Genomic DNA, 72,089 nt, shown 5'->3' with positions numbered 1-72,089 from the left:
AAAGGCAGGTGAGGATGAATAACTGCATTCTGGATCTTTTTCTCAAGTGGACAGGCCCTAGATAGAGTAAGAACAGAGGAGATTAAATGGCATTCTAGTGTGAAATGTTTTCTTTATTTCGAACTTTAAAAAAAGGTTGTTTTTAAACAAACTATAAAATAGTTATTCAAATTAGGTCTCTATTAGCTAAGACCAAGTCTACATGTACTGTGCTGCAGCTGTGCTGCTGCAATGAGTCTGCTCTATACCGATGGGAGACAGCTCTCCCAGTCCCATCAGCATAAAAAACCCACCTCCCTGAATGGCAGAAACTATGTCAGCGGGAGAAGCTCTGTGCACACAAATGCTTATGTTGGTGTAACTTATGTCACTCGGGGGGCAGGGGATCACACCTCTGAGTAACATAAGTTATGCTGACGTAGGCTGTAGTGTAGACATAGCCTAATTGTTTGGGGAGATGTAAGTGCAGATAAATTGAATGTCTTTCAATAAATCTCTTCAGCTTTGTCTAAGCCAGGGCAGGTGGTTGGGGTGCAGGAACGGTGTGGCAGGGGTCTCAAGGCAGGGGGTTAAGGGGCTCAGGGCAGGGGGTTGGGGTCCGGGGTGCAGGAGGGGTTTGGGAGTGGTCTCTGGCCCGGCACTGCTTATCTCTAGCGGCTCCGGGGTGGCAGCGGTGCGCAGCGGGGCTAAGGCAGGCTCCCAGCCTGCCCTTGCCCTGTGCTGCTCCTGGAAGTGGCCAACATGTCTGGCAGTGGCTCCTGGGGGTAGGGTGGGGCACGTGGCTCTGCTGTGCACTGCCCCCTGAAGGTCCCATTGGCTATGGTTCCCCATTCCTGGCCAATGGGAGCTGCGGGGGGCAGTGCCTGCAGGTGAGGGCAGTGCATGGAGCCCTCTGCCCTCCCCCAGGGGTGGCAAAGACATGGTGCTGGCCTCTTCTGGGAGCAGGGCAGGGCCAGGGCAGGCAGGGATCCTGCCTTAGCCCCGCTGCGCCACAGGGCTGCCAGTCCCGGGGGCCAGATTGAAAGCCCTGATGGGCTGGAGCCGGCCTGCAGGCTGTAGTTTGTCCTCCCCTGGTCTAAGCTGAGGAAAATTTACACATTAAATACTGAAGAGGTATCAGCAATGGGAAGAGCTGAATTTGTGCTGAAAATGGCTTAGCTGCATGTGTAGACATAAAGTTATCCATTCTTTCAGCACAGATTCAGCACCACACATCACTGACTGCTGTTGTCAGCAGTGAGTAAATTTCCAAGTGTAGAGAAAACTTTTGGAGGTTGTAAAACTAATCTATTTGAAGACAGTGAGTCACAGTGAGTTTCTGAGATGCAGGAACTCTTATATATACTAGCCAAATTTACCATGTCAGGTAACGTTTGTTACCCAGCAATCAATCTGAAATGCGCCTCAAGACCATACACAAAAGTGCTTCAATTGATTGCCTATGGTTTTAAGTAACATACAGAACAGGCTCTGTTTTTATAGGGTTAGAGAACAACGGAGCCTGAATCATTCTCAGTGTGTGAAGGTGCTGTCGGAAACATCTAAAAATTGAACACCACAGGGAGGATATCAGAAGTGGAGCTACCTGCTCCATTTCACCAATGTCTCAGCTGGCAAACCTCCTATGGTTCACCAGCTGTGTCCCCCCTCTCTGCTATGTCCCCTCTATCTAAGCTCCCCACTCTATCAGTTTCTCCCCTAATGCACCCTGGCTGATATAGTCAGTCAGTGAACCTTGTTGTCATAGATATAGTGGTCAATGATAAAGATATTCATCAAAGGCTTCTGCAGAGTGACTCTCTTCTCATACAAGCCAGAACTCTTGAAAATGGGCATGTCCATGCTCAAACCCTTCTCCTGTATCAGGGATATTTTAAATAGGAATCACACAGGACTGCTGGTCTTTATGTATGGCTTTATCCACCTGTATCTATGGGCCTCAGCCATAGACTTGACCACCCCAAACCCAGTGACACTCTATATTTGTTACCTGTCTTCACAATGCAATAGTCTTCAATTCTCTCATCCATGGTGGGAAGGAGAGGGGGCTGCAGCTCTCATACAGATGGGATCTCACTGTAGACCAAACTTCACCCAGATACTAAGTTCTTCAACCACTAACTCTTATTCCAATCTCCCATAATCCCACATCTGAGCAAAACAGTGTTGATCCATAACTATTGCTCCACTTTGGTAAGGCTCAAGGCCAGAATGCACATAAAACAAGCACTGATGTTAGGCTTTGCAATGCGGCGCTCATCCTGAGGCTTTTTTTGGAGTAATGGTCTGACCAATGACAGCAATCTCATGATCTTAAATCTCCTACTGCGTTCCACCCCCTACTTTTGCCAGAGTTACACAACTCTCCCATGCCTATGAAACTAGCTGCCAAGTAAACAATAGGCATTGCTGTTCCATGACACTGTCTGGGGTAGTGATAGTAGCAATAATGAATAGGCCTAGGAATTTTAGGACACTTACAGAAAACTCCTAGAAAACTTCACTAGATTGACCCAGCCACACTGGAAACTATTTAACCCCCTTTGTAAAAATGGTTGCTTTGGAAGTCACAGAATGCAATTGTACTACTATGGTATTAAGAAATGTAGTGTGTGGGCATGCTAGAATGGTTCTGTCAAAAATAGCATTGCTTACAAGTCTTGCAAGGAACAGCAATACAACCAAGCATTTCATGCAGGTGTTTTAACAAGGGTTTTCTCACTCCGTGGATATACACCCAAAGTGCAGACCCAACCTTGAGGTTCTCTGCCTATTGCTAGGCCACTGCAGATGGTAGAACTGGCAGAATTTTTGCTGGTGGCTGAAGCTTTAACCCCCTCCTTCTCTAAATTTCCAAACAATATTGTTTGGTGAAGAGCTGGTGAATGTTTGAGAGCAGAGGTGGCTGAAAGTCCTCCAGGGAATCTCTTGATCTGAGGCTCTATTGCATACAACAATGAAAAGTTAGAAGCACTGTTCACTTGAAGAAAGCCTCTCTTTCAGATCTTCTTCCTGGGCTGATTTTTAGCACCGATTGTCTGCCTGATTAGTATGGGAGGAAATTAATGTCTATTTGTTTTCTCACCTCCCTTGAATAAACAAGAAGCAAGGAGATCACATATCTTTGTGTCAGGCTAAAACCTCTTTACTGCAAGGTGTAAACACACCTATTGTTATTTTGTTTAAAAATAACCTGTCCCTTATCATGCACTGGGCATGGCAATTACAGGGCAACCTGTGCTGAGCTTGAAGTGTTGAGAATCAACACAATGGCTCATTTTGTTCAAAGTACAGCACATGGATGGCTGACTACTTCAGACATTTAAAAGCCAGGCATTGTCCCTTTTAAACTTTATTTTAAAACAAAAATCCATCCCACTTTTGATCCATAATAAACTGGTTGCTTTACAGAATCATAGAATCTACAGAGGGAGAAAATACCTTATAATAAAATAAAATAATGATTAATACTAATTTTATTTTGAAAGTATCTTTAATGTACTTCAGAGGTAATTGCTGGGTAGTAAGCAACTTTGAAAATTAGGTTCACTTATTTAGGTACCTAGATTGGGACATAGGAGCCTAACGTTAGGCACCCATTTTTTAACTTCTTGGCCCTAGTCCGTAACATTTTGTTACCAATTCATATTTAACATAAAATAATATTCAATTCACATAGAATAATTTAGCAGAATGAATGGGGTGCTGAGAAATGAGAATGACAACAGGTCAGAGTGAATGGAGTTAAATTGTGTTTCTATCATAAAACTGAAGGTGTTCCAAGAAACTGAATGATAGTGAATTTAGCTTTCCAGGGAGATCATGCAGAGATTAATTTAGCTGAGCTGGGATTCATCGGCATAGGGAACTATACTGTGTGGAAGTTATTAGATTGTTCATATAAAGTCTCAGTAAAGATTCCAAACTTTTTGGAAGCCTTCAGTTCTTGTGTCCATATAGGATTACAATTCGAGTTGAGAATTATCTGTTTTGAATTATTTTTCACATGGGGGGGGGAAGGTATTTGGCTATGATCAGGTAAGTGTTGTAATGTCTAGATGAGTTATTAGAAAGACAACGTGGGTAAGTAATATCTTGTATTGGACCAACTTCTGTGGGTGAATAAGACAAGCTTTCAAACTACACAGAGCTCTTCTTCTGGTCTGGGAAAGATACTCAGACTATGTCTACACTATGAAATTACTCCAATTTTACAGAAGTTGATTTTTGGGAACAGATTGTATAAAGTCGAGTCCATGCGTCCACAGTAAGCACATTAATTCGGCAGTGTGCATCCATAGTACCATGGCAAGCGTCAACATTCCGAGCAGTGCACTGTGGGTGGCTATCCCACAGTTCTTGCAGTCCCCACTGCCCATTGGAATTCTGGGTTTAGCTCCCAATGCCTGATAGGGCCAAAAATTTGTCATGGGTGGTTATGGGTAAATGTCATCAGTCAACCCTCCCTCCGTGAAAACAATGGCAGACAATCATTTCATGCCCTTTTCCCTGGATTGCCCAAGCAGACGCCATAGCACGGCAAGCATGGAGCCTGTTCAGATCACCACAGCAGTTATGAGCATTGTCGTACAGTTTATGCAGAACCAGAACCTGAAAAACCAGGTGAGGAGGCGATGGCAGTGTGGCGACAAGAGTGATGAGGATATGGATACAGACTTCTCTCAAAGTGTGGGCCCTGGTAATGTGGACACCAGGGTGTTAATGGGGCAGGTTCATGCTGTGGAACGCCAATTCTGAGCCCGGGAAACAAGCACAGACTGGTGGGACCGCATAGTGTTGCATGTTTGGGATGATTCCCAGTGGCTCTGAAACTTACGCATGCGTAAGGGCACTTTCATGAAACCTTGTGACTTGCTTTCTCTGCCCTGAACTGCAAGAATACCAAGATGAGAGCAGTCCTCACAGTTCACAAGCGAGTGGCAATAGCCCTGTGGAAGCTTGCAGTGCCAGACAGCTACCAGTCGGTAATCAATTTGGAGTGGGCAAATCTACTGTGGGGGTTGCTGTGAAGCAAGTAGCCAACGCAATCACTGAGCTGCTGCTATCAAAGGTAGTGACTCTGGGAAATGTGCATGTCATAGTAGATGGCTTTGCTGCAATGGGATTCCCTAACTGTGGTGGGGCTATAGATGGAACGCATATCCCTATCTTGGGACTGGACCACCAGTGCAGCCAGTACATAAACCGTAAGGGGTACTTTTCAATCAACTATCGTTTAAAAACCATGTACAGTCGAACCCATTTATCTCGACCTCGGTTAACTTGCCAATCCTATTAAGTCGACGTTTTAGAAGTGGAACCGCCAAACTCCCTCTTTGTCTTATCGGTTTCTCATCGGTTATGTCGATTCTTTAATCTCGCCAAACCCTAATATCTTGAGCACAGAAGAGCGCCGAATTTGCCACTAACCGAGGTCGAGATAAATGGGTTCGACTGTAACTCCGGCGGCGGCCCTGCCCGGCTCCTGCCGCATCCCTCCCCGGCCACGCGACTCCTGCCCTGGCCCTGGCTCCCCAGCCGCGCGGTTCCCCAGCCGCCAGGCTCCCCGCGTCCCCGACCCACAGTGTCCCCAGCCGCCCGCTCCCCGGCTCCCCAGCCGGGCTGTTCCCCAGACGCCCGGCTCCCCGCATCCCTGGCCGCCCGGCTCCCCGCGTCCCTGGCCGCCCGGCTCCCCGCGTCCCTGGCCGCCCGCTCCCCGGCTTCCCAGCCCCGCGTCCCCAGCCCCGCGGTTCCCCGCGTACCCGCCCGCCCGGCCCCGCTTCACCGGTCCCCGCTTCCCCGGTCCCCGCCCGCCCGGCCCCGCTTCCCCGGTCCCCGCCCGCCCGGCCCCGCTTCCCCGGTCCCCGCCCGCCCGCCCGGCCCCGCATACCCGGTCCCCGCTTCGCCTGCCGCCCGCCCGGCCCCGCTTACCCGGTCCCCGCTTCGCCTGCCGCCCGCCCGCCCGGCCCCGCTTACCCGGTCCCTGCTTCGCCTGCCGCCCGCCCGGCCCTGCTTACCCGGTTCCCGCTTCGCCTGCCGCCCGCCCGGCCCCGCTTACCTGGTCCCCGCTTCGCCTGCCGCCCGGCCCCGCTTACCCGGTCCCGCTTCGCCTGCCGCCCGGCCCGCTTACCGGGTCCCGCTTCTTTGGCTGCCCGGCTCCGGGTCCCCGTCCACGGCCGCCCGGCCCCGCTTCCCCGTCCCGCTTCGCCGGATCCAGCCACGTGCAGGCACCACGGTAAGGGGGCAGGGAGGGGGTGTTGGAGAGAGGGCAGGGGAGTTCAGGGGTGGGGGGGTGGATAGGGGTTTATCTCGATCATCGGTTATCTCGACGCTTTTTGGCAAACCCCTTTGACATAACAGGGTTCAACTGTATTCTTTATTAATTGATTATAAAAGTAGGGAGATAACTCACAAGGTAGCCCGGGTGGGGTGTGGGAGGAGGAAAGGAAAAGGCCACTTCAAAACTTCTTGAATGACAACCTTCTGTTGCTTGGGCAGTCCACTGGGGTGGAGTGGTTGGGTGCCCGGAGCTTCCCCACCCACGTTCTTGGGCATGTGGGTGAGGAGGCAGCAATGGAATTTGGGGAGGAGGGAGGGAGGTTAAACAGGGGCTGCAGCGGCAGTTTCTGATCCTGCTGACATTCCTGAACCTCCACCAGATGCCGGAGCATGTCCGTTTGTTCCTGCAGTAGCCCCAGCATTGCATCCTGCCACCTCTCCTCATGTTCACTGGCTGCTTTCCTGTACTGTGCTATTGTTTCCCTCCACACAGGGGCAGCTCCAGGCCCCAGCATGCCAAGCGTGTGCTTGGGGTGGCATGCCGCGGGGGGCGCTCTGCCGGTCGCCGGGAGGGTGGCAGGCGGCTCCGGTGGACCTCCCACAGGCGTACCTGCGGAGGGTCCACTGGTCCCGCGGCTTCAGTGGAGCATCCGCAGGCGTGCCTGCAGGAGGTCCACCAGAGCCGCGGGACCAGTGGACCCTCCGCAGACACATCTGCAGGAGGTCCACCGGAGCTGCGGGACCGGCGACCGGCAGAGCGCCCCCCGCGGCGTGCTGCCGTGCTTGGGGCGGCGAAATTGCTAGAGCCGCCCCTGCCTCCACACATTCTGCTGAGCTCTTTCAGTGCGGGACGCCTGCATAAGCTCAGAGAACATTTCATCGCGCATGTGTTTTTTTCGCCGCCTTATCTGAGATAGCCTTTGGGACAGAGGAGGGAAGCTTGAAACATTTGCAGCTGTGGGAGGAAAAAAAGGGAGAGAAGTATTTAAAAAGATACATTTTACAGAACAATGGGTATACTCTTTCACGCTGAACAACACGATTCACATTACATAGCACATGTGATTTCAGTACAAGGTCATTTTTTGTATCTTATATTGAGTGCCTGCGGTTTTGGTGTTAGAGATCAAACACGCCGGGCAACAGAATTTGGCTTGCAGGCGGCTATGGTAAACCATAGTCTTTCGGCTTCTGCAACCTACATAACAGCAGCGCCCTCCTTTCCCATACCAAGCAAAGCCCGTTGAGTTGTCCATTTAGGGCTGCGGTTTTTGTGTTAACGTGCAGCAGCAGAAACCAAACTAACCCCTCACATCCTTTTCTCTGGGATGATCGCTTTAACCCTCCCACCACTGCACCGCGTGGCTGGTATCAGGGAAGATCCCTGCTAGCCAAACACGAACAGCTCAACTTGAAGCTCCCCCCTCACATCCTTTGCTCTGGAATGATCGCTTTAACCCTCCCCCAACCACGTAACTGGTCTCAGGGAAGATCCCTGCTAGCCAAATGCGAACAGCTCAGCGCCAATGCCCGCCCCCACCTCCGCTTGGCTAACTGCAGGGAGGATTTCTTTTCAGCCACAGGCAAAGAGCCCAGTAGGAATGGCCACCTATGAATGTCCCCTTAATTAAATTCCCGTATTTCAACCAGGTTACCATGAATGATATCACTCTCCTGAGGATAACACAGAGAGATAAAGAATGGATGTTACTTGAATGCCAGCAAACACTGGGACCATACGCTGCCAGGCTTTGTCATGCAATGATACCAGATTACTTGCTACGAGCATGGCGTGGTAGTGTCCTACCATAGAGGACGGAATAAGGCTGCTCTCCCCAGAAACCTTCTGCAAAGCTTTTAGAGTACCTCCAGGAGAGCTTCATGGAGATGTCCCAGGAGGATTTCTGCTCCAGCCCCAGAAACATTAACAGATTTTTCCAGTAGCTGTACCGGCCACGAATGCATCCCAAGTCCTCAGGGCAAATTAATCATTGAAAAACGCTTGCTTTTAAACCATATTTTATATTTACAAAGGTACACTCACCAGAGGTCCCTTCTACGGCTTAGGGTATTTCAGTCAGGGTGAGAAAAAAATCCTGCTCTCCTCAACTTTTTCCTCCTCCTCATTTTCCTGTCCGCAAAATCCTTAGGCATGGCGAATAAGAATACCCCATCATCGGAGTCCATGGACAGGGGTGGGGTAGTGGTGGCGGCCCCCCCCAGAATTGCATGCAGCTCAGCGTAGAAGCGACATGTCTGTGGCTCTGTCCCGGAGCATCCATTTGATTCTTTTGTTTTCTGGTATGCTTGTCTCAGCTCCTTAAGTTTCACGCGGCACTGTGTTGAGTCCCTGCTGTGGCCTCTGCCCATCATGGCTTTGGAGATTTTTTCAAATGTTTTGGCATTCCGTCTTTTGGAACGTAGTTTTGATAGCATGGATTCGGAAACCCACAGAACACCACACTAACCTTCACAGATCCAGTAACTGCCCCAAACACACCAAGAAATCCGTTATCTAGCCAGGCCCTCAGATACCATATAATATGCTCCAAGGAGAAAGTCTGGGACATGTATCTTAACACACTTAAGACTGTCAAGACCCCTCAACTCAAAGCAGTAGCAATCCCTGCCAGAATCATAGATGCAAAACCTGCAGACATATATCCACTCCTCACCCACAACACACCTTTCAAGATCCATTGGTCCTACACATGCTTATCACAACATGTGCTGTGCCTTACCCAGTGCACTAAATTCCCCAATAACAACTATGTGGGTGAAATCAGATAATCACCATGCTCGAATGAACTCACACAGAAAAATAAGCCAAAAAGACCATATCACCTGGGGGGTGAACCCTTCTCACAAAACGATCACTCTGTATTTGACCTCTCCTCTCAGTCTTTATTGTCAAAGGAAAGCTGCACAACACCTTCAAAACATGAGCCTGGAAGCTTAAATTCATAATTTTTCTAGACACTAAACCCATAGTCCACTAACCCCTCATGTTTTATCCAATGACTAGAGGAGTGTTAACAGGCCACTTCTCCTTCAATTGTCCCTTAGAATAGTGTTAACTAATTAAGCTAAATAATGTATTGCAACTTGTATTTAACTGTGACACTGAGTACCTTTCCCAGGCCTGAAGAAAAGCTCTGTGTAGCTCAAAAGTTTCTCTCTTTCACCAACAGAAGTTGATCCAATAAAAGATATCACCTCTCCCACCTTGTCTCTTTGGGTATGGCTACACTGGCGATTTGCAGCGCTGGAAAGCCTCCACCAGTGCTGCAATTAGTAAGTGGCCACACCTGCAGGGCACTTCCAGCGCTGCAACTCCCTGGCTGCAGCGCTGGCCGTACACCTCACTCAGCATGGGGAATAAGGATTCCAGCGCTGGTGCTGCAGCGCTGGTCATCAAGTGTGGCCACACACCAGCGCTGTGATTAGCCTCCAGGGTATAAGGATATATCCCAGAATGCCTGTTCAGCCACTCTGCTCATCAGGTCAGACTCTACTGCCCTGACCTCAGGTGACCCGCCCTTTAAATGCCCCGGGAATTTAAAAAATCCCCTTCCTGTTTGCTCAGCCAGGTGTGGAGTGCAATCAGTGAATCTTTACAGGTGACCATGCCTCCACGTGGCAAACGAGCCCCAGCATGGAGCAATGGCGAGCTGATGGACCTCATCAGTGTTTGGGGGGAGGAATCTGTGGCAGCTGCGCTCTAGCCATAAGAATTATGATACCTTTGCCCAGGTATCAAGAGCCATGCTGGAAAGGGGCCATGAGCGGGACGCGCTGCAGTGCAGGGTTAAAGTAAAGGAGCTGCGGAGTGCCTATTGCAAAGCACGCGAGGGAAACCGCCGATCCGGCGCTGCCCCCACGACCTGCCGGTTTTACAAGGAGCTGGATGCGATTTATGGGGGTGACCCCTCTGTAAATCCAAGGACCACGATGGACAGTTCAGAGCCGGTAGAGGAGGGGGAGGGGGAGGCAGACAGTGAGGCTACTGTGGTGGGGGAAGACACCCCGGAGTCCCAGGAGGCATGCAGTCAGGAGCTCTTCTCAAGCCAGGAGGAAGCTAGCCAGTCGCAGCCCCTGGGACTTGGTGCAGAAGAATCACAGGAGCAGGTCCCAGGTAAGCATCTTTTATTGCAATGCAAAGGTTTTGGGAGAGGAGGGGGGGTGGTATGGCTGCATGCTTGCATGCCTAGACATGGAATATCCCATTGATGTGGTCTAGCACGTCGCGGTAATCTGCCTCTGTAATCTCTTCAAAAGTTTCTGCAAGAGCATAGGCAATTTGCGTGACCAAGTTTAAAGGGAGAGCCAGTGTGGTCCCTGTCCCAGTCAGGCTAACGCATCTGCGCCACTGTTCCAGGAGGGGTGGGGGGACCATGGCTGCACACAGGCAAGCTGCATAGGGGCCAGGGCGGAATCCGCATTGTTGTAGGAGACCCTCCCTTGCTTCCCAGGTAACCCGCAGCAGGGAGATATCTTCAAGTATTAACTCCTGTGGGAAATGGAGGGAGTGTTTCAGTGCAGGTCTCCCAACTGCTGCTTGCTTCCTGCCTTTACCAAAGCCCAAAAAAAGCAGTGCACCCATGAAGCAAAAAGCACCCTGCCCAGGCAAACCGCGGCAGGAACCCCAGGTGTAATTCCTGAGGGACATGGCAGTGCAGGTCTCCCAACCGCTGCTTGCTTCCTGCCTTTACCAAAGCCCAAAAAAAGCAGTGCACCCATGAAGCAAAAAGCACCCTGCCCAGGCAAACCGCGGCAGGAACCCCAGGGTTAATTCCTGAGGGACATGGAGGGAGTGTTTCCCAGCATGTCTCCCATGTTTTATTGACTTCTACTTCTACTATGCGATACCCTCACTTACCATTTCTGGGAGGCTGTGAATTCTCTAGCTGTGTTTGAAATGTCTGAGGAATGCTACAGTGTGAGACTTGAAACTAACTTCAGATTATACACAATGCAGGCTCTCTTAAAATGTATCATTTGCTGTATTTTTATAGTGTCCTTGACTAGTCCTGGACCGGTCTTATCAGTGACTGAAAGAAAGCTTCAAAACCTGAGAAGGAAGCCTAACAAAAGCAAGGAAGATTTGGTGAAGGCAGTTATGAACCAGTGTGCAACAGAGAATAAAACTGCACAGGAATGGAGAGAAAAGATGCAGCACTGGAAGGAAACAGAAAGCAGGAGAAAGGCGTTGATGCTGAAGAAAACCACGAGGCAGCTTATAAACCTCAGGGCGTGTCAAACAGACTGTATCCAGTCACTGGTAGCATTGCAGGCAGAGCACTACCATGCCAAACCCCCACCCTCCCAAACCTCTTTCCCCTATGCACCAATGTCAGCTCCAAGTCCCGTTCCCCAGCATCCAGGTTCTTACCTACACCATCACCAGCTGCCCCCGACACCTGTACGGTCACCTATGAGCCCAGAGAACTACGACCCTTACCCTCTGCACTCAACCCCCATCACCATGCAACAGTACAATCCTGAGGTGCACAGCACTCCTGGCAGTACATATGCAAACCTATGAATGTACAGTTCAACAACCAACCCCCCTGCCCGTTTACTTCCTTTTTTTTAAAATAAATGATTTCTTTGATTATGAAACAGTTTTTATTATTGCATAAAGTGAAAGATAACAAACCCCAAGGAAAACACAGGTAACAAACAGCAAGGAAAACACAGGCACTTAAAAGCACTGTAACCAGTGCACGTCACTCCTGGTCAAGGCAAAAAACATTACTGTTGGCTTTCAGCCTCAAATTCCTCCCTCAAGGCATCCCTAATCCTTGTTGCCCTGTGGTGGGCGTCTCTAGTAGCCCTGCTGTCTGGCTGTGCAAATTCAGCCTCCAGGACTTGCACCTCGTTGGTCCATGCCTGGCTGAATGTTTCACCCTTCCCTTCACAAATATTATGGAGGGTACAGCATGCGGATATAACCGCAGGGATGCTGCTTTTCCCCAAGTCTAGCTTCCCATAAAGCGCCCGCCAGCGCCCCTTTAAACGGCCAAAAGCACATTCCACAGTCATTCGGCATCGGCTCAGCCTGTAGTTGAAACGGTCCTAGCTCCTGTCCAGCTTCCCTGTATAGGGTTTCATGAGCCAAGGCATTAATGGGTAAGTGGGGTCCCCAAGGATCACAATGGGCATTTCAACGTCCCCTACTGTGATCTTTCAGTCTGGGAAAAATGTCCCTTCCTGCATCTTCCTGAACAGGCCACTGTTCCGAAAGATCCGTGCATCATGCACTTTTCCAGGCCAGCCTGTGCAAATGTCAATGAAACGCCCACGGTGATCCACAAGCGCCTGGAGAACCATAGAGAAATACCCCTTGCGATTAATGTACTCGTAGGCTAGGTGGGGTGGTGCCAGAATAGGAATATGCGTCCCATCTATTGCCCCTCCACAGTTAGGGAAACCCATTTCTGCAAAGCCATCCACAATGTCCTGCATGTTCCCCACAGTCATGGTTCTCCTTAGCAGGATGCGATTAATGGCCCTGCAAACTTGCATCAACACAATTCCAACGGTCGACTTTCCCACTCCAAACTGGTTCCCGACCGACTGGTAGCTGTCTGGAGTTGCCAGCTTCCAGATTGCAATAGCCACCCGCTTTTCCACCGTCAGGGCAGCTCTCAATCTTGTGTCCTTGCGCCGCAGGGTGGGGGCGAGCTCAGCACACAGTCCCATGAAAGTGGCTTTTCTCATACGAAAGTTCTGCAGCCACTGCTCGTCATCCCAGACTTCCATGACAATGTGATCCCACCACTCACTGCTTGTTTCACGAGCCCAAAAGCGGTGTTCCACGGTGCTGAGCATTTCCGTTACCGCCACAAGCAATTTCATGTCACCCGCATTAGGCAAATCCATATCATCGTCGGAATCCTCACTGTCACTTTGGAGCTGAAGGAATAGCTCAACTGCCAAACGTGATGTGCTGGCGACAGTCATCAGCAAAGTCCCCAGCAGCTCAGGCTCCATTTCACACAGAAAGCGTGCTGCACTCACAATGGCAAGAAACGTGGACGGCGAAACTGTGACTGCTGGGAAGTGAAGCGATGCACCACGGGGCGTTGGAACAGGAAGCGGAATGACCCACACACTTTCTTCCCCTTCCCACAATACTCAGCGCCAAAACGGCGCCAAAACGGGACGAGGTGCTCTGTGGGATAGCTGCCCACAATGCACCTCTCAGTACAGCACTGCAAATGCTGCAAATGTGGCCACACTGCAGCGCTGGTAGCTGTCAGTGTGGCCACACTGCAGCACTGGCCCTGCACAGCTGGACGACCAGCGCTGCAAACTACCAGCGCTGCAACTCGCCAGTGTAGCCATACCCTTTAACATCTTGGGACCAACACAGCTACAACAACCCTGCAAACAACATAGATTGGTTATGCTTAGTGCCTTCAGTTTTCAGTTTGCATGGCAATTTTTACATCCAAGCTAATTTGAATTAATTTTGAGAGTTAAGACTTTGTGAGGAACCATATCAAATGTTCTATTTAAATCTGTATTACATCTACTGTGTTCCTTTCAACCACTAATTTGGTGATTCTACCAAAGAAAATCTATATATATTTGGATTCTCAGCAGTGTATTATATGAATGAAACATTTGCAAGCATTTTATATTAGATATAAAATACACTGCTGAGCAGCCAAAGGTAATAAAAATTGGGCTATGTCTCCCTGATTTCAAATGTGTAACTTAGAGGCAAAGGGTGATTTGAGGACATATATACAAATTAGATTTTGGATCCTGATATTAATCGTATTTTTTTTGTCCTGCTTCATGCTTGTTATACTGCTATATTGTTTGTATTATTCAGTAAGCCACAGCCATAAACAAATATATCTGAAAATCTGTATTGTGAAGGTTCAGGAATTGCTTGAAGACATAACTGCTGCTGGAACAATTATTTGCATCAGGTTACAGCACATGGTGCCTGCTTTTAGGAAAGTGCTCCTACTAATTGTTGCTAACTTGTCTATTTGAACTTTAAAGAAATTTCACTTATCCCCCATCTCTGTCCCCTTTCCTCCACAAATACCTTCCTGTGATTAAAAGCATTATTATTTTAATTCAGAAGAGTTCTGCCTGGGAAAGCTTGGTGCACAAATATAGTGAAGTGTAGGCAAATTGACACACAAGATGTGCACCCAGAGCCAGTTTACAGCAGTGGGTAAAGATAATAAATTATAATATAGTTGGTTCCCAATACGGTAGGCAACGTCTAAGGTTAGATAACTGTCACACTGAAGAGCTTCCATTGCCCATTCTGATCCTGTACATGTTTGAACTGGGAGTTCAGTGCCCAGTTTAGTACACAAGACAAGGAAGGGATTCAATATCTAGCCCAATTGTTTTCAGGTATTGGGAGTGTGTTGAAGAAAATACTTATACATAGGCTTATCGGAGCTTTGGCTTTGAGTTTGATCCCTTGCTTCCTAGGTAGGGTTGCCAATTTTGGTTGGATGTATTCCCAGTGGTTTCATCATATGACATAATCTTTAATTAAAGATTAGTCTTTAATTTCTGGAGGCTCCAGGACAATCCTGGAGGCCTGGCAACCCTATTCCCAGGTCAGGAAAGACTGGGAGTCAGATCCTCAAAGGTATGTAGGTGCCTAACTCCCACACCTTTGAGGATTTGAGCCGGGATTCTCAGTGGAGGCTGCACTTTGTATCACTCTCTAGTGACTTACTTGGGTTGAAGTTTGGAGAAGGACTGACTGCCTCCGGAAGGAGCTCCATCCAGATCTCTTCCCTAGTTGGGAAAGTCTCCCTAAAGTGTGGCCTTTGAAGGTGTGGAAGTAGAGTGAAAAATGAGGGGAGATCCTCAATGACCTACTCCTCCCAAATAATACCCATAACTGTTGATGATTTTACCACTTCTATATCGTTTCTATAAATGAGTTTCAAGTACAGTCGAACCCATTTATCTCGACCTCGGTTAACTTGCCAATCCTATTAAGTCGACGTTTTAGAAGTGGAACCGCCAAACTCCCTCTTTGTCTTATCGGTTTCTCATCGGTTATGTCGATTCTTTAATCTCGCCGAACCCTAATATCTCGAGCACAGAAGAGCGCCGAATTTGCCACTAACCGAGGTCGAGATAAATGGGTTCGACTGTAACTCCGGCGGCGGCCGTGCCTGGCTCCGGCCGCATCCCTCCCCGGCCACGCGACTCCTGCCCTGGCCCCGGCTCCCCAGCCGCGCGGTTCCCCAGCCGCCCGGCTCCCCGCGTCCCCGACCCACCGTGTCCCCAGCCGCCCGCTCCCCGGCTCCCCAGCCGTGCTGTTCCCCAGATGCCCGGCTCCCCGCGTCCTTGGCCGCCCGGCTCCCCACGTCCCCGGCCGCCCGCTCCCCGGCTCCCCAGCCCCGCGTCCCCAGCCCCGCGGTTCCCCACGTACCCGCCCGCCCGGCCCCGCTTCCCCGGTCCCCGCTTCGCCTGCCGCCCGCCCGGCCCCGCTTCGCCGGTCCCCGCTTCCCCGGTCCCCGCCCGGCCCCGCGTCCCCGGTCCCCGCCCGCCCGCCCGGCCCCGCATACCCGGTCCCCGCTTCGCCTGCCACCCGCCCGGCCCCGCTTACCCGGTCCCCGCTTGGCCGGCCGCCCGCCCGCCCGGCCCCGCTTACCCGGTCCCCGCTTCGCCTGCCGCCCGCCCGGCCCCGCTTACCTGGTCCCCGCTTCGCCTGCCGCCCGGCCCCGCTTACCCGGTCCCGCTTCGCCTGCCGCCCGGCCCGCTTACCGGGTCCCGCTTCTTTGGCTGCCCGGCTCCGGGTCCCCGTCCACGGCCGCCCGACCCCGCTTCCCCGTCCCGCTTCGCCGGATCCAGCCACGTGCAGGCACCACGGTAAGGGGGCAGGAAGGGGGTGTTGGAGAGAGGGCAGGGGAGTTCAGGGGTGGGGGGGTGGATAGGGGTTTATCTCGATCATCGGTTATCTCGACGCTTTTTGGCAAACCCCTAGGCCAGCGACATAACAGGGTTCAACTGTACTGTATTTTCTCACAAGTTCTCATCATATTTGGAAGATTAAACAATTGTATTTTCCTTTTATTTTTATATATTTTTATCTCCCTGTGTTGGTGAGAAAAACCCAGACAAACAACCAGGAAAACTGACTGATTAGAGAGCAGTAAGAATAAAATAGTGCTGTCAAAGTATGCAAACTAGAAAAATATTGGGTAAAAAATAATGTTTTCTTTAATCTATTTAATTGGAGTAGACCTAGGCCTGCCCCATGTAGTCATGGGGATTCTGCCAAGGTGCAGGGGTTCTGCCTACCCAGATTCACTTGAAGGACTGGAGCCTTAGATATTACTTATGATTATTAAAAAATTGAGAAAGTTATTTTTAATTTGACAGTGTCTCTTTAACATGAGTGGGAATTACACCACATATGACTCAACAGAAGATATACTAGTTAGATTATCATTTAAACCTAAAACTATTTAATATTTTTGGTTCCTGTGGCATGATTTACACATTGCCACTTTAAAATGTGCACTGTTATTTATTAGTGTGCAACATAATCTTTAGCACATTATCCATAAGATTTAAACACAATGCGTGCTCTTTATATTAGAGTTGTTGCTTCTGTGACATTTATACTTACTTTCCTTCTTTTTTATGCTTATAAGGTAGAAATGCCCTCTAGCATTTTGAAATTCATGTCTCAGTGTTTGTTCCCATGGAACTATACATCTGGTAGCGCAGGGAAATATATTTATGTTTAGGCCTCTTAGCTTGTCTATTTGTCTTGCAGATATCAATCAAATCAAATCCTTTTGTTTTCCACTCAGCTAGCTTTACCACGTTAAACAAATTAAGATTCTATTTCTCTTAATTAATGTTATTATTGCTGCTGTTTCTAATCCCCTTGGTTTAATAGTCACCGCTAGTGTTTGCTACTGTCTTTTTCCCAGAACAGGGCACAAAGTGTCTTTTCCAGAGACAGATCCTATGAAAGAATGCTCCTTGTTATTAATGAGGGCTCCAGATGCGTATGTGCCTGAAATCTTCATCTCAGAAAATGACTGTGTAGACCTAGATTTTCTCCACTCTGAGTCCTGGGGGTATCCAAATCTATTCACAAACTTATCACTGTTCTTTCACTTCCTCAATGTGACAGAATCACATGAAATCTTGAAAGGGTTAGATCAGAAATAATTATGAAATCGTTACTTATACTGGAGTATAGAATCCAGCTCCGCCCCTGAAACCCGCTCCCCCCCCAAGAAGAAAGAAATCAAAGATAGTAAACAGAAATTAAGACTATTCATCTTTCCTCAATGAATAGAAAAATGTCAAACCAAAATAGGAATCGTGTATCTACTGAATGCCCCGCATTTACCAAGAGTTAAAATGATTGAAAAAGATATAAGTAACTCTTTTGAAGTAGCTTTTGAGGGTTTATATTGAGGGGGTAAGATATTTTGTCTTGGTTGGCCCAGGATAACTGATAAGTATGGCTATACAGTTTTTAGAGGCAAGCAAAGATATGTTTGAAGGACTGCAGTGTGTATTTATCCTCATCTTTGCCTCATCAAATTCAACTCAATACCCATAATTGGTTAAGCTTACAGCTTACAGGACATCCCCAGAAGGGGAATGGAAATCAGTTCAGTAAAGGAATGTGACAGGAGATGAGGCATGTGGATGGAAGGAGGTTAGATGGGGAGAAGGGGAGGGGAAGAGGAGGGAGAATGGTGAAGACAAGAAAAATCAAAATAAAGGGAGGCATCACAGCTGTTAGGGCAATTGATTAGGCCAAACCAAGTGTGATATAAGGGTCTGAGATCAGATAAACTGGGTGAGAAAGTTGATGACATCACAGGGGAGGCTAGAGACAGTGAGTGCCTCCCACTCCGCTAGGGTCAGTGTAAGGACTATTCTGTGAGAAAAAGGACTGGTTAGTGCTCACACCAAGAAAGACTGGCTGCTCCTGGAGGTGGAGAGGCCCACAGGGATGATGGAGCCACTGGCTCCCAGAGTTTCCAGACAAATCAGTAGCAGTCCAATGAGAGTTAGGGCAGTATTGAAAGGCGCTGCAGCACTCTCTTTGTTGCCCTGCTGGTGTTGATACTGGGATGGTATGGGGAGAGCTCTCAGACAGCAGTGACTTTTTAAAGGCCACTCCCAGAAGAGATCTGCTGCAGAAAGAGGATGGAGTAATGCAAGAGTGGCTGCAGCTACCCCTGTGAGGGTCTGCAAATTATTCAGGCTTGATGGTATCAAAAACAGCTGATAGCTCTAAGGAACCAATATCGGTGTGGGCATCTGATCAGTATCCATCTCCAGACATCATAAATCAAAATTCTGAGTGTAGCCTCTATCCTGTAAATCCAAACTAAAGAGATCCAAGTACTCCTGGAGCCCAACTCTGCAAAGTGCCTCTTGGGGTTTGCTGAGCTCCCTCACTTCGCTCTAATTTCACCACATTGGATCAGGTGCCAGATGCTGCCATGGCACAGGCTTCCCTTTGGGTTATAGATAACAATTTCCTTGATACCACACAGTGGAGGAATTCAATCCCTAACATGTCTTTCCAAGCCCTTGGCATTATGTTGAACATAATACTTTTGCAGAGGATGAGCATTTTGATCTTGAGATTTTTCCTCTGCACCCTCTTCTTTTTTTGAATCCGATTAAACTCTATGTAAAATGTGTGTTGAAAATTTAATCTAATTGATGTCAGGTATTTCAAAATTGTGGTTCTCGTAGCAGCTATAATTTACTCGCCTTGCATATTTTATATAAAATATATATTTAAAAGACTCTGCGTTATAACAACATACTTAGTGGTACTTATATGGAAGTAGACCAAGCAGTAGTTACCCAGGGAAGTATAACTTTGAATTTCCCGATTTCTGTGTGGTTAAATTCTCAACCATAACTTTGTAGTAATGTGTGTTTTTGTTTGTTTGTTTGCCATGTTGTGTCTTACAATTCTGTCTTGTGCTCACTCTAATGATATTCCAGTTTTAAGTAAAAATATCCACTGCTGTCTGGTTTGATTTAGCACAGAAATTAGACACCGTTCTTTTTAGAAAGTGCTTTTAATTGTAGTTAAAATAGACTGAAATGCCATAAAAACTGATGTCATGGTCCAAAGATACTAACTTTATTTTAACAAATTTATTTGGGCATAAGCTTTCGTGAGTTTGGGTTATAGACCATGAAAACCTATGCCCAAATAAATTTGTTAGTCTCTAAGGTGCCACAAGGACTTCTCGTTGTTTTTGCTGATACAGACTAACACGGCTACCACTCTGTAACTTTATTTTGAACATCTAAATCTTCTCTTGTACTGTAAATGTTTATAGGTTATCAGTAAAAATAAGAACAGTAGAACATTTTAGTGTAATTCATTAGCAGTAAGTTGATTAACAACAAGTCACCCCATAAAAATGTTTCCTTTTATAATTGAAGTGTGTCTCACTATGTCAGTCACATCTTCATTGAAACAAGAGAAAAACCCTGTTTCCTTTTCACTAGGTACTGTTAGGAAAGTGAATTGCATCGTGCATAAAGGACCAAGACTAACTAGCATGTGAATTCAAGTTGTCTTCAGTGCAGAAGGTGTAATGTGCATGGTGGTCTTTTCAGAAAACTTTTAAATTGATAATGTGTTAATGAATATGGATAACTTGTTCAGGAAGGCTTGTGCAGTCCTTCCAGTCCAAACTCATTCGGCATAATTCTCTGTTACACTTATGCCTGTTTACATCACTTCAACAGTGAAAAGAGGGACTGAAAGTAGGAGTAACAGCCCTCTAGGAATATCCCCATGGCATTTGTTTCAAGTTTGCAGAATGAAATTAGTTTCCAAATTGGAATTTTGTTTTCTAGCGCTAACACCCCATCTCTTGCAATGTAATATTTCCTGTGCCCCGCTCCTAGGATAGAAGGTGTATGGGGAAGTGTCGGGGGGCATTGCTGGACTGCATTGTAGTACAGCTATAGTTTGCTTACTAGAGACCTGGAGGAATTATGCCTTTGAAATATTTAATGCTTCCTGGGGAGAACATGATGGGAATATTCCCTTGCTACATTTGCATAACAGGCCCATACTCCTTCCAAAATAGCTATTTTGGAGAAACTACATCCACAAAAATAAAATTCCCACTTGTGGTTATCAGTGCTTGGGTAGCCCTATATCCCCAGCACTGGAAGCCTCTGTACATGTGGGTTAAGAAGTGTCAAAGTTAGACTCAGGACTCACAGTTTGTCAGACCACTCTGTTTTATTAGCACAGCGCTCTGCTAATAACACCCAGATAATGTGAGCACCATGCAAGACACAAGCTATCTTATTTATACAGATAAAAGGGTGAGAACTTAACAAGATAACAAAGGAAGCAGAATCAGATAAGTTTACCTGGGCTAGGCATGCATATCTTATTTCCTTACTAACTATTACCGATCTTCTGTTAATGTTTTGCCATTAGCACCATTGTTTATGCCTAATGTTTCTTTTCCTGGTACCTGTATTTCAACATTTCTTATTTCTGCTTAAAGGTACATACAACATTTCTTTAATCCATTCTTATTTTTACAATATAATTCATTCTACTTTCACAGAAGAAAACTCCCTGTATCCCCTTTCCACTCTAGTATGCCTCCCAATGAGGAGGCACAACTTATCTTAGGCTATGTCTACATTAGCACTTTTGTTGGTATAACTTATGTTGTGTTAAAAAAACATATTCCAGAGTGACATAAGTTACACAGACAGAAGCGCTGGTGTGGACAGTGCTATGTCGGTGGGAGACAGTCTCCCGCTGACACAGGTACCACCACTCATTGGGGGTGGTTTAATTATTTCTCTTTCCTGTCAGCATACAGCGGCTACGACAGGCACCAGCTTCCTCCTTTCCCCAGAGGTGCTCAATCCCTGCCCCAGGCCCCACCCCTACTCCACCCTTTCCTCCAAACCCCACCCCCACCCCACCTCTTCCCGCCCAGTTCAACCCCCTCCCCTGTGTGGGCCCCATTCCCATTTCTCCTCCCCTCAGCACCTCCTGCATGCTGAGGAACAGCTGATCGTGGCAGATGGGAGGCCCTGGAAGGGAGGGGCAGGAGTTGATCAGGGAGGGGCAGGAGTTGATCAGTGGGTGGGAGGGCTGAGGGTGGAGCACCCATGGAGTCGGTGCCTATGGCGGCTACACAGGAGCTCTTACACCGGCACAACTGCATTGGTTCAGCTGTGCTTCTGTAAGGTCTCTAGTGTAGACATGGCCTTTCTCTTTGGTCAAAGGAAATGACAAATTCTGACGTGTGCCTGTAGAATATGTAAGCTCTGTATACCACAGAATCTGGTTCAAGGATCTGAAAAGTTTCCCAAACACACTGGATAGAGCTTGTTAAGTATGGGAAGCAAATAGATCTTGACAGAGCTACTTAGTCACTTACTGGTATGGAACAAACAATGTCTGCAAGCATTGCCTAGCAAGTTTGCAAAGTACACAGACACAGCCTGTATTTTACTAGATTACATGCCAGTCTCTTAGCACAAACTAAGCAAGGTAGTGTGTAGTCAAGAGATAGGAGGGTTCCTAAAAATACCCAATTGCTGGGGTTGTTGATTACAGTAGGGCTACATCTACACTCGCAATTGTACATGTCAATTCCTGTGGTTGTGCCACAACCTCCCTATTGTCCACATCTAAATCCCACACGCAAGTGTCTGACGGTGAGTAAGCTAGCATGCTTGAGGGGGATACGTAAGTACACGCCTTGGGCTGTGGTATGGTCCCAAACCTCTGCCAATGTGCAGTGTGGGGTAAAGGGCATGTACCAGGTCTCAAGTTTCAGTTGTCCTCCTTTCTGCCCCCTTCCCACAAAGCACTAAACCATTTCTGTCTGATCCTGGCACATTCTGTAAAGGTCCTTATCCCTCCTTGTCACAGGTAGTAGCTGGCTGCGCTGACCACCTCAGAACAGCTTTCCACTGCACTCTTTTGATCAATACAGGTGAACATGGATTCTGCTCAGAGAACAGCCCCACTCCCTGATGCTGATCTGTGTGTGATCAGAGTACACCACCCTCCATGACTTCGCCTGGAGCAGCAGGAACTTACATGTGTACTAAGAAATTTCACAGAGGCTGGAGCAGATTCTGGCCCAGTGCTGGGAACACATCAAGCACAAGAGGGAAGAAGATTCCAATAGTCGCTCCAGGGTGGCTCATGGTACATGCCCCTTCTATGATGAGCAGGACCCAGTGCTGTAATAGGCTCTCAGTACAGATCCTGAAGTGGCTTATGAGTCATGATCCCCTCTTCATCCCTGCTGACCTCATTGTCCAATGGGATCCTGATGAGGACTTGGGTGAGGAGGCAGCAGGGACCGTGGAGGATGCCTTGGAAGACCTGGAGGCAGGGCTGGCTCCAGCCACCAGGGGAGGAAGCACATGCCTGGGGCGGCACATGCTAAGGGGCGGCATTCCATCCATTCTTGGGGTGGCACAATCCGAGTGGTGGTTTTTTTTTTTTTTGCTTCGGCAGTTCGGATGGCTTGGGGCAGCAAAAATGGTAGAGCCGGCCCTGCCTGGAGGACAAGGAGAATGTGATCCTGCACCTCTACATGTAGGAGCCGATTGAGGAAGCCCCACCTGATGAGCTCATGGACTACCTTGAGCCATGGCAGGAACCAGAACCTAAGGCTGGTAAGGTACAATGGACCCCTGCCAATATCACCTCTCATTCTGGTGCTACATTCCTGATTTTAAGCCCAGCCCCCACTCTGCTTCAACCTTACATGAACTCCGAGTAAGACCTGGTTATAAATCAATGATTTTATTGATTTCTAATGAACCACTATTATGCATTTGACAGAAGCTATAAAACAGATTATTAATGACCAATCATGACCCTGTGTCTGTGCAATTCTCTGCCAGCATGCACGCAGCAATGGCCCTAGTGTCCTGTGGACTGGGGGAAGGGAGTGTGTTGGTTTAGAAAGGTGCTGGTTGGGAATGGGACAGTTGTAGAAAACTTACAATAGTTTGTTTAAAGTTAGTACCAGCTGGAAGATTACAGAGTTGCAGTGCTTCTCCCTCTCCCCACAATTTTACCATCCACATACAAAGTGGAGCTGGGGGAGGTTTTGGGTGGTCAAAGAAAGGGGACACTTTGTTTTGTCTGAGGAAAACGCTAGTCCCACCAGTCCTTTCTCCCTTGGAAGATTAAAATTTTTTTACCATCCCTGTCCCAGCTATCTGTCCTCTGCCTGCACCTAGCCATACTGCACACAATGGTGGAAACAGGTGAGAGAAGGCACTCTGGCAGTTGGATAAACACAGGGTACGTCTACACTACGGGATTATTCCGATTTTACATAAATCGGTTTAGCAAAACAGATTGTATAAAATCGATTGCGCGCGGCCACACTAAACACATTAAATCGGTGGTGTGTGTCCACGGTCCAAGGCTAGCGTCGATTTCTGGAGCGTTGCACTGTGGGTAGCTATCCCGTAGCTATCCCATAGTTCCCGCAGCCTCCCCCGCCCCTTGGCATTTCCGGGTTGAGATCCCAGTGCCTGATGGGGCAAAAATAATTGTCGCGGGTGGTTCTGGGTACAGCCTCACCCCTCCCTCCCTGAAAGCAGCAGACAAGCGTTTCGCGCCTTTTTTGCTTGGTGAACTGTGCGGACGCCATAACACAGCAAGCATGGACCCTGCTCAGCTCAATACCGCAATCGTGGATGTTTTAAACACCTCACGCACTCTCGTGCAGTATATGCTGAACCAGGACCTTCAAACCGAGGCGAGGAGGAGGCGGATACGGCAGCGCGGCGATGACAGTGATGAGGACGTAGACACAGAATTCTCTCAATCCGCGGGCCCCTGCGCTTTGGAGATCCTGATGGTAATGGGGCAGATTCTATCCATTGAACGCCGATTTTGGGCCCGGGAAACAAGCACTGACTGGTGGGACCGCATTGTGTTGCAGGTGTGGGACGATTCCCAGTGGCTGCGAAACTTTCGCATGCGTAAGGGCACTTTCATGGAACTTTGTGACTTGCTTGCCCCTGCCCTGAAACGCCATAATACCAAGATGAGAGCAGCCCTCACAGTAGAGAAGCGAGTGGCGATAGCCCTGTGGAAGCTTGCAACGCCAGACAGCTACCGGTCAGTCGGGAATCAATTTGGAGTTGGAAAATCTACTGTGGGGGCTGCTGTGATGCAAGTAGCCAAAGCAATCACTAAGCTGCTGCTACGAAAGGTTGTGACTCTGGGAAACGTGCAGGCCATAGTGGATGGCTTTGCTGCACTGGGATTCCCTAACTGTGGGGGGGCGATAGATGGAACCCATATCCCTATCTTGGCACCGCAGTGCCAGGGCACCCAGTACGTAAAACGGAAGGGGTACTTTTCAATGGTGCTGCAAGCACTGGTGGATCACAAGGGACGTTTCACAAACATCCATGTGGGATGGCCAGGGAGGGTTCATGACGCTCGCGTATTCAGAAGCACTACTCTGTTTAAACGGCTGCAGCAAGGGAATTACTTCCCAGACCAGAAAATAACAGTTGGGGATGTTGAAATGCCTGTCGTTATCCTGGGGGACCCAGCCTACCCCTTGATGCCATGGCTCATGAAGCCATACACAGGCAGCCTGGACAGTGGTCAGGATCTGTTCAATTACAGGCTGAGCAAGTGCAGAATGGTGGTGGAATGTGCATTTGGCCGTTTAAAGGCGCGCTGGCGGACATTACTGACTCGCTCAGACCTCAGCCAAACCAATGTCCCCTATGTTATTGCTGCTTGCTGTATTCTCCACAATCTCTGTGAGAGTAAGGGGGAGACCTTTATGGCGGGGTGGGAGGCTGAGGCAAATCACCTGGCCGCTGATTACGCGCAGCCAGACACCAGGGAGATTAGAAGAGTACACCAGGAAGCGGTGCGCATCAGAGAAGCTTTGAAAACGAGCTTTATCAATGGCCAGGGTACAGTGTGACTGCTGTGTTTGTTGATGAACACCCAACCCCCCTTGATTGACTCATTCCCTGTAAGCAACTCCCCCTCCCCCTTCGAGTACAGCTTACTTATGCAAATAAAGTCACTCTCGTTTAAAAATCATGAATTCTTTATTAATTTATTATAAAAAGAGGGAGAGAAGTAAGGGTGTGGTTTGGGAGGAGGATAGGAAGGATGGAGAAGGCCATTAAAAAAATTTCACATTAACGACAGCCTTCTGGTTGGGCTGTCCACGGGGGTGGAGTGGGCGGGTGCATGGAGCCTCCCCCCACGCGTTCTTACACGTCTGGGTGAGGAGGATATGGAACATGGTGAGGGTTGAGGGTGGTTATACAGGGGCTGCAGCGGCACTCTGTGATCCTGCTGCCGTTCCTGAAGCTCCACCAGGCGCCGGAGCATGTCAGTTTGATCACGCAGCAGCCCCAGAGTTGCATCCCGCCACCGCTGATCTTCCTGCCGCCACCGCTGATTTTCCTGCCGGTCTTCCTGCCGCTACCTCTCATCTCGGGTGTCCCTCCTGTCCTCACGTTCACTGGCCTCTTTCCTGTAATTTGAAACCACGTCCTTCCACTCATTCAGATGAGCTCTTTCATTGCGTGTAACTTCCATAATATCCGAGAACATTTCATCTCGCGTCTTCTTTTTCCTCCGCCTTATCTGTGCTAGCCTTTGGGATGGAGGAGGGATGGTTGAAAAAATTTGCAGCTGCATGAGGGAGATAAATATTTAGAAAGATACATTTTACAGAACAATGGTTATAGTCTTTCACAGTGAACAGCACTATTCACCTTACATAGCACATGTGATTTCCCTACAAGGTCGCATTTTTCATCTTAATAGTGAGTGCCTGCAGCTCTGGAGTTACAGATCTCACAGACACAGGTCCAGGCATCAGAATTCAGCTTGCATGCGGCCATGGTAAGCCACTGTCTTTCGGCTTCTGCAGTGATTTACCCCTCCCCCCAATGCATGGCTAATACCACGCTAGCTCCCTGCTAATCAACACCCTTCCCACCCCCCCACCCACTGCGTGGCTGGTAGCTTGGGGAAGCCCCGCTGACCAAACACAAAAAAGATCATCGGCATTTCATTCCTCCCCTCCCCCCGCTTGGCTACGTGGAGGAAAGGATTTTTTTTTAAGCTGCTGCAGTCCACGAACCCAGTAGGAAAATGGCCATCCCCCTTAATTAAATTCCTGATTTTTAATCAGGTTATCCTGAACGATATCACTTTGCTGAGGATAACACAACAAGATAAAGAACAGATGCTTCTTGAATGCCAGCAGTCACCGGGACCATACGCTGCTATGCTTTGCCACGCAATGATACCTGATTACTTGCTACATGCATGGCGTGGTAAAGTGTCCTACCATCGTGGGCGGAACAAGGCTGCCTTGCCCAGAAACCTTCTGCAAAGGCTTCTGGAGTACCTACAGGAGCGCTTCATCGAGATGTCCCTGGAGGATTTCCTCTCAATCCCCGGACATGTTAACAAACTTTTCTAAGTAACTATACTGTCTGCGAATGCATCCCAAGTCCTCAGGGCAAATCAATCATTAAAAAACGCTTGCTTAAAAAACAATGTTTGCTATTTGCAAAGGTACACTCACCAGAGCTCCCTTCCATGGCGTCATTGTCTGGGATAGTTGCTTGTGAGGGCTGGGAGGAGGGTAATTCCGTCAGGGTGATAAAAAGCTCCTGGCTGCTGGGGCTCACGGAGTGCTGTGTGCTCTCTGCTAGGTCTTCCTCCTCTTCTTCATCTTCATCTTCCCCGTCTGCATAATCCTCAGCCATGGCAGAGATTACAACCCCCACCTCGGAATCCACGGTCAGGGGTGGGGTACTTGTGGTGCAGCCCCCTAAAATTGCATGCAGCTCAGCATAGAAGCGGCATGTTTTTCGACCTGCCCCGGACCTTCCGTTTGCTTCTTTGGTTTTCTGGTAGGCTTGTCTGAGCTCCTTAACTTTCACTCTGCACTGCACTAAGTCCCTGCTGTGGCCTTTATCCGTCATAGCCTTAGAAATTCTTTCAAATACTTTTTCATTTCATCTTTTGGAACGCAGTTCTGTTAGCACTGAATCCTCTCCCCATATAGCGATCAGATCCAGTACCTCCCGTGCAGTCCATGCTGGGGCTCTTTTTCGATTCTCAGGAGACTGCATTGTTACCTGTGCTGATGAGCTGTGCGTGGTCACCTGTGCTGATGAGCTCTCCACGCTGGGGAAGCAGGAAATGAATTTCAAAAGTTCGCGGGGCTTTTCCTGTCTACCTGGCCAGTGCATCCGAGTTCAGAATGCTGTCCAGAGCAGTCAGTGGTGCACTGTGGGATACCGCCCGGAGGCCAATACCGTCGATTTGCGGCCACACTAACCCTATTCCGATATGTTAATCCCGATATTAGCGCTACTCCTCTCGTCGGGGAGGAGTACAGAAACCGATTTAAAGAGCCATTAAAATCGATATAAGGTGCCTCCTAGTGTGGACGGTTGTGGCGTTAAATCGGTTTTACGCTCCTAAAACCGATTTAAACGCCTAGTGTAGACCAGGCTACAGTGTGGTTCGTTTGCTGCAGAGAGGCCAGGGGCTTGACGATCTGAAACTCCAGGGAACAAAATAAAGTTGTGGTGTGACTCCTTTCCCTGTCCATTTCACTATTGATAGGCAGGCACAGGGGCAGGATTTTCTGGTAATGCCTCAGGGTGGTGGGTAGGGTGGACAGTTTTTGAGGTTCGCATCACCCTTTGCACGGAAACTCCATATGCTAGCTGAGAATAGAGTCAATAAGTCTGCAAATTGTCTCTGTCCTGCAAGCATATTTCAGCAAATTTCTGGCATAGTGGGTGTTGAGATTCAACAGTAGTGGAAATCTGTTTGATTCTCCTTCATAGCTGACCAAAACCCTCCATTCAGCAATATGTAGAGGGGTGACCATTAGCAGAAACATCTCCCTGGCATAGACTGCCATATTTCCTCAAAAGGACTGGAAAGCCATCTCTCTTTTTCATTCTGGTACCTTGAAAACTGATGTGGTCTCCAAAGGTTGGCCTTTAAAAGAAGAAATCTGCAAACAGATAATATAGCCCCCGGAAGGAACTGCCACCTTCCCATTGACACACTTGACAATTTTAATTAAAAGAAAACATTATTGTATATATCTTATGATTAGTAGCCTCTGCTTCTTCCCCATGTCTGCAAAAGTTTTCTGAGAACCAAAGCTAGACTAACAGTCACATTCCTGGAATGCTGAAAAGTAACAATATTGTGGCCTTCCACAGCAAAGATATGTTATGTAGGGGAATTTCCTGGTTTCTTCCAAAGGGAAAAAAACCATAATGCCACCCTTGTCTTAGATTTGGAAGGACCTTCCACTGGTGAGAGGGAAAACATTCTGCCAGAAGGGCAGGAGCAGCACTTTAGAGACAGCAGAGGCAGACAGAGAAAGACCCTGGAGGAGCTGCTCATTGGCATGGACAGAGAACCAGGAGTAGTTTGAGCTCCTCAGGGCATAGGAGGATCGGGCATTCAACAGGAAGAGACACTGATGAATTGGTTCATAGAGCAGGAGGTACACCATAGTGAACAGGAGCATTCCCTAACGGAGATGCTGCTAGAACAGATGGCCGAACAACTTCAGAGACTGCCTGCTGCCATTACCACTGCTCCTCTGTGTGAACAGCTGCCATTTCCTTTTCCTCTGGCTGCCACTCAGGGTGCTGCTGAGGTGGAGCACCTCCTTCTCCCTCCAAGTGACCATGAGGAGTCTGCACGACTCCCAGGACCACATCCTCCACTGGCATCCAAAATCCCTTGCAGAGGGACCCTCTGTAGCACCCAGGAAGGGAATGATGAGCCTGAAGGAGTCCCAGAAACCCATGTGCCAAGGATATGCAGGAGGGATGGTGGAAGTGCCCAATATATCTCTGAGAAAGCCACTCCTCATCTAATCTGGGGCAGAGACATTGGGGCCCAGTCTTGCAATTGACTAAACGTGGGATCACCATGGGCATTTCACTGACATCCGTGTGGGGTGGTCCAGGAAGGTGCATGACGCATGCATCTCCAGGAACACCAGCCTGTACAGAAAGCTACAAGTGGGGACTTTCTTTCCAAATCAGAAGATTACAGTGGGGGATGTTGAAATGCCCATAGCGATCCTGGGAGACCTGGCGTACTACAGCCATGGCTTATGAAACCTTACATGGGACACCTGGACAGCAGTAAGGAGCGGTTCAACAACAGGCTGAGTAGGTGTCAGATGACAGTTGAATGTGCCTTTGGCAGATTAAAGGTGCACTGGAGATGCCTTTATGGCAGATTAGACCTTAATGAGGACAATACTCCCATGGTCATAGCTGCATGGTGTACATTGCATAATCTCTGTGAAGCTAAGGATGAAAGGTTTGCTCAGGGGTGGAGTGTTGAGGCAGACTGTTTGGCTGCTGATTCTGAGCAGCGAGATATCAGGGCTATTAGAGGAGCCTAGAGGGGGGCAATTCGAATCAGGGAGGCTTTGAGGCAACACTTTGAAAATGAGAACCAATAATGTATATCTCTGTGATTGGTGCTTCAATTTTACATTACATGTAGTTTTCCTAGGAAGCAATGGTGACATTTGGGGCCTTACAGTCCAGTAAGCAAATGATTAAAACGCCTGTGCATGTATTGGTAGTGCCTGCAATCTCAGTTTGTAGGAAACAAATAAAGATGAGTTACCATTTAAAAACTTTGCTCTTATTGCACAAGAAACAGCACGCACAAACACACAAAGATGCTTGGTGTGACAGGAGGAACAGGGAAGGGCAGACTTTCACAGCTGTGTGTAGGTCCAGCTATCATTGTGAAAGTTGCGCGAGGAGGTGGAGTGAAGAGGAAACCGAGAAGTCCTGGAAAGTGGAAACAAATGTGCGAGTGGAGTTTGGGGGGCGGACATGAAAAAGAGTTCTGAATGTGCTGCAGGGGAGGGCGGGCACGGATTCGCTCAATCTGCAGCATTATTAAGGACTTCAGCATCTGTGTTTGCTCCTCCGTTACTTTAATCATCCACTCAGTTAACATCCTTAACAAACTCCTGATTCTCTTTTCTGTCCTGCCGTTCGGCTTCCTAGCACTCCTTGTGTTCCCTTTTCTCTGCATTGGAGCACTGCAGAACCTCCCAGAACATGTCTTCTTTGCTGTGTCTTGAGCACTTTCTTATCTGGTGGAGACACTCAGCTGGGGTGTGTGGGGTGTTCCTGAAGGCCACATCTGCTGAAGCACAAGGGACAATGCACAGAAGCAGGATTGTTAAATTCACGCGCAGCATTGAAACATTTCAGTTAAATACTCCTTTTGCAACATAACACTCACTTTCGCACTGACCCTTGGCAGGCACACATCTTTGCGAACACCCAAACCTGGTGAGTGTTGGTGGGATGGGGTGGGAGGTAGGCACTCGAAAAGAGCACCTGACAAGGGAAAAAATTCTAAAATTCTGCCACACTTTTCCACAGGCGGGGGTCATTCTAGCAGATATCTCACTGCTAAGGGTAAGCAGGGAAATGAGTGTACATCTACTCCATGCTTGTGGCTTCCACCCTGCTCTCTATGCTGCTTGCCCATGTGCCTCTTTGGTCCCTGTACAAGTGATTGCTGAATGGCGCAGGAAAGTTTCCTACAATGGGGGGAAGGAACAAAGCTGCTCTGCCATGCACCTTTGGCAAAGGATTACCGAGTACCTTCAGGAAACTTTCCTGGACATCTCTCTGGAGAATTCCCGTGAGATCTCGGTGTGCATCAACACCCTGTTCCGCCATACCAATTAGCTACACAGGGGAATGTCCAGCTCACAGAAACACAGCCAGCCTTCCACATTTCTATACCCTGAACCCACATCTCCGCACTACACAAGCCATAACCACTTACCAGGCATCTCCTTTCCTGCTTCTTGCTCACCAGAGAGCAACTGCTGAGACTGGCTAGATACCTCTGGAATGGAGAGCAGTTCCTGGCTGCCTGCCCCACCGGGCAACCCCTCCGGGAGTTCCACACCGTTGTCTAACTCCACCTCTTCATCAATAACTTCATCCTCCAGTTTAGGTCCTCTTTCTGACGCCTCCAGGCCCGCCATGGGGCTCTTGGCGATGGAGGTGCGGTTACCACCGAGGATAGCATCCAGCTCCTTATAGAACCTGCAGGTCTTAGGTGAAGCAGTGGAGTGATGGTTTGCTTCCTTGCCTTATGGTATGCTTGCCTCTACTCCTTTATCTTCACTCTGCATTGCAGCATGTCCCGATCATAGCCCTTTTCGCACAAGCCTTGAGAAATGTGCCCGTAGAGATCCCAATTCCTACTGCTCAAGCGCAGCGGTGACTGCACAGCCTCCTCTCCCCATATACTGATCAGATCCAGCAGCTCCGCAGTTGTCCGAGTGGGAGAGCGTTTGCTGCGATAACCCACCACGGTCACCTGGGAAGATGCGATGAGACCTCTCCATGCCGATCCAGCAGGAAATGGAATTTCAAAAATTCCCAGGGCTTCTAAGGGGGAGCGATGGATGGTTGTTTACCTGGATGCAGGGTGGTGGAGTTCAGACTGCTGACCAGAGTGGTCACAATGGGCATTGTGGGACACCTCCTGAAGGCCAATTAAAGTGATGAAATCAAGCGTGGTGTCTACACTGGCACTTTGTCAAGAAAAATTTAGAGGAAAAAGATGTACGTCTCTCTTCTGGGTGGTTGTATTTTGTTGCCAAAACTGGGCATTTTTCCTGACAAAAGTTGCATTGTTGTGTGTACACATTCGTTATTTTGTCAACAATTGGCAGTTTTTGTCGACAAAACTTGGTAGTGTAGACAAGGCCTATGATTCCAGCTAAGATCATCTAGGCACAAGCTGTTAGCTTTGAGGATCCTACTTTCTGTCTCCAGCAAATGGCAAACTTTCTTTTGCCACGGCTGTGAGTTACTGGAGCAAAGGGCTATACATAGTTGCTGGGGGTGTGGCAGTTTGAAGTGGTTTCCATTATATATGGGTTACAGTTTGGTTCAATGGCTCTCCTCACCCCCTCTTACACAAATTGTTTCAGCAGCCCTAAGGCTATAATCAGTTAAACATGACTTGATTTCTGTGAAAGGGATCAATTGCCAGCGGCTGATCAGGAAGTTGTTAGTGAGTTCTGACAGGGAGACAGGTTGCTACAGTGAGAGGGTCTGAGGACGAATCTGTAGGAAGTTAGAGTCACCTGGTAAGACAGACATATGTACAGTCTGGACTGTTTATTAGAACATTAGCATTTCAGAGAAAACAATACTTTGATTTAAGAAGGCTGTCTAGTCACTGGTTACTACTATCATTGCTCCCGGAGGGAACAGAAATCTAGGATCTGGATTTAAATCAGATCTGCTGAAGTAATCATGGTTGATGCACAAGAACTACAACAAAGATGTACTCTGCAAATAGGAGTCACATGATAGCCTGAGACCTAGAGGAGATGTGCTTGGTGAGACCAAGAGGAGTCTCCATTAAATAAACAAAATGGGACTAGACAAACACTGATGGCTATTTATTGGCACATCTTTAGCTTTACTAAGTACTAAATTAAAATGTATTAAGCAAACATAGGCTTTTAGCTTTTCAGCTCAGGAGGCTACAAGCAGGAAGAGTATAGCCAAGAAGCAAACGCTCTATTCCCTTATTCTTCTGATGTACATCAGATCAATCAAGGATTTTAATATTTTTTGTTGCAGTTTATATGCAGATAGAAATATCCCCTTAATTAATTTACCAAAGTAATTAATTCTCAAAAAAATTAAATTAAGAAAAATATTGGAGGAGTTCACTCAGTCTCATGTGCATCTAATCAACTCAGAAGGAAAAAACTTGACAACCTTTTTCTAATAACTTACGGTATTTAAATTTTTAGATATGCCAAGCATTTGATCTGGAAGAAATCCCAGAAGGATTTTTCATAACCTGTAACAGAACCTGTCACAGTATGTAAAGGCCCTACTTTGTTTCCAGCAAGCAAGGAGTTAATTCCTTGTTCAGACCTGACACAGAATGGAATGAGGTAGCAGGGCTAGAGTTTGAAGGCCCAATCAGACACTGAGTAAATGATATAAAAATACACCTATGAGAAGCAGAATGCTTTTGTGAAGGCAGAGTTCTACGCTCACCAGTCACAGGACTGAGTTGTAACTAAAATGGGTTGTTTCTGTATATTTTCTTGTTATGTTAAGCCATTTCGGTCTTTTGCTATACAAACCATTCTCAGGAGTGAAAAAACCTCGGGGAAGAATAACTTTTTTAAAAATTTTAAAAAGTTTGGCTATTAAGATCCCTCTCCCCTCCGAAATTAATTTTGAGGCTGACTCCTAGTGAGAAATGTGATTTTAAAGAATGCTATTTGATTTAAAAAATGTATTCTCCTTTGCAGGCAAAGGCCGGATCTGCCCAGCAACAGAGACTAGCTGTCTAAAATGAAAACAGGGAAATTGAGACAGCCATTTTAAACATACAAGACAAGACTTTGATCTAATGATCTAATATGAGATAATGTTGTTAACCTTGGAAAAATCTGACAGTTTTGTGAAAAAAAGAAAATGAATAACTTGCTTTCAATAACTTTTCTGATTTTTACTGACACACTTGAAATTTAAAAAGTCCACATTGATTCTGGTTGCACTTTCCCTGTTAAAAGTTGTCCTATCTCCCTCTCTACATCCAGATGCACAATAAACAAGGGTTTTTTGGAGGGGGGCGATTACAGCTTTTTGACAGTTTTCTTTAACACTCCCCAAGTGTGTCTTTTCTTTCTCAGGATGTCTAATAGTGTATAAAAGTTCTGTCTGCATGTGAGTGCCCATTAGTAGGGCTTTGTCTTGATTGTCTAGTGTCAACCGCTCTATGATACTTTGCGGGGGGGGGGGGGGGGGAGCAACCATAGTGGAAATTAAGTGCTGTTAAACACTCATGTCTATGTTGTATGCTGCCTATATATATATATATATATATATATATATATATATAGGCAGCATACATTTTTGTATTTTATAAAAATAGTTGTATATGTATGAATATTTATATTTGTTTCTGTAAAGACTTTCCCCCCTTTTTTCACTGTGGCAGAGATATTTGATCCCATCGTATGACAGCTTCTTGCTTAAAGGAAAGTGATTTTGTGTAGCTGTAGCTCTTTTTACTAAGGAAGGAGCTCTCTTTCTAGGGCCCAATCCTGCCCAGCGCTCCCTGCAGCCTAACGCCGGTGTAGAGAAGTCCCACGCAGGCTACACCCAGGATTGACGCCGATCCAACCTGTTAATAGGCCTCCCCCCATCACCCTCAGTTTACTATGAGTGCTGGGGCTTAAATCTATGACCAAGCTGCTGGCTGGTCGTTTCTCCATGCGGCGCATTTGTAGCGTCCCCGACGCGTGCGTTAGGCGGGCTCCCTGGATACTTTCCCCCCTTCTCTAGCGTATGAAGCCAATTCCCGTTAATTTGTGTGCCCCTCTCGCTGGCACACGGCGCCATCCCCCCGCCCACCGCAGAGGCGCGGAGTTTCTGGCCCGCCTGGGCATCAGCTGAAAGGGAGGAACGGCCCAGGAACCGGTGAGACTCGGGGGCACCGAAGCCCCCCCAGCCAAGGAGCCCGAGAGAGCAGCGGGCAGCGCTCGCCTGAGCCGCCCGGGACTGGGATCCGGGAGGGGGGGGGGGGCAAGGCAGAGGCGTGGCTGGAGGAGGAGCAGGTTGGGGGCGGTGGTGGCTGTGCGCTCCCGGCTCTCCCTCCCGCACTAGCGAGGTGTCCGTGCGCGCGGGAGGCTGGCGGCAGTGCTGGGAGCGAGGAGCGCAGCGCAGGGAGGGCGCAGCGGCAGCATGAAAGGCTCCTACCTGGCCTGGGAGCTGGCGGGCGCTGTGCTGCTGCTGAGCTTTCCAACAGGTGGGACTGGCCGGTGCTGGGGGGTCCGCGTTGCACGGCTCGCTGCGTGTGCAGGGGGAGACGGTGCGCTGCTCCCAGGAGCGAGCGAGTGAGGGGCGGGAGGGGGCAGTGCTCATCCAGCTTCTCCCGCTGGTACTTGGGCTGTGCAGTCGCCGGTGAGGAGCTAGCAAAGCTCTTGCTTCCAGCGCAGCGCCGGGACAGGTAGGGCTGGTAGCAGTGCAGTGCCGGGGTGCGTGGAGGCGTTGGCGGAGAATTTCTGCTCCTCTGTCTAGGGGTGCTTGAACAATTTGTGTAGTGGGGTGGGGGTGGTACTGAGAGCTATTGACCAAACTGTGAACCCAGCCCCCCTAGTTCCAGCACCCATGCCCCTGCCGGGCGAGGACAGCGTGCCTGGTTTTCTTACCCTCACTCCATTGATAAAGATCGACGAGCTCGCCGCACCAGCTGTGTTTATTGTGAAAACTCTGGCGCGGTAAGTAGGAGAAGCAGCGGCTCGCGCAAAGGACAGGTTCCTCGCATTACTTAGAGGTCCCTCCTGCTACAGCAGGGGGCCTGGTATTTGTTGCATTGCATTGACTACTGACCTGAGTTTCAGTTGCACGAACTTTGGCAAATCCTTGCATAGCTCGTCCTGCCAATGAATAGCGTGAGCGCGATTTTTGGAGACGCGTGAGCGCTCCTTGCCGCCCTCCAATGCCCAGTCTCGTTACGCGGCTGTAGCGCTTCCTGAAGTCAGGCTTGCATTGGTTTTGGAGGGGCAGCGTGGTAGCTTGATAGCTATTGCAGAGTCCGAATGGGCTACTGTGAGGGAAGCAGAAACAATCACTGCTCCCGAGCAAGGTAATATTTCCTATTCAGGCGTGCGAATCGGGCTACACTACACGCACCCTGGTATAGGTGCTTCCCACATCTAGGGAAGGAGTGTTAGTAGTTAATCCACCTTTTTGTTCTTCAGAGAACTATTATCTGTCGGTGGGGGAGGGGTCTTGCATCTGCCCGGGTTGGGTTGTTTTGGCAGTAAACCATCTCGTAATCAGTACGAAATGTCCCTGTGGTCAGATGGCTGTTAAACAACAGAAATGGTAATGAGAAATACTTTCAAGAGCAGGAGTCTGGCTTTCAGCAGCAGAGGTGAAGGTGTAAGTGAAATATAGTCTTCATGGCTGTCGCTGGTTTCATTCATTTTAGACAGATCATTTTGAGGGCACTGTTACATGGCTGAATTTAGTAGAGCATCTCCTAGTCAATGTATTTATGCATTTTGTCAGCTTGTGAGAGACAAACTTTTAATCACCTGTTCTTTCCAAGTAAGAATTCCTGTCAAGCCCTCTTTTAAAGGAGGCTTTCTAGTTCTTGCACTGGCTTGTAGATTTTTAGGTCATTTCACTCACGCTGTGCCTAGTGAACTGGAGAACTGAGTTGATGGTAGGGATGGACAGCAACTATGCATGCTTGTCATGTCATTGTCATTCTAATTTATTGCCCTCTCTTGTTTGGACAGGTCACTCAGACTCAGGCACTTAGCAATTCTTATCACCTTTATGCCGAATTTTACCTTACTCTGCAGGTAGTCCTGCTGAAATAAATGGGACAACTTGCAGTAGAACTAAGGGAACTCAACATGAAAAAGGTGGCAGAATCAGTCTCAGCTAGCATATGTGTGAAATCTGAGCAGTTGCCATCATCCGGATTTAGATTGTATAGGTCAGGCAATGTCAAACCCAACTCACGCTACCGATGACAATCTGTCAGTGCAGTAACTGTGATATATCAGGCTGACAAATTCAGGATTTCCCCATCAAAATATTTAATAAAAGATGTGTAGGGGAGAAACCATCAGATGTTCTCGGTGGCCTAAAATCATCCCTTGGATAACTCTAATGATTTAAAGGAGTTGCACCAGGGATGAATTCAGCTCTCTGTTGGAATCAGAATTGGAAACTGACAACTTAAAACAATTAATTTCTCCCTCCCTTATCTTATTTGAAGCTAAAGTCTGGAGGGAAGCAGTGCATGGTGACAGAAAATGAAAGGTGGCTGAACTTGCTCTCCCAATTCTTGAAAGTGGGGTCTTGCAAATAACCCTCTCTGGCCCAATGGTTCTTTAATTTATCCACAGTGGAACAGCCGAGAGAGAGACACTCTAGCCTGGTGGTTAGCACACTGGGAGCAACCATCCCCTTCCTCCATTGAATTTTGTAATTATTTAGCCACACTGGAACAGCTTCAACAGGATTGAGTGAGGGAGCCCCATATCATAGTCTCCCATAGCTCAGCGGTTAGGGCACTCACTTGAAGTAGCAGATCCCTTCCCATGGGGAATGTGAACCAGGGGTCTCCCACATCCCAGGTGAGTACCCTAACCACTGGGCTAAAAGTTATTATGAGGGAGGTTGTCCTCCTCCTGCCCTTCTTCCCCCTTGCCCCACCAGCTTCTTGCAAAAAATGGCATAGGGGTGCAGCTGGGGGCTTGTCTACACTTACAGTGCTGCAGCTGCACCTGTGCAGCTGTGCCACTTAGGGCTTGTCTATACTACCCACCGGATTGGTGGGCAGTGATCGATCCAGCAGGGGTCAATTTATCGCCTCTAGTCTAGACGTGATAAATTAACCACTGAGCGCTCTCCCGTCGACTCTGGTACTCCACCAGAGCGAGAGGCGCAGGTGGAGTCGACGGGAGAGCGTCAGGAGTTGACTCACTGCAGTGAAGACACCACGGTGAGTAGATCTAAGTACGTGAATAACGTAGCTGAAGTTGCGTAACTTAGATCGACTCTCCCCCTCCCCCCAAGTGTAGACCAGGCCTTAGTGAAGCTTCTCCCATCAGCATAGGGGTGGTAGCTATGTTGACAGGAGAAGCCACACTCCTGAGCGACATAGTTATATTGACACAAATTTGTAGTGTAGACCAAGCCTGAGAATCCCAAGTGGCCAGAGCAGCCCAGACAGGTGCCTGTCTCTGAGAAGGCGGGGCTTAGCATAAGCCATTGGCTTGCTATCTCCCATTGGCTAGTTTAGGCAAGGCATCACCTAGCAAGCTGGCTTTTGTGAATTGCATTCTAAGGTGCCTGTCTCTCCTCATGCATTGTATAGGGTGCATGGGTGCCAAACTCAGGCTCTGAGTCCCAATGATTTTCTAGGGACTTAAAAGTTAGGTGTGGTGAAGCTGAGCATGGCCTCGCCTCAGTTTCTAGCCCATATTTATTTACATTTATAAAATACCAGTTCAGTGCTCTAGTTCTGTACAGAAATTACATGGGTCAAAAGGGCCACAAAACCAACAACAAACAATCCCTCCCACAAGAGGTTACTCTCCAAACTTCTTGTAAGCATATACAAGATTATTATATTTAACTTCCCCTGATGTCTACTAACCTCCAGATAACATTTCTGACCCCAGCCCCTTAAGTAGTCTTCTGGTTGTCTGTGACCTTCAGGTCAGCTTTTCGTTTCCTCAGGAAAAGCCTGGGAAAACAGGTCAGCCTTGCAACATGTCCTGAAGGTCACCAAATCCAGGCTCTTGTGTCAAGGAGTAGAAGGTGCAGGGGAGATTATTTTTTTCTCTTGATTACTTACTTGATTAGATTCAGACACATTTTCTGGTGTTATTTGCTTTGAATGGCACCTTAGATGAATTTACTGATATTGATGAGAAGCGAATTGTGAATGAGAATTAATGAATTAGAATGGGATGAGAAGTGAATAGTATGTAAGACTCACTATGGTAAAAATGTTTGTCTTTGGGTGTCTGTTTATGTGTATGTGTGGGTGTATGTGGGTGTCTGTGTTTTATATCACACTTAATTTCTTTGTCAGATAGTCGAGTTTCTCTCCTCCCCTGCCTCTCCCTCACTTTTGCAAAAAGAGAATGAGTTAGTACAAAACTAAACTTTAATATGGTTTCTCCTGTGAAATTAAGCCATTCATGTCTTCAGCCCCCTCACTTCACTGCTGGTATTTTGTGCTCTTTCCCTGTCCTTGTGTTTTCTGCATCTCAGTTTATTGCCATCTTCTCCCCTTTGACTTTTTTTTTGTTAGTTCATACACTCTTTTTGTGGGATGTTCTTTTAGAATCTTCAGACTTCCCCCCCCCGGCGCGACTTGGACTCAACACTGCAACACCTTCTGTTTAGGTGCCCAGTAGAATTCACAGCCCTGAGTTAGGCACCCTGTACAATACATGACACAGTTAAGCATCTAAGAACGGGAGCCACAAAAGTCAGCAAGCTGAACAGGGTACCACCTACACTAACCAATGGGAAATGCCAAGGAGAGAGGGGGTTCATAAGCCCTGTCCCTCAGGTGCTTATGTCTTAGCAGGTGGGAAGTGCCTCTCTCTGCTCAGGATTCACAGCTATGAACCCTCTTCTGAAATTAGGCATCTAAACTTTCTCTTTAAAAGTATTGAGGAGGTGGTGGCACCTTGCCTTATAACTTTTATCCCTGTGGTTAGGGCATTCACCCAGAATGTGGAATACCTAGGCTCAATTCCTGCCTCTGCGGGAGTTGAGACTTGAACGTGTGTTTTCTGCCTCCCAAGAGAGTGCCCTAACCACAAAGCTGTGGAAAAGAGTGAGAATGAGTCTATAGCCCAGTGGTTATGGTAATCACCATGTGAGAGACCCAGGTTCCAGCCCTCCTGCTTCTGTGCATATTTTATTATTTATATGCAGCGGAACAATTTCAACAGGAGAGAATGAGAGACACCAGCCTCAGAATACCCCACAGCCCAGTGGTGAGGGCCCTCTTCTGGGAGGGGATGACTCCAATTCTTGTCCTTTCTCCATATCAGGTCAGGTGGGAAATTGAACCAAGTCTCCCACATCCTGGATGAATGCCTGACCACTGGGCTAAAAGTTATAAACAGGCCTGGAACTGTCACATCCTCCACTGTTTTGTGTAAGGCCTGATCGTTTTACTCTGACAGTGTCCACAGGTTTTCCCCACAGGGAAGGTGAGCAAGGCCAGCTTCAGGATTGCACTGAGGCTTAGGCATGAGTTAGGCATCCACCTGAGGAGACTGCACAGTGCACATGGTCACTGGCAGATTTTTGTAGATGCCTAGGGGACTTTACCAGAGAAAATTTAGGCACTTAGGGACTTTAGATGCCTGCAGCCGTGAGTAGGGTGTTTGAGGATCTACATTTTGGCACCTAAAGTGGCAGTTAGGTGCCAAAAATCCCTTTGTGGATCTAGCCCTTTTTTGTTATTCTTCCCACGCTCCCTGAAAATCCTCTCATCCCATTCACTCTGCTGCTATGTTTTGGCATGGTTCCTTTCAGAGCCCATCAACACTCTTATTCAGACACTAAACAATAATATAAGGTGTGCCCTCTGCCTGGAAGGATGCGTGTCCATCTCCATTATGTTCCCAACGCCTGCCAGCCCTGGGGGAGAGAGTCTGAGCTTACTAAAAATTCAGATGGACTGTTGCTAAGATATTTGTTTGGCCCCTCAACCCATTTGATTCCCTAACCCTCCATTTCTGTGTTTGTTTTACCTCCATCTCCCAGCAATTCTGTTTGCGTTTCCCTCCCTTCCTTACAGCAGTGAGTATAGGTATGAGTCTCCTGCGCATATCGGTTGCCTGAAGCGCTGCCAGGAGCAGAATGGAAATGTCAAGGATTGTGCAATACTACTCTTTTCCTGCCAGAGTCACTGGGAAACTGCTGTGATCACATGCCTACATTTGATTCCCCTAGGATTTACTCCATTGCTGCATAACAGAGAATGAGCAGGGTTTGGGAAGAAGCAGGATTTATATTCAAATCCAATTTAAATACTATTGATACAAATTGGTGACATTTCTATGTGCTATTTTTCTAACGCAGTGCCACTGTTATTGACATAAATTACTCCAACTCTTAACACAATTAGACTATGGTGAATCTTCACATACTTTTCATTTTATGTTAGTAACTTCTTATAAATTGTATTGTTTCAACAATATTTCCTGCTCTTATGTAGATCAGAGGGGTTACCCCTTTACAAAGAGTGGTATAGGTATTACTCAGTTTTACAGATGGAGAAACTGAGGCAGAAAGGTTGTGACTTGACGTAGGTTGAACAGTAAGCCGGGGCAAAGCCTGGAATAGATGTCTAGGAATCAAGTATCAGAGGGGTAACCGTGTTAGTCTGGATCTGTAAAAAGCAACAAAGAGTCCTGGGGCACCTTAAAGACTAACAGATGTATTGGAGAATAAGCTTTCGTGGGTGAATATCCACTTCATCAGATGCAGACATGCGTCTGACGAAGTGGGTATTCACCCATGAAAGCTTATGCTCCAATACATCTGTTAGTATTTAAGGTGCCACAGGACTCTTTGTTACTTCTAGGAACGAAATCCTAGCCCCATCAAATGGAAGAATTGAAACCTAGCTTGACTTCCAGTTCTCTTCTGTGGCCTAATGCTGCCTCTATATTCTGTATATTCTATTGTTTAATTTAATACAGTGTATACATTTGTTGTAATTACTGTATAACTCTTGGTAGATTCAAAATATTTTAAATATTTTGTAACAAATCTATCATTCAGTTAGACTAAACATAAAATGCTATGTATTATTATTTTGAAGAAAAGTTTCTTTGCGCCCTGAGTTTTCAGTAAATAATCTGAAAAAATCTTAAGGTAAGAAATCTGGAAAAAACCAAGAACTTCAAAGCATCAAAGAGGCTCCACAACATATTTATATACAATACATGACAGAAGATCTATTATGATATTAGTCTGGTAAGGAGAGACAGTAGTTGGTCAAGGTTAAGCCACTTTTGGGCTGTCCTGCGCTCTTCACTGATGAAGGTAAATGCATGAGAGATGAAGCCATTGCACATTATTTTTCTCAATGTATATATGCACATGTTATTTTACAGATGTTGTTTTTCTTTTTAGTGTAGTACAAACATCTTCCAGGATTTTGACTCACTTCCTCAAGTCTTTCAGCTGTTTAAAAAAGGACAACAGGAAATGAGTTCTAATATCCTGAAAATAATTTTTACTTTAAGTAGTCTTCAGTGTGGCACAATTTTTCATTTTATGTATAGATCTTTGCCTTGTTTCTGCCCATTAGTGTTTAGGGTGACCAGACAGCAAATGTGAAAAATCGGGACAGGGTGTGTGTGTGTGTGAGGGGGGGAGGGTAATAGGAGCCTATATAAGAAAAAGACCCAAAAATCAGGACTGTCCTTATAAAATCAGGACATCTGGTTACCCTATTAGTGTTTTACCTGATTCCCTCACCTCCCAAAATTGTTGTTCTGTTCCTCAGTGTTCAGATTATTGTTCAGTTTATGGCAAAAGCTGAATTGCAGCTGAAGGTGAAAACCCAGTCTTCTGTTTAAACCTTTCTCTCATTCCAAAGCTTTTGCTCATTATTTAAAATCAAACTCTGACAAGAATGCACAGTACTAGTTAGAAAACTGATTAAAACAACTCTTTTGCTTTGCTATTTTTACTGTTGGGGTATTTTGTTTTATTTATGAATTTTAAGAGACTGAAAGGGTGTTCAAAAGGGCACATAGGCACCTAACTGCTATGAAAAGCCAATTCTGCAAACAATCATGCATGTGCTTAACTTTACATATGAGTAGTCTCATTGGCTTGGGATCTGACACTGGAAACTGAAATGTATTGTTTGCTCACTGGCTAAGATTGCTGCAGTTTGTGATAAAAGCATAAAAGAGTAGTGTAAACATCTGTGTTTGAAGAGTGAATGTGACGTTTTCAGGGTTACAATAATTAGAAGGTACAGTAAATGTTAATCTTTTAGTGGATTTATTCTTTGCTATTTTGATGGATTACTCCAAAAAGTAGGTTACCCAATAAATGTTTTGGTTTTGATCTTTTCTAATGCAGATACACAATAAATAACTCTGTACTGCTTTTCACAAATCACCTAAGGGCAACTTAACTAAAATTAAGCACTACTTAATAACATAATCAACCACACATTTCTGTAGTTTTGCATTTGAAAACATCAAGTGATTAGCATTTGAAATCTGAGCCAACAGCTGAGTACAGAATCATGAAATAGAACTACTAAATACTTGATACTGGGAAAACTTCAGTGGACAAATGGGATAACTGCAGTGATAGATATCAGTGGTGAAGGGAACATAGGTTGATGATGCACAAGCTTACGAAGATAAAGCTAACTTGTGTTTGTTTTTGAGAGCTTTGTAAGTGAAATTTGAGAATTTAGATTTGAATCAGATAGCTTGTTACTTTCCACATTAGTGCTTATTGGAAGCATGACAAATGAGTTACAATGGTTGGGCAAAGAGATGACAAAGGTGTTTTTTGACAACCATTTCCTTCTGTTTTCTGTTGGTAGTAGTCTCAACCTGGCAGTGTTCCACATATGGTGAACTGGTGTATTCCTCATGGCATATAGTGGACTGTTAACAAGTGAAAGGCCTGATACAAATGCTGAGTTGAAGAACCTGAGCTGGATGGTTTTAAAGAGGAACTTCACTAGTAATCTCCTGTCATTCAGAAAACTAAGGAGTTGTAAGGGAAAAAGCTCCAAATTAACTGTAAAACACTCAGAAACAAATGTTGTTTTGCCTATTGCCAACCTTAAACATTCAAAAATCATATCTACAGCCCAAATCATGATATTGCCTTATAAATACTTTAAAAAAATGCATTTTGAGTTTTCTATTTTTCTGGTTTCTGAGATTCTAGGGTGCCATTGGTAATATTCTCAAGTTTTCCTCTGAAGGCTAGAAACTTGCAAATGTTCTTAATGAAAGCCAAAACTCACATTCACATGACCCCAGGAGGTGGGGCTGTTTTTTTATTTTTTTTAAAAACCCAAATATCGCAAGACTCATAAATATTCAGAAAGTAGGCAACACTGCGTTTTGACTGCTTGCAGTATGACTATTTGGCTTAAAGGGAATTGGATAGGAAGGACAAAACTGTTGTTAAACCCAGGAAGCTGGCTAGCAAGGCAACACAGATGTGGAATAGAAGTGTTCTTTTGATGGTTGGAAAGGCATAATTTTTTAACTTAGAAATGTCACATTGACTTCAGCAAAATTAATGTTTCTTCCTCATAGGGTGATAGGCTTTTTTATTTTATTTTATTTTATTTTATTTTATTTTATTTATTTATTTGTAGCACAGACTCTCAAGGCTTCCTATTCCATAGCACTTCTAACTTCCAGGTATTGTACAATGCATTGCTAATTTTTTCTTTAATTCTGATATGTTCACAGCTATGTTAATATTATATTGAAAGACTGTGTTACAGCGCAATAAAAAGAGGACAAATTGAGGGAATAAAAATAGCTGTACACTTTCAAGTGCCACCCATAAAGCACACTCCATTCCTGCAAGATGCCAACATGGGATGCTACTTACACTGGACCAACTGTATTAATTCAAATTGCAATTGTGTCAGGAAGCCCTCCTTGTGCATATCCATGACTCTCTTCTGAAGTACTGGGAAACTTGAAGTTTCCCTCCTCCTAGACCAAAACCCATCCCTCCTGCTTGAAGACAAGGAGCACTGGCCTGAGCAAGAGGGATGACCTAGGTTGCCTATAGTCCAGAAGTAGAGTGGGCTGCCACTACTTCAGAACCTTGCTTAACAGAGGACTGTGTGTGTAGTCGGGGGGCTCCTGCTACCAACCCAGTAGGGTTCTTTACTGAGATGGGACATGTACACACAAAACACAGGATCCTTTGCTGGATGGGTGGGGTTACGGTCTTCCTCTTTCTGGGTTGGACTACAGCCTCCCTGAAGACAAAGCAGTGTGCTGGAGAAAAGGAGGGAGGTCTCAGCCTCCCTGAAGAGGAGCAACAGTGGGTCCTCTGGCCCCATCTTTACAGCAGACAGATCTCGTGGCCTCTTCTGCTACCACCATTCCAAGCAGGAGGTGGGGCCATGGAGGGGATGGCCTGTATGGGATGTGCATAGGATCCCAGATTGTATGCAGAGCTGGACTAGGGAAGTGTAGTACACAAAATATATACACTGTGTAGACTACCAGCTCGAGGGGGCTTGCAGATGTGTGGTAAAATTGGGATTGAGCCATGAGCTAATGAAACAAACTGTTGATTACAAAAAAAGCACAGCCTTTGACTACGTGACATTAAGCAAATATAAATGGTGACTCTCTCACAAAGAGATCTCTTCAAAGACTGTCTAAAATTTATTTGCATTCATGTTTGGCTACATTTGCTTTTTGAATACAAGGGCCAGATTCGGAACTGTTTACACCAGTGTAAATCCATAGTAACTCCTTTGAATAAATGAAGCTACACTGGAGTAAGTAGAGGTCAGAATCTGTTTCACTGCCTTTTTAATTTTGCCAAAGATGAAAATACCTCTAGTTAGATAGCACAAAATTAGGTGTGTTTATAAGTGGATGGACAAGTAGATGCAAAAATAAACAAGTAATAAATACTGACTAATTAGATTCCTACCATTTCTTGTGCAAAACATATCACCCACTTCTATCACATGGCACTTTCTATGGGCAACTACCTACAATCAATTCTGCATAAGCAATTAAACTGTGCATAGAAAAATAAATCTCTTAGAGGACTGTGTTAATATTTTAGGAAAGTAAAGACAACCTGGCAGGCAATTTATATAAATGACTTATTTGTAGTATATGCTGACATCCAAGATAAAAGTTAAAATGTGAGGTTTAGTTATTATATTTCCTTGTCAAAAGTCGCCTAGGAAGAAATATGACAGATTGTCAGAAATGCATCTGACTCACTATCTGTATGACACTTCCAAAACCAAATTTTATACAGATTTTACAGAATTCTAGAACGACTACATGAAGCAGGTTTTGCTAACCATGGTAAATTCTGGAGATGCTGCCAACCAGCAGTTAATCTGCCCTACATAATGTTTCCTGGCCACAAATCATAAAAATATATACTGGAGCAATATGTACAAAGGCATTTCTATAGACCTAAGTACAATGAGATGCCCCTCTTAAAAATATGTATACACGAGTTGGTAGAAGAGTTTAGTCTTAGAGTGAACACCAAGAAATGGGTAACAACATCTCAAATCTTAGCAAAGCTTATGCAATATTTAGAAAATGGAAATATATATTAAGAGTATTCAGAACTATATAAAAATTTTCAAACACAGATGCAATGAAGAAAATTAGTTTACATGGGCAATTAAATGCGGAAACAAACAAAAACTTGGTTTCATATGGATGCATTATATGCAAGTGTGATGTCTTTTCATAATGTTGTAATGGAGCCATGTAAATATCTTAGATAGGTCATGACTAAAACAACATTTTGTAATCAATATACACTAATCTCATGATTCTGTGGCTGGGTCTTTCTTGTGTCAATTTTTTATTCATTGCTGTAATTTTGTTGAAAAAATTAATACAAAATAAAGTATGTAGAGAGAGTAAAAAGCTTTGGTCCTCTAATGCGGTATTTAATGTGGTCCAATGTAAGAGTAACATAATTATACCATTATTGTTATCTTTTTCCCCTCTGAAGGAGCTGCATAGATGACTACCGGTGCACCTTTAATGAAATTGCTACCATTTAATAAAGTTGCTGCCAGGGCTTGAAATAATAATCATTCACATTGCCAAAAGTCCTATGTTTCCTTCCTTAATTGAGCTTTTTCCAAATAACCATTGATTCAAATTGCAATCCGAGGGGGAAAAACTACATGCTCCAAGTTTTCTCACTTGCCTTTGTTGAAACTATCTTTTCACAAAAATCCAGAAAGCAACATTTTGAGCTTGTGCTCATTACAAGAAATATTCTTTTAAAATGGAAACAGAAGGAAAAGATAATGTACTTTTTAAAGTAAATGTCACCAAAAAAGAGTGAGAGGAGATTGAAAATCCATTAAGCAAATTGACCAGCAAATGTCGTGATGAATGAAAAACAGAATTTGAATAAACTAATTTTGTCCATTAACATGCTTCTCAATCCATTTTAATTGTTCTGTCTTAATTATTTTGTATTTTGTTTATTTAAATGTATAATGGCTGCAAAAAATAACTATTGGAGCAATTAGTTGATTAGCAATTTAGAAAACTAGAGTAAAAAGAAAACAATACATTAGAAGGTAATGTCATTCTAGAGGACATGTAAAATATCAAATTTTACATGTGTTACTGCAAGCAACTATTTTATTTGGATGAATGCATGTTTATATTCACCACAGACCTGTACTCTATGGTTGTCCATTTACATTGTTTTAAGTTTGGACATTCTTTCTAATCAGATTAAGTCCAGTTGTGCATCAGGATTAATTCTGTTTAACACAGCATCATTGAAAGCTTGCTACCACAAAATCTCCATTCATTGTTGTATAAGACTGCTGTGTGTACCTAGAGTGCTTTGTTGCTATTGTAATTATTGAGACTGCTCAGTGCTGGAGGATACCATACCCCAGTAGCCTGCTAGGTGTACTGCAACTCAGGAGAAGCAATGCAGGTACTTCAGCAGCGAGGCATTGTAGGCAGTCTAACTGAGAGTTAAGACTTCTCAGGCCTGGGGTGCCCTCTCCAGTCCAGTCTCTATACAAGCAAACAAGAGCTTGCAGGTTTCCAGGCCAGGCTCGTTTAGTGTCTCTCACTGGGGAACCCTACGCACTGGCTCCCTACCCAGTTGCTGCTGCTCTGCACTCTCATAAGTCTTGCACAGACCTGCACTCAGCTGTAATGTCTGGCAGTCACAGCCTGTTCCCCCATGGAAGCTCTGCATGCAGTTACTGCGATTCTGCTCTGCATCCAGCTTCTCTGTAGTTCCTGGCTTGCTACACAGCCACTGCTTTCCAACAGGGCCCAGCCACATCATTGGAGCACTGGGTTGGGGTTTTTACCAGTAATACCTTAATTCTTGTCACCATCATCGCCTTTCATTGTGTTCCTATTCAGTGTGTTAGGTTTGGAAGTTAATGTTAAAAGACAGACATTGTTGAAGACTCTGGCTGTGTCTACACTGCCACTTTGAGTGCAAAAACTTTTGTCATTCAGGAGTGTGAAAAAACTCCCCCCTGAGCGACAAAAGTTTTAGTGCTGAAAAGCGCCAGTATAGACAGCGCTTTATTGCCAGGAGCCACACTCCTGGCGATAAAACTACTACTGCTCGTTCGGGGTGGGGTTTTTATACTTACCTGCCGGGTCGACGCGTACTGTTCGACTTCTCGGAGTTCGAACTATCGCGTCTAATGTAGACGCGATAGTTCGAACTCCGAACGCGCTCCCGTCGACTCCGGAACTCCACCACCGCGAACGGCGGTGGCAGAGTCGACGGGGGAGCCACGGACTTCGATCCCGCTGCGTCTGGACGGGTAAGTAACTCGAACTAAGGTAGTTCGACTTCAGCTACGCTATTCGCGTAGCTGAAGTCGCGTACCTTAGTTCAACCCTCCACCCTAGTGTAGACCAGGCCTTGGTTCCTTGGAATCCAGAAATGTGTAGTGCGGACCGCCCAAGGACTACAGCCCACAGAGCCTAGTGACTGGACAATCTACAGTGGTACTCAGAACATCTGACCACTTCTCTAGTGGAAACTGATGTAAAACAGCACTCACAGCAACACCCTGCAGTGGAGTCAGTTACAACATTATGGACTTTCAACACAAAACTGAAAATCCTTTATTGTCCTATTGCTATTTTTAGCTTCCTGATTTATGTCCTTTTTCAAAGAAATGGGGAAGGTAGTTTAAAAAATGTTAAATGTAAGGTCTCGCGGAGCGCTTTTCAGAGAATGTAGAAATGTAGGGCTGGAAGGGACCTGGAGAAGTCATCAAGTCCAGACCCCTGTGGTGAGACAAGACCAAGGAGACCATCAATGAGAGGTGTTCGTTCAACCTGTTCTTAAATACCTGCAATGGTAGGGATTCCACATACTCTCTTGGAATCCTATTTCAGTGTGTAACTATCCTTATATTAAGAAAGATTTTCCTAATATCTAACCCAGGTTTCCCTTGCTGCAGATTAAGCCCATTATTTCTTGTCTGTATTTCAGTCCTCTTTATAACAGCCCTTTACATATTTGAAGAGTGTTATCAAGTTCCTCCTCAGTCTTCTTTTCTAAAGACTAAATATTCCTACTTTTTTAAACCTTGATAGATCAGGTTTTCTAAACCTTTTATGATTTTTGTTGCTCTTCTTTGGAGTCTCTCCAATTTTTCTACGTCTTTCTTAAAGTGTGGTGCACAGAATTGGCCTCACCCATGCCCAATAGAGTAGGACTGCACATAGTTATTTCCCATGTCTTGCATATAACACTACTGTTAATAAACCCAAGAATATTAGCCTTTTTCACAATTTAATTGCTGCTAGGGTTTTGTTTTGTTTTTTTGCAATGTAGACATACCCTAAAATGGCTGCCTTCCTGGTTGCTGCCTCGATCTTCTGAAACAGGTAGTTCTTCTGAGTCCCCTTCAACACTCCCCCTTTCCCCGCAGAGGGATTCCTGTTTTACAGGCTCATTTAACTTTAATTTCCAGCCCTTTCTTATCTTAATCATCCTGCCTCTGTTTGTAAACAAAACACTGACTCCCTGCCCCAGGGGCACAAGCTGGGAGCAGCACCTCTTCTCTGGAGAACTCACATTCCACACTGGGGCCAGGACATGTGTCAAAACTTGGGGGAGGGGGGCAGAGGAGAGGCAGAAGCCCCCACCCATACCCCTCTGAATGGCACCCCTGCATCTCTTCCCAATCCTTCTTCCCGAAAACAGCATCCCAAGGTCAAGGAAGTGAAAGCCCTTCCAATAACACCATCTGAACAATCAGGCATTCATTTCCGGAATAAATGTATCCTTGCCTGGGCCCTTACCCTCAATTGGGAGGATGGACAAGAACACCACCTTAACCCCGAACTCCTTCATCCTTGCTCCCAGAGCCCTGTAGTCACTGCTGATCTACTCAGGGTCATACCTGGCAGTATCGTTAGTACCCACTGGGATGAGCAGCATGGGGTAGTGGTCAGAGGGACAGATGAGCCTCAAGAACCTTTCTGTAATGGCTTGGATGTGGGCTTCAGGCAGGTAGCACACTTCCCAGTACTTTGTCAGGTCAGCAAATGGATGCCTCCATTCCCCTCAGAAGGGAGTCCTTGACCACCAGTACTCTGTGCCTCTTCCTCTTGGTGCTGTGGCCGTTAGTGTTTCAGTCTTGTGGCTGGTGGCTCCTCCTCTTCAGACACTGGGGTCTGCCCCTCCCCATCTGTTTCCAGTATATTATACTCATTCTTGACCATGATGGATGAAGAACCTGGGTGGGGGTGGAACACTGTCTACTCCCCAATTGGCCAGAAGCCAGTTTCCTCCTCGTAGAGCAGCTGGTTCTCCTTCCTCTTGTGCCGCTGTAGTTACCTGTAGTTAGCTAGCATCCTCTGTGCATCCTGCTGATGAAATCCTTGTGCTCCTAGGGGATATTCAGACAAGCTACCTCCTTTTGCAGCTCTCTTGCCTGCTTCCTTAGGGACTCCACCAACAGACACTTCGCTCACTGAGGTGATCTCTTTGCCTTGCTTTTGTTGGCGGGGATGTGCAAGCCTCATTCCCAGAAAGTCAAAACCAGGGCCTGGGTGGAAGCCTTCAAGGTCAGTATGCCTGGCTGGTGGTGGGCCCCCTCAGGAGCAGGCAGAGGAAGAGTTAGTATTGATGTTGGCAACATGCCATTTTCCTCCCAATGCGAGTTCTTCCTTGTAGGGTACTTGCAAGTTAAGAGGGGGAGGGGGAAACAACATCCTACCTCCTTTTCTACATCTGATGGCAAACTCCTTTAGTCTCCCAGCTTCCTTCGTCTCGCCAGCCACATGTCTTTTGAACTAAAAGATAACATAACTGTAAGAAAATTAGAATTATAGGAATCTGTATATTGAAGTGTGTATTTACATTTCAGTTAATGTCTTTCACATGATATTGGTTCTACTGTAAAGCTCAACTAAGTTATATTCCTGGTGGTGTATTTGGCTGATCTATCCTTAATGTGTAAGAATTTTCGCACAAATTTTCTAAGACTCACTTCTGAAAGTGTACCCTGGTCGCTTTTGTGCATGGCAGACCTGCTATAAACTCCCGATTCTGTTAATATTTGATAATTGTATGGCGAGGGGAAAACTGAGGCACAGAAAGGTTAAGTGATTGGGCCCAGGTTGCAGAGGAAGCCCACGTCATAGCTAGGAGTAAAACCCAGATCTCCTGACTCCTAAGTACACTATGGGGGGAGATCGATCTAAGTTATGCAACTTCAGCTACGTTACTCACGTTGCTGAAGTTGATGTACTTAGATCTACTTACCGCAAGGTCCACGCTACACAATGTCGACCGGAGATGCTCTCCCATTGACTCCCCTTGCGCTTCTTGTTCTGGTGGCGTACAGGAGTCAATGTGAGAGCGATATGCGGTCAATTTAGCGGGTCTTCACTAGACCTGCTAAATCGACCACCGATGCATCGATCACCACGCGTCGAACCCCCAGTAAGTGTAGACAAGGCCCTAGTCTCATTTTTCAATTGCAATGCAATCTCTTTTATGTGCTTGGCAGCTTGGGGCAACACGAAGGTGCTTACGAACATGATTTAAATTTCCACCTGTCAGTGCCTTTCCCTATTACACAAGCACTACAGCTCAAATGGCTTGAAGCTAACAAGAATCCAAGATTCCTCACTTAAGATTTTTCCACTGTTACTCACTCCAGAAGGAAAACTTTTTTGTTTTTTAGATCTTCTGATCTTTGTAGGATCCCTCACTTTGACTTGCGATGGTTATCTCTCTCTCCATCAGTATTATCTAGAGCTATATCATTCTCTAATTCCTTCAGCCCTATTTTCCAGCTCTCCCTTCTGTTGCAGAAGTCACTATTGCCATATACCCCATCCCCCAGCTTTGTGGCTTACAAAGCTTTTTCCAGGATACTTCAGTTCTTTTTTTCAATAAACAGTATTGCTCATAGTTGATCCCAGCATTTTAATAATTAAACAAGCTTTGATAAACTAAGGCAATAGAGGTGAGTGAAAGTGACTGTTTAGCTATGGAACACTAACTTCATGTATCTGTAGTTTGCTCCTGCATGTGCCCCAGCTCTGTTCAAAACCAACTGTAGGCATAATCCTGTTTCTGATGTTAAAAAGGTGAATACAATCTGTTTGGGATTAGGGAGATCAGAAACTTAAAAAAAATCTTCAGGCTTCCATCACTTAAATCACTCTTCCCAGAGACAGACACACACACAGCCTTCATCCCACTTACTATCTATAAACCATACTACTTTAAGTTAGTCTTCTTTTTTAAAGATCAGAGATATTTAGATGCGTAATACAAAGCATATCTTGTTGTCTTTCACTTTTGTAACCCTCATTCTCCAACTCCCCAACTCCCTTCCCTAGCAGACACATGTGCAATGCCTTTCCATTGATTTCAATGATCTTTTCAATGAGATCCTTAGTTTGATGACATTGCTCGGTACATTAAGTTTAATTTAGGTTGTTAAAACTTTGGGGCAGAAGCCTATTAGTCTATGTTGCTTAGAAATAATTGTTCTACATTTTTTGTATCAATGCCCTGAAATGTAGATTGTCTGTTACTGGAGCATTCATAAGTCATGGATTTTGCTTTCTAAATGCTATGGTATGTTTGTTCTCTTTCCTTTTCTTCCCCCCAATCCAAGCACATGAAACTTACATTGCTACACTGGACATACAGGCTTTGCTGTAAACATTGGGACAGGTCCTGTGTCTCAGTACCTGTTGGAAGCTGAGTGTGTTCGGCAGCTTGGAAGATGGGGCCTACTGTAAACATAGTAGACTTTGAACTCCTGACTTGACTTATTATATGCATTCAGTAGGTCAAAGCAGACTAAGTTTGGCAGAGCCATGAACATGGAGTATGGCTGTGTAACGACGTTGTCTGCCTCTTTGCTGGAAATGGATATGATTATATTTTAGGATACTTTGTACAGATTCTGCTGTTTCTGTATGTATGGGTTGAAGATCTTCATATGGATTATTTCCAGTAATGTTAGGAAAAGGTTTATCTGTCTAGTTGAGCAGTGATAAATGCCTTTAATCAGCAGTGACAGAGAGATCTCAGTCCAGAAATCCAGCCTGCAAACAAAATAGTTAAAATCTGAAGGAGTTCTGACCTTCATTCTTTCCCTTATACTCTTTCATTGGATACGTCTATACTACCTGCCGGATCGGTGGGTAGTGTTCGATGTATCAGGGATCAATTTATCGCATCTCGTCTGGACGTGATAAATCGATCTGCTAATCGGCGCCCATACTCCACCTTGGCAGGAGGAATAGTGGAGTCAACGGGGGAGCTGCAGCAGTTGACTTGCTGCCGTGAGGACGGCCAGGTAAGTCGAACTAAGATACTTTGACTTCAGCTACGCTAAGTTGCGTACCTTAGTTCGAACCCTCCCCGCCCCCCCCGCTAGTGTAGCCCAGGCCATTGTCTTTGGATTTCTCAGCAACAGGAGCATTTATTTGACTTGATCTTAATCCATTTATATACCCTTAAGAGCCACTAAAGCTGAGAAATAAATGAATTAAGGCTGGAATATAATGGGATCCAAACTAATTATAGAGTGTTTTGATTAAACTTGTGGCATTGTCCCTATTTGTAGGGAAATTGACCACATCAGAGTGTGTGTTTTTGAAAGAAAACTTATGCAAGTTGTTTCGCCAACTGCAGTATATTTCTACCAGTATATATGCCTGTTGGTCATCAAGTCTGGCTGAATTTTTTTTAATGTATTTCAATATATTTAATGTATGGACAGTTGTCATGAGATAAACAGATGGGCATTGACCTGACTAAATACAGATTCTTAAGGGTGTCAGGATAGGCATTGATTGCTGTCACAAGACCTCAGCATAATTTGCATAAATGTAATATGATATGTGTGGTTCAGACAGGACAACATTAGTAAGAGTTTGTCTTCATTCCCCATAGGAACTCCCATTTTCGAGATTAATTTTGAATTTCTTTAGGCTGAAACATGGGGTATGCTAGCTCAGCAAAAAAAACTATTTGGCTTATTTAAATACATTTTAGACAGGTAGGCCTTAATATGCTCTTGGTTGGCTTTGTGGTGGGAAAATGTTTTACATTTTACATTTGGGGGATAATAGTTTGCATAGCTATACTTTCTCAGAAACTTTTTTAAAGCTGCAATCAGGGTAGACCAGGGTATGTGCAGTGAAAGAGATAATACTTGGGTGACTTGAGGGGGCTAGCTCTACTGGAAGAAAACAGTTCCTCTAATGTTGCAACAGGAGGTGTAGGAATACCTGCATTATATTGAGTACTTCTGTAAGAGGTTACAAATTAGTATTTCATCAAAGAAAATAAATGTATTGTAAACTTTACACTGAAGCCATATATATATTCATATACTTAATCTACTTACAGAATAGATGTGGTTGCAGTTCCTATTGCAGAGCAGCTAAAACAATAATAAATATTGGGCAAAGAAAGTTTAGATCTCGACAATACACAATTAAAAATACAATCAGCGGTCATCTGTTGGCTCTTGAAACCAAATCATGGTAGAATCAAGTTTACAAATATAGTTTCATGTTAAAATTGTTTGCTCTGTCCCCACTGACAAGCCAAATCATGACATAAACTGTTTTAGCTGGAACTAGTTTCCAGACTATTTAACCCACTTTCCATCTGCAGTGGCTGTAAGCTCTGTGCATATGGGCCGGGGTCTTTAGTTATGAGCTGTCTACAGAAACTTGTAGAATTAATTAAGTGTAATACTTTGTATTTTTTAAGGCACAAAATCTAAAGTGATACTTAAATGATCAGGTAAATATTTTCATTTGTTAAAACATAACAGATAAATATAGCAATATATACTGCATTTTGTCTCTCTGCCAGGTGGTACAATACCTTCTATTACTCCAGAAAAATCTTCCTTAGTTGTGAATAGCGGACAAGAAGTAAAACTGAGATGCAACGATGATGGTCCAGTGACTTGGGATTTTCAGAACTCAGACCCTTCAGGAAAACCAAAACAATTCAGAAATAAGGAGTGGTCCATAAAAAATGCATCAGCCAAAGACACAGGCAGATACATATGCAGAAATAAAGAGAGTTTGAACACCTCCATTTATGTTTTTGTTAAAGGTAAATTTGTATGTGTATTTTTTCCCCCTCTTCCCTTTCAAAGCACATAATTGGGGGAGGGATAGCTCAGTGGTTTGAGCATTGGCCTGCTAAACCCAGGGTTGTGAGTTCAATCCTTGAGGGGGCCACTTAGGGATCTGGGGCAAAAATTGGTCCTGCTAGTGAAGGCAGGGGGCTGGACTCAATGACCTTTCAAGGTCCCTTCCAGCTCTAGGAGATTGGTATCTCCAATTATATATATATTTTTTTATAATTGGAGTCAGGTATCTGGTGTGTCCCTTTGTATATGAATACTCGGAAACTGTAGTAAAGCTGCAAAGAGTTTTATGGCACCTTATAGACTAACAAACGTATTGGAGCATGAACTTTCATGGGTGAATCGTCGGATGCGTGTGGTAAAGCTGTTTACATTGTATTCCAAATTCATGAGGAATCCATGGCCAGAGATGGGATGCTAGATGGGTAGGGCTCTGAGTTACTACAGTCTGTAAATCATGATTTGAGGACGGTAGTAACTCAGCTGGAGTTATGGGTCTATTACAGGAGTGCTTGGGTGAGGTTCTGGTTCTTGGCATGTTCAGGAGGTCGGACGATGGTCCTTTCTGGCCTTAAAGTCTATGATTGTAGTGTATCAGCACATTAAGAATCAAAATTATTTGTAACTGGATTATCTGATAAGATCAGGTAAAGAAAAGACTTAAGCCCAAATAAAAATAATAATTATTAATAATAAATAGTCCTAGCAGGAACTTAATGTTCTGTAACACCAGGGGATGAGAAATGGTGTAACGCATACAGGGAGAAGTTAGGAATTTACATTAGACTATGCTTGCTAGGGTCATTGTAGTCACAGAAAGTTTTTGGCATTTCCATATAAATCTTTATTGTTATGTGCAAAAACTTGGCTTCTGGAAGGAGAATTTGGATACCATTTTAAAAAATGAGCTAAAATCATTTGGGTGGGTTGTTCCCTTATTTCTTCCTTAATTGTATTCTTTGTAGAATTTTAAAAATTATTGTTCTTTACATCCACTAGTCTGTACTCACTAAAGGTTTGACCCCACCCTCTGGCTTACTGAGGCAGTTTGTTACAAATGTTAGTACCTAAACACTCCTTTGTATAAACCAGTGGGTAACAAAGAATCCTCTTGCTTGCAGCGTCCGCTTTAGTTCAGTCAGCTCTGACTAACTCTTGTACACCTTTCTGTAGTGGGTACCTGCCTGTCTTATGATACTTTTTTCTTGAACTGCTATTGCCTTTTACCCACCTCTGTCTTTTCCTCCAGTTTTCCTCCCTTCTGTGACCTGTTGGATTCTGACAGATGGCCTCATTGGCTCTCAGCCAACTTTGCCAACATACGCCTCAAGGGGGCTGGCTCAGCTGATTTCCAGGGCAACCCATTCTCTTGCCTGAGGCCACATGGCTCAGGCTGCCCTCTTTTCCTATTGGTGTTGTTTTTTTGTTTTTGTGTGGCCTTTCCTGTTGCAACTAGTGTTTCTCTTTCTCCACCTCCAGCCAGCAGTTCCTGTGAGAGATGAGGGAAGTTGCTTAGGGACCTGCTAATCCTTCTGGAACTGCTCCACAAGGACAGAGGAGCCAGCACAGCCTGGCAGGGGATTTTCTCCAGATGGAACATTCTCAAAGCTAGTATATGTGGTCCTGTGGCGTTTCTGAAGAAATGCAAAGCTACGAAGTCCTCAGAACAGCCATCCTTCTTTCATGGATAAATTTCTTCCTCTTCTTCACTTCACAATGCCAGGACAAGGCCTAACCATCCAGGTGACCTGACCAAAAAGCTAACCTAAAACTCTGGAACCCCTCTTCCCATGAAATGCCTGCAGACTTTCAGTGGAAACATACTGTGTTGGGTTCCTTTAGACCTTATGACTGGTGTATGAACAAATCTATTCTTCATCCCACCCACCCACCCATTCACAATCTGCCTTCAAACCACATCAACTGTCTGAGACCAAGAGCTCAGTGCTAGTGCTGGACTTTGCTACCTCTCTAGTTCTGTACCAGCTTTCTCCCTACTATCTTATCCATCCAGTCACCTGGAATCCTTGGAGGCCATTCAGATGTTCTCTAGCACTGGGGACATTTCTCTTGTTTCTTCCTCAGATCAAGTCATACTTTTGTTTTTCATGGATCATGACAAATGAAGTCAGTCATGCCAATACCAGTATGTGACGGACACATTAGAGCTTTATCTATCACACAGATTTTCTTAAACCTCATGATAGCCATCATAACCAAGTTTGATGAGGAAGGCATTCATATTTCCCATTACAAGAATGACCAAAAGTGGGATATTCTTCACCTCAGAATGGAAAATAGCAAACCAGTGCTGTCAAATGAACATGGTTTTGCAATGAATTAAAAGAGAAGCTTTCTGACCCTCACACAAGACTTGGTTAACCACTTTGTCAAATTCCTAACTCACCTGGGACAAATAGGCTTCTGGAGGTAAAACAGATATTTTTGCAAGCCATGCCATGTTCCTGCAGCGTTGTGTGGTACGCTGGGCTTAATGATGTCCAACGCAGACATAAGGAGAGTACAGAGTAGGGGTCAGCAACCTACAGCATGCATGCCAATTTTGCTTGGAACGCGGCTGCCAGCCGGGGTCCTGGCCTCCGGCCCCACTCAGCCCTCTGCCGGCTGAGTGAACGGAACCCCAGGCCGGCAGGGGGCTGAGCGGGGCCGGCAGCCAGGACCCCAGACCGGCGGCAGGAGCGCCCCCCGGTTCCCCCCTAACCACGCTGGAATTCTGCAGCTCCCGGAGTGTGAGCCACTGGGGCACGGGCTCTAGGGTGACCAGATGTCCTAATTCTATAGGGACAGTCCCAATTTTTGGGTTTTTTTCTTATATAGGCTCCTATTACTCCCCACCCCCGTCCTGATTTTTCACATTTGCTGTCTGGTCACCCTAGTGGGCCCTGAGCCTGCTGTGGGAGGTGGCTCTCACTCCCAGGAGCCGCAGATCCCGAGCGCGGCGAGGAGAGAGGCAGGGGGCACATGGGGACTGCCACCTGCATGCAACCACTGCAGGAGCCCCCCGGGGTCTATCTGGGGGCGGGGGTGTGGATAAGGGTTGGGGCAGTCGGGGGACAGGTAGGGGGTAGGGTTCTAGGGGGGGACAGTTAGGGTGGGGGTGTCTCGGGAGGGAGAAGTCAGGGGACAAGGAGCAGGGAGGCTTAGGTAGGGAGTGGGGTTCTGGGGGGGCAGTTGGGGCAGGGTTCCCAGGAGAGGGCAGTCAGGGAACAAGGAGCAGGGGGGGTTAGGGGTTCTGACAGGGGCAGTCGGGGTGGGAAGTGGGAGGGAGTGGATGGGGGCGGGGCTAGGGCAGGGCTCTCCCCTCTTGTTTGATTGTTGAAGTATGGTAACCCTAGGCGAGGGGAGAGCTGGGGGGCTTAGGGGGGCTGGCACCCGCATATATCCACTGTAGCCTGCAGGAGCCCCTGGGGGGGTGCCAGGCCTCAGCCTGGTCAGGAGGGGCGGGGGAGGCGCGGCTGCTCCCCACTAGCGGCACCGCCACCTTTGCAGGGCTGCTGCCCCCCTGTACTGCGCCGGCTCTTCCATGGCTGAGGCTCGCTGCTGCCACAAGTGGGACGCTCTGGCTCTCCAGTGCCTCTGAAAGGCGGCTCCTCCCTGCTGAGCTGCTGCAGCAACCCAAGCCCAGCAAAGCCAGTGAGTGGACTCGGGGCAGGGGCCACTGGGGTGGGGTGGGAAGGACTCATGGGGGGGCTGTGCACCCTCCAGGGGAGTTCAGGGGGCAGGGAGGGGGGAACCTGGTCTGGGGAGCAGCCCCTGGGCACGGCTGGCGTCTGGAGTCTATAAAGGCTCGTTGGGATTTGCCCCACAATGAACCAATGTGCAAGGGGGGAAGGGGGGCTCAAGGTGGAAGTTTCACCTAGGGCGCAAAATATCCTTGCACCGGCCCTGCCCCAGGGGGTGCGTGCACCCCAGGTTAAGAACCACTGCACTAAACTGATAAGATCTACATTTTAATTTAATTTTAAATGAAGCTTCTTAAAACATTTTACAAAAGTTGTTTACTTTACATATAACAATAGTTTATAGACTTATAGAGAGACCTTTTAAAAACATCAACATGTATTACCGGCACGCGAAACCTTAAATTAGAGTGAATAAATGAAGACTCGGCACACCACTTCTGAAAGGTTGCCGACCCCTGGTACAGAGCATTCAACTCTACATGAAACACTGTCAGGCTTTCCTTTTACGCAGTTAGGATGCAGAGAAGAACATGAACAATGTGGTTATATCTGCAAAAAATGTCCTCTATTTGCTACAATGGTGGGTATCGACATCACAATTTCACCATCAGGATTTCTATAGATGCTATGCCAGCCTTCAAAGGCAAAGAGTACTATAGACTAATCATCAGTCTTTCAGAGCTTGGGTCATTCATGACACACACTCTTTATTCCTTGATCAGAAATCATGCAGTGTTGATAGACAACAGGACAATGACCACCTATTTAAACATGCAGTAGCAGGGAACTAGCAACTCCATTGTCTCGATGGAGGCAATTATTAACCCTTCCAAGTAAATAAAATGGAGGACAAACATCTCAGACACTTTTCTTTAAAAGGCGAGCTGAGTGAATACAATTATAAGCGAGTATCAGAGTGGTAGCCATGTTAGTCTGGATCTGTAAAAAGAGTCCTGTGGCACCTTATAGACTAACATGTATTGGAGCATAAGCTTTCGTGGGTGAATACCCACTTCGTCGGATGCATGTAATTATAAGCAACTCGTTTTTTGTTGAAGGAGCAGGAGTACTGCCGAACATGTCGGTGGGGTGAGGTGGGGGAGTGAGGAAAGTATCTCTCTAATCCTTTCAAGTGTCTTCATTCCCTTAGACAAATTCATTTTTGCTATCCCATCTTTCCCTCCCCATTTCCAGAATGATCTAGAAAGATTGTACAGGATCAAGCCTTGGTAATTCTGCTCACTTCCACCCTGGCTTTGACACCAATTCCAGCTGTCTGTGACCCAGCTGTTAGTTCACTTATCACACATCCAAGGACCTCTTTTTCCTAGGGAACCCTCCTGCACCTGAACTCATCCTGGTTGAAGTTAACTGGGAGGAAACTAATTGCTTAAGCTGTTGCCAGCATGGATTATTCTTGAGTTCATTCAGATTGTCTTCTGGTTTTGGAGGGATTCAATGCTTCTGTGTATGCTACCATCTTATTTGGAAGCCATTAAATTCTTGGTGCAAGACAGTAAGCCTACAGTAAGGGTCTTGCCCTGAGCTGCTTTTGCGTTCAATTTTTGGGGGAGTTTCTGCCACTTGAAAAGAAGCACAGTTAATGCTATGTCTTCATATTGCAGCTAGGCCAGTGGTCTCAATGTCACTTTATCCTTCCACCGAATGTTACAGATTAGATGTTCTATCCTCAGCTGACTCCATCTCTCACTCCAAAGTTCTCTAGGCTACAGATCTTTAAAGTGTATATATACAGTATAAGTAAAACAAGCTTAAAATGTGCTGTTCATTCTTGTTTTGGTTAAACAATATGCTATGCTCTTGTTTTCTTCTTTTTATCCTCATTGTGGGTCTCTATTTTCTGGTGCTAGTTCTTAAGTCCCTGTAGTGATTTCAGGATAGTGGATGTAAAAGTTACATGAAGACCAACTTAAATAAAAGGAGCAAAACTTGTTCTAATTCTACTCCTCCAGTGTGAGCTATAGCCTGGGGCAGTGGTATGGGGGCATAAATAAACTTTGACAGTCATTGTGAAATCTCTTAATTTTTTGATTTTCAATATTGTTGGACAAATTATTAGTATTTTAAAATTAGCAGCTAGTATGGACTTCAGCTTTGGTTATAAAAATACTTAATAGATTAGATATTACTGTACTGTAGATTGACTGATTTGAAAAATTGTAAGCAGTCATACAGAATAACTACATCAGAATTTTTCAATACTATGGATTAACCAGATGCTTATGTAAATACCCCCAATATTTTCAGGGAGAGAGAAGTTTTAACTTTGGTATTTCCTCTGGTAGCAATATGTGTTCATTTAGATTGTCTCTTTTAGAAGTGAAAATTATAATTGAGGTTGCAGTTCCACTTTCACTTGCTCATACATTTTTCAGAAATTCTCCTTCTGGGCATGAAACTTGATAGACCTAGTCTCAGCTTAGAGGTGATTTTTTTAATAGTCTGAGCAAAATCTATTCTGGCATTTTTTGAGTTAGACAAGAAGGAAATAATAATTTCCTCTCTTTAAAGATAAAAGAAAAAATAAGATTTTTTTCTTTCACAAAACTCTCAAGTGACTGAGTTTTAAAACTGCTGCACCTCAGCATAGTGCAGTCAGAAAATATGGAAGTTTTCTAAAATTCTATTAGCAAAATTTAACTTAGTAACTTGAATTGAAACAGTATTCAGAATATTAGTAAAATGTATAATTTAATGTATTCTTTGTGCAATCTGACAGTTTGTTTTTTTGGAACCTTAACTTGTACAATTCCTGACTTTTTAACATATTTGTCTTCTTTACAGATCCACATATCCTTTTTCTTACTGACTCTGAGTCTTCCATCTATGTAAAAGAGGACAGTGATGCTCTTGTGGTGTGTCCAGTGACAGATCCAGATGTTTCACATTTCACTTTGAAATTATGTGGTGGCAAACCATTCCCTGAGAATTTGACGTTTATTTCCAATCCCGAGAAAGGAATCTTTATAAAAAATGTACAAAGATCATTTAAAGGGTGCTACCAATGTGCGGCAAAACAAAATGGAGTTGAGACAATTTCAGAAAATAAATACCTGATTGTAAGGCCAGGTAAATGCACTTTTTTCCCCTCTGCATGCATATGGGGATTCATCTGAACAAAACAGATTGATGAACACTGCTGCGAATACTCTCCTAAGAAACACAAATGGATCTTGAACTTATCACTGTTTTTCATAGATTTGATTTAATAATGCAAGTTTAGGATTACTAGATTTTTTTTCATATAATAAAACAGAATACATTTTAAAATACAGTCATAAATAGGTGCCTGTTTGAGGTTTTGGTAGCTGGGTGGATAGGTTGCAGGGATTTTAGAGCTTGTTCCAGATCTGGAATTTGGTAGAGGGTGTGTGTGTTTGTGTTTGAAGGGACAAGGGAAGAAGTGTCACATAAAGGTCGACAGTGGGGATCTTAGAACGGTTTTGGCAAAATCCCTGCTGATTTTGGGTAATTCTGTGGATTCTAAAAGAAATTTGGGGACCCAGGCTTTTCTGAGCCCTACTCCAGTGCTGACACTCATCTTCGATGCTGGCTTTCTAATTCATTTGCTTTGTTAAAACTTATAGCATTCAATAGATTTGGACAGGACTGTCCTGCTAAACCAGAAGACTAAGACACCTCATCACCTTACTGTTATCTGTATAATTGAAATTGGAAGAACTGATAATACATTTTGTTTAACAAAATGTAGTAAGCTAACAAATACAGTTTCTCACAACTGAAGTAAGGTGTGTGTGTATGTGTGAGAGAGAGAGTGTGTGTGTGAGAGAGAGAGAGAAGCTGTGTGGTAGGGGAAGGAGGGAATGGAACAATCTAATTTTTTCATGGGTGAAAAAGGTAGGTATAAAAATCTTGTCCTCTAATTTTGAATGAGACACCACTGGTAAAGCTTCCATTTGTGATTGTTTACCTCTTATCTGCCTCTTGAATTTTAAGCCCTTTTAGACAGATCTTTTATTTAACCTTCTAGTGACATTGTATATTAGCAAATTGTTGTAAATCAGTTTGGAGAGAAGGAAGTATAAGCCTATTTAATGAAAGCACCTAAAATATATTAATGATTGAGGTGCACATATTTTTAAGGTTTAAATAGCTTCCCCAAGTTCACTCTCCAAAGCTGTGGTAGAAGCAGGAATAAAATCCAGAGTTCCTCATATCAGACAGCTGTTTTCACCACTGGTAGTCAAAGAGTGGACAGTTCAATTCCACTAGCACAAGAGTCAAATATGAAAAGTTCTATATAAGAGCTAGGTATTATATTTACAATAAGGGAGAAGAAACACAAGCCAAAATCGGGAAAGAACAGGTGAAAGAATATTTAGATAAGTATTCAAGTTGGCAGGATCTGGTGAAATTCACCGTAGTGTTCTTAAAGAACTAGCTGAAGCAATCTTGGAATCGTTAGTGATTATCTTTGAGAGCTCATGTAGGATTGGTAACATCCCAGAGGACTGGAGAAGGTCAAACATACTACCTACCTTTCAAAAGGGGAACAGAAAGGACCCAGAATTTTAGAGTTTGATAACTGGAAACATACTGGAACAAATTATTGAACAATCAGTTTATAAGCACTTAGAAGATAATAGAATTATATGGACTAGCCAACATGAATTTGCCAAGAACAAATCAATGCCAAACCAAACCAATTTCCTTCTTTGATAGGATTATTGGCCTAATGGATAGGAGGGAAGTAATAAAAGTGATATATCTTGGTTTTTAGTAAAGCTTTTCACACAGTCCCACATGAAAATTCTCATAAGCAAACTGGTACAGAACTGGTTGAAAGACCATACTCCCAAGAATAGTTATCAATGGTTCTCTGTCAAAACTGTGGGGGATGTACCTAATCAGGTCCCACAGTGGTCTGTCCTGGATCTGTTACTATTCAGTATTTTCATTAATGACTTGGATAATGAAGTTGAGAGTATGCTTATAAAATTTTCAGATGACAACATGTGGGAAGGGGCTACAAGCACTTTGGAGGACAGGATTAGAATTCAGAATGATCTGACAAATCCGTGAATTGGTCTGAAATCATCAAGATGAAATTCAATAAAAACAAGTGCAAATTACTACACTTAGGAAGGAAAAATCAAAGGCACAGCTGCAAAATGGGGAATAACTAGCTAGGTGATAGTACTACTAAAAAACAATCTGGGGGTTTATGGTGGATCTCAAATTGAATATGAATAAAAAATGTGATGTAGTTGCAAAAAAAGGTTAATATCATTCTGGGGTATATTAACAGGCATATCATATGTAAGCCACAGAAGGCAATCGTCCCACTCTACTTGGGATTGTTGAGGCCTCAGCTGTATATTGTGTCCAGTTCTGGGTGCCACACTTTAAGAAAGATGTGGACAAATTGGAGAGAGTCCAGAGTAAAGCAACAACAATGATCAAAGATTTAGAAAACCTGACCTATCAGGAAAGGTTTAAAAACGGCATATTTAGTCTAGAGAAAAGAAGACTGAGCTGGGACCTGATAAGTTTTCAAAATATGTTAAGGGCTGTTATAAAGAGGATGGTGATCAATTGTTCTCCATGTCCTCTGAAGGTAAGACAAGAAATAAGGGGCTTAATTTGCATCAAGAGAGATTTAGGTTAGATAACTGGAAAAATTTCTAACTATAAGGATAGTTAATCTTTGGAATAGGCTTGTAAGATAGACTGTGGAATCCCTCACATTAGAGATATTTAAGAACAGGTTGGACAAACACCTGTCAGGGACAGTCTAGGTATACTTGGGTCTGCAGCTGCACAGAGGGTTGGTTTAGATGACTTCTCATGGCCCCTTCCACACCTATATTTCTATGATTCTGTTATTATTTATTATTATACTATAGTACAAGAGACAATTTAGAGGAAGGATTAGGGGAAAATGTTGAAGCAACAAAAGAAAATTAAAGGAGGAAATTGAAAAGCTTTACATATTTACAAATAAATACATAAGTACTCAATCCTCAGATAGTGTAAACTGTCATTACTTGATTGAGTTCAGCACAACTACACCAACTTAAAACAGCTGTGTATCTAGCCTACTAAGTCAGTAACACATCACCAAAGCCATCTCAGTCGGCAACCTTGTCAGTCTTGATGAAGACCTACATTTGTGATCATCCATCTCAGATGTTAAGGCCCATTGTCTGGGTGGTGTGGTTAAAATTAAGCACTGTCATTCCCTGTGCAGTTCCTGTCCTTTGGCTAAGTGGAGCTCTTTCAGCTTTTAGGGCATTCAGTTTAGACATTTTTCAAGAGCACTAAATTCACTTAGACATTTTATAGTTAAGAAATTGCATTTAATTTCAAGATGCAATTCCTTAGTGACCTAATTCTAACTGGTTTTAGTTGTAGACTTCAGCAGGATCATCATTGTCATAGAATGACTTACCTGATTGATAGTTAAATACTGTCCACATTTATCCATGTGACTTGCATTTATCCATGTGACTTGAGTAGATCTAAGTGTTTCCTAACTTTAAGTATAGTTTAAAAGGGGACAAAATCGAAATATACTTAGCATGAAAACACTACTCTAATATATTGCAGAGATTTGAATGCCTCTAAGAGGTCTGAATTTTGTTGGAAGGTTAATGACTTGTTGATTTTTATCCCGCTTGGAAGCTCTGAATGTAATGAAAAATAATGCACTTATGAATTGTTTTCCAGTTCACAAAACCCTCCCTGTTATCACCTTATCCAAACCCAGCCAGCTTCTCAAAGAAGGGGAAGAATTTGAAGTTACATGCACAATAAGAGATGTAGATAGTTCGTTGAAAGCTAATTGGATTCCTCAAAATAACACGGTGAGATCATTTAAGTTTTAAAACACAGTCTAAAAAATAACAGGACCTTAGAAAGGCATTTATGTCAGTATTCCTTGAAAATAAAACTTCCGTGAAGATATGTATATGTTTATCTCAAGTAAGTAACATTTGGCCCATTTCAGTTTACCTCCGTTCCTTACTTAGGGCAGTACTGGGACTTTTCCTTACAACACCATGCATGCCAAAGAGGGGGCCCCAGGCACACTCCTGCTTTTCTGTGTCGGCTACTTGCATCATTGATCACAGCCCGGGGGGAGAGCAGCTTCCACATACCCAGTGTTTTCAAACCTGGGTGCCTGACATTAGGCTCTTAAATCTGAAGATCAGCTTGCCTCTATTGGTGTACCTAAATGCAGAACTACTGAGCACCCATAAATCCCATTGATCTCAATGGGAGCAGCAAGATCTCAACAGCATTTAAGAATTTGGCCATAGTTTATAAAAGTACCTGAAGTTCCCAAACTGGTTGTTGTTTGGTAATAAGACCTACTACTACTCCTGCAGCATACAGTCCCATGTTAATTGACGGGTCTTTTACTCTTAATGGTAGTGACTGGAATACATAATTTGCCATTCATGTGTGTATAGAAAAATAGCTTCTGTGATATTGTAATGATAGATAAATCATACAACCTCAGGCAAATATGACCTGGATACTGACTCTCTCGGGTTCTCTATGCCATTCCTAACTAATCTGTTGATGCTGGCAGAGTTTCTATCACTAAGTGCCTATCTATTGGGAAATCCCAGCTTACCACTTCAAGAGTTAAAGCCTAAATAACATGTAGGCAGTATGGTACTTGCAGATGGGACTTTTGGTTCGTTGCCAAGGTTAACTATAAATCTTACATTTGAGCACTTTTATTTTCTCATTTGATTGCAGTAAGGTCAGGATCTTTTCTCAACCACATTTTTTCATGCTATATTGGTTTACATTTTTATGAAGAAAAATCCACAAGAAAAATATTTTTGACCAAATAAGTTTGACCTTTCAGTCTTGTTTAGTAAATATCAGGGGAAGCAATCATTTAAATATTGAATGTCAAATTAAATTCTGTATTGAAATGGCTTAGAATACATAACATTAATGAGTTTAAATAGAGGCAGAATTGCATATTGGCCAGAATAGGTCAAAGTAAAAAATGTTCACTGCTTTCCTGATCACTAGTAGTAGTTGTTGCTGCTTTTGAAAAATCAGTAGAAGATCTGTTCTAAACAACCACTTCCATATAAAACTTAACATATAAAATATTAATGATAAAGAGGCCAAGTCATAACTGTGTTTAAATGGAATAAAACACCTGGAAATGTCTAGCACTTCTCCAAATGAAAAACATTTTTCATTAGAACATCTAAAAAAATAATTCAATACTATGCTTTGATCTAATTTCAAATCACAAGTCATCCCAATTTAATAGTAGATTGCCACAAAAAACTAAAAGCACTTACTACCCAACCATATCATGAGATCCCACCTAAAATCTTTCTTCAGCTCCCAGACCTTACCCTCTAGACACACCCTCCAACATATTAAGTGTTTGAGGAAAAAAATGGCTTTCCAGTTTTCCCAGAAGGTTAATAAATCCAGATGCTTGCAGATCAAAGAGGGAAATGTATTCCAAAGCTGAGGACCCCTCACTGAGCAGCCTACTGGCAGCTCCCTGTCGTGTGTGTTGAGAGAGCTTCATGCTGATCATCACTGCTGAACTCAGCTGTGATAGGAAAAACCCAAAAGAGAAGTGGCGCCTCTTTTCAAGCTCTATGAGGACTTGGCAGTTTAAAATTAGCACCTTAAACTCTACCTGAAACTTTACTGAGAAGCCAGAGCAACTCTTGGGGTAATGTTTTTTTACATGCTGTTTGATGCACCAATCATCAGCCCAGCAGCCACATTCTGTGCTAGCTTCACCTTCCAAGCAATGTCAAAGTGAAATTTAATGCGGAGGTCTCATCTAGTCTCCACACAGAAGGACTAGAAACATTATTTTTAATATGAATGGAAGTTTGCTTTCTGCAGAAACTGAATCTTTCCTGGTGCTGGACAAATTACCTCCAGTGAACTGGCCTTGGCCCACTGACATAAACACCAATATTTGGGGAAATTTGGATTTGAACTTTGTGGCTTTGGCCCATTTCTAATGATCTGGTACTCTTCAGACATGTGAACAAACTAGATCCCCTGCCTGAGGACAATAAAATCTAATTGCAAGGTGCCATGTGCCTGTAGCTCCCATTGAAACCATTTGGAATTGAGGGTGCTCAGCATCCAATAAGATGGGGGCTCTCATTTAGAGAGAGCTAGGCCAGTGAAACCCAACAGACTAAGGGTGTAGGAGTGGGGTTTGAAGAGGAGAGGCAATAAAGAAAATGGGGAAGAGAATACAGCTTAGAGAAGAGCATTTTACACAGAGAATTGATCATGTAGTTGTTTTGTATGGAGAGGTTCCAGTGACAGGTTTGTCACGAAGACTTATTATTCCGGTTTAAAGTTATGAATATTAATGTAGTGAAAGTTATAATTACTTCTATTTTTAATTTATCTAGGAAGGCTGCTGCATACACAGTATTTTAGATGTTAATTGTTTTTTTCCGACAGACTGTTAAAAGCAAAAGCAAGAATATCGGTGATTAAGAATATGAAAGGAAATTAACATTGAGCATCCGTTCAGTGGGAGTTAATGATTCTGGAGCATTCACATGCCAAGCAAGAAACTCTTTTGGATCATCCAATGTCACAATAACCCTTGAACGTACTAGGTAAATAATTCTTAAAGAAATACAACATTTCTAAGAGCTGGAAAGAGAAAATGCAAAGTAAGCATCCTCTGCAATATGGAACAGTAGAGCTCATTATTAAAAAGGTATTGCAGACTGGTGATATGTTTGAAAAAGAAAGATTTAAAGCTTTAGAGTGTATCACTTCTTTAATGACTGTAACCTACTCTTTGTCAATCAAATGTGATCTTGCATAGAAGAGCAACCTCAACAATGTTTGCATCTCTCTGGTTTGTGTGCTCTTAACTGGTTTAATTTTAAAACTATTTCAGTCTTAATGAAGCACAAAACTTCCCTTTCTTCAGCTACTCACCCATCTTTGTATGGAACCATCTTCTGGAATCTTACCTCCTGCGTGGGTCTTGCCTCCAGGGCTGGCTTTATGACCTGCGAGGCCTGACTGGAATACTCGGCGGCGGTCCGGGGCTTCAGCAGCCCTTCTGCAAGCGGGGGGGGGGGGTCTACTCCGGGTTTTCCATGCACCGAAGGACCTCCCGCCACCGAAATGCTGCCAAAAACCCCTAGAGCAGGGCCCCCGTCGCTGAAATGCAGCCGAAGAACCCCCGGAGCAGGGCCCCATTAGGCGCGGGGCCCTCTTCGGCATGGGGCCCGATTCCAGGGAATCGGGTGAATCGGCTTATAAAGCCGGCCCTGCTTGCCTCAGCTCATCTTGATAATGTGCAGAGTTATTACTAGTCCCACAGATATTTGCCTTACATTATTCCCATGCTGTATAGTGCTGGCAGAGCAAATATAAAACAGGTTTTCAATACCCACATTCCATGTATAGGAAATTGATTTTCTGTTACATCCATTGGTGTGTTAATATGTTTTATGTAGGAGAAGCCTCACTCTGAACTCTGTTTAAAAGAATGAATTGGGAGAATTTTTATAAAATTACAAGTACAATTTATTTATTTATTTTCTGTACAGCATTATAGCATAAAATACATTGGGCTTGATTCAAAGCCCACTGAAATCAGTAGAAAGACTTCCATCCGTTTGACTTCAATGGGCTTTGGATCACACCCTTTAAGAGCAAGCAGATCTTCTTACTCTACCCCTTTTAGTGACAGGCTGTGCTGAGAAGACTATTTTAGATCCCAAATGCCCTGTATTAATTAGTATGACAATCCATGCTATTTAAAATATTAAAATCACCGTTAAGTGCTAATTTGCTAAATTGATAAAGGAGCATATTGATGTAGTTTAGTAAGAGAATTTTGAATAATTCTAAGTTACTAACTAAAAGATTTTTGGTTCCTCTGCTTCCGCGAATGTAGAAATTGGAAAAAAAAAATTCCAGCTGTGAAACCTCAGTATTTCTTGATGTAGTGGTTACTCTGTTACCATCTTTCCCCAAACCCTATTAAAACAGTTTTCTTTCACAAATACCATTGCAAAACTGTTTGCATGGTTCTCCATAGTAAGTCAAGGAAAGCAGAAATAAGAAGTATTTGAATCAGATTCTGAGCTGGTTGTAAATCAGCACAGCTCCATTGGTTTTAATGCAGTTACACTTATTCACACGGTTGAAGATCTGGCCTATAATTCTGATGTATGTTTTGCTCTATTGCTATACATGAAAACTAAATTGTTATATAAAGTAAACTAATGAGTACTAAAGTAATGTTAAGTATTAAAGAATATAATCTTTTTCAAAGAGCAGGGGTTGGGGAAATAAGAAAGTTTATTATAAGGGAAGGGAGGCTGTTCAATACAGAGCCTATTATAAATACTCCAAATGCAAATGAGTTTGTTGAATTGGTTCACTCAGAATAGTTTTGTGGGAGAAAACGGGAGAAAAAAACAGTTGCTCTGTGCATACTTGCTTTACTAAATGAAATGAGCATAGCACTATAAAACCAATATTTTTACAAGGAAAAAATATTTATATGTTATGCTTAATAAAAAATAAAGTTCTTAATCAGTTAAAAGCTGGAATTTTTCATTTTCAAAACAATATTTTTTGGTTTCCTTGAGTTTCACCTACAATAAACTAAACAATCCTGTCCTGGACTCTTTTACTGTTTATTGACAAAATAGGTTATTGCTTTTCTTTACTGTTCCAACTCTTAGGATGAAAGAAGTGAAATATAGGGGGAAAAAACTGAGAGATCTTTGTGATTGTATCAGACACTAAATTAACACTCCTTTTTACATTAACCAAAAGGTTTGGAAAGAAATAATAGCTATGTTGATGAATCTACTGATATATTTTTTGAAAAACAGGTTGATTTCTGTAAAATACAAGCAATTTACTAAAATTCTGTTTTGGGTATTGGCAGTTTAATCATTGAATTTTATTTGAAATGTCTCAGATACAATCCAAGATGTTTTGAATGAATAACAAATATATCCAGAGTTAATGCAAAACAAGAGTTTTCAATGGGATAAAAACCTCATGTTTCAAGGTTTAAAACACATTTCTAACTAGGAGGGAGCAGGTTTGTATCATACCTGCTTGCTGTCGTGCTTCTTACATATTCCTCTGAAGCATTCTGACCACTGTCACAGACATGATACTGGACTAGATGGACCACAGGCTTGATCTGGTACAACAGTTCCTGTGTTCTTATTTTGAAATTTTCATGGCTCTGCACTGTCAGACTTCTGCTTTCACAGAGCCCCACTGACTTTATCATGGCTTTAGTACATGGGTCCAACCAGGCAGAGCAATTTGGAAGCGTGCGGGCCCCAAGTTCTAACTTTTGGTCTAACTTAAATGATCGCTATTGTGGATCAGGAACAAGCAGTAAACCACTTTCTGCCAAGTGATCTGAAACCGACAATGCACATATGAATAAATATGGAATTGAAAATTTGTCTTTTAAAGAGGGTAGTATTAAAGCTGATGAGCTTATTAACTAAAATAAAATCATTTCATTAAATACATTGCTCTACATGATATTTTAGAAGATAAATGAATGGTGATAAACAGTATGTCCCAAATAAAGTTTAAAGACATGAATAGTAGATGATAACAAAAATGCCTTCATTTACGAGGATTGGATTCCAGACCTGTGAAGTTTGTGCATATGTCATTTAATTACAGTTTTTGCTAGTTTCACTTGTTAATCATTAAGTACACGGTAGCAAAAACTAAATGTATATTGTCATTAACAATCAATTTATCTTGCGTTTGTTTGGTCAACATTTCTTCTTCCAGCAAACAAGTCATGGCGTTCAATTACGGAAACATTTTAAGTACGTGAGTTAAAATTTAAGCATGTACCCAGTTTTTCCAGGAGCCATGGGTCAGGATTATTTCAATTTATTACCAGGAAGATTAAATTACTTCTGCTTAAAAGCAAACTGTTAGGTTTGCCAACCATTGGCTGCTGTTTAGTTTGTTTGGTTGTTGACTCTCTTTTGCAGCCAAGGGCCTTCATTCCATTATGT

General features: G+C 44.6%; 1 pseudogene; it reads left to right on the top strand.

Moving 5' to 3' along the window:
* The first annotated feature begins 35,110 nt into the window (after positions 1-35,110).
* On the top strand, positions 35,111-68,669 carry LOC123356894 (annotated as a pseudogene).
* The last annotated feature ends 3,420 nt before the right edge of the window (positions 68,670-72,089 follow it).

The sequence above is a fragment of the Mauremys mutica genome, unplaced genomic scaffold (assembly GCF_020497125.1).
Source record: "Mauremys mutica isolate MM-2020 ecotype Southern unplaced genomic scaffold, ASM2049712v1 000005F_np12_subseq_1:122570_obj, whole genome shotgun sequence".
Lineage (NCBI taxonomy): Eukaryota > Metazoa > Chordata > Testudines > Geoemydidae > Mauremys > Mauremys mutica.
The sequence above is the reverse complement of the archived record's forward strand: the minus strand, read 5'-3'. Positions and strand labels throughout refer to the sequence as shown.